This window comes from Trichosurus vulpecula, chromosome 3 (assembly GCF_011100635.1).
Source record: "Trichosurus vulpecula isolate mTriVul1 chromosome 3, mTriVul1.pri, whole genome shotgun sequence".
Classification (NCBI taxonomy): Eukaryota; Metazoa; Chordata; class Mammalia; order Diprotodontia; family Phalangeridae; genus Trichosurus; species Trichosurus vulpecula.
This window is the reverse complement of record NC_050575.1, coordinates 64,067,573-64,139,661: the sequence shown is the minus strand read 5'-3', so window position 1 is coordinate 64,139,661 and position 72,089 is coordinate 64,067,573. Positions and strand designations below refer to the sequence as shown.

Here is a 72,089-nt window from a genome sequence, read left to right as displayed (position 1 = left end):
CATCCTCTCATCCTTTATTCTCCCTCTAAGGATAAACTTACTGTTGTCCCTTCTCTTTCCCGTCCAGGCTGTCCTCCTGATCTAGGCAAATGATAGCCACTCCTTCCTTCTTTTAGCTGGACCCTTGCTTTCCCTGGTGCTAGTACTGGTTGGCACAATCATTCAACAAATATTTTAGTACTTATTGTGTATGTATATGAATTGGTATCTATCTACACATGTGTGTGCATATACAAACACACGTATATAAATACATATAAACATGTATACATGCATATACATATATATGCATATATACATCAAGAGATAGTTTATTGTAGTGGATAGAGAGCTAGCTTTGGAATCGGGAAGACCTGGGTTCAAGTTCCATCTCTGATACATAATGCCCATGTAGCCCTGGGCAAATCATTTCAGCATTCAGCTATTGTTGTTCAATCATTGAGTCATGAAATGACGGGACAACGAAAGGCTCAGGGAATGAAGTCATCGCCAATAATAATAATGATAAATAGTTCTCATTTATATAGTGCTTGAAAGTTTATAAAATGCTTTTACATCCATTATCTCATTTGAGCCTCAAACACTCCCATATATTTTGCTGTTGTTCAGTTGTTTCACACATGTCTGACTCTCTGTGATCCCATTTGAGGTTTTCCTGGCAAAAATACTAGAGAGATTTCGATTTCCTTCTCCAGTGGATTAAGGTAGACAGAAGTTAAGTGACTTGCCCAGGGTCATATAGCTAGTAAGTGTCTGAGGCTAGATTTGAACTCAGGTCTTCCTGACTCCAGGCCCAGCCACCTAGCTACCTCCAGAGGCCCCAAGCAATTAGAGTTGCAGAGAAGGTACCAGTCTGGTACCAGTTTGGTAGAAATGCCTACACTGATAAAATAAAGCTTAGGTCCAAATATAAATGTATCTGTATGTGTATATGTATATGTATGTATACATACATCCCCCTCACATAAACACACTTACATACATGGAATAGAGAATATGACCTATCATAATATGTTATTATCCTCCATACCTGGGTAACCAGACTCATTCCTACTGGTCCTTGACAGTGGCTACAAGAAGACAATGTGGTTCTGTGAAATGAGCCCAGGGTCTGAAGTCAGACATCTTGGGTTTGAAACCCGGCTTTACCCTCTTACTGACCACATGTTTTGGAGCCAGTCATGTGACCACTCTCGACCTCAGTTTCCTCTTCTGTAAAATGGTGTATGGGTATTGTAGGGGAGAGGTGGAGCAGTAAGAGGTTGGACTAGATGACCTCTGAGGTTGCCTTCGGCTCTATCCTTATGATCCCCTGTATATCAGTTTTCCTCCTGGCTTTGTCAGCCTCCTTCAGAGGGGAAAATGCAAGTTCTGGTACTTCACTCAAATCCCTAGGACCCCGATGTTCCTCTCCCTCACACCCTCTTATCAAATGCAGGGGGTTTGGGCCACTTTGCTGCCAGAGTCAACAGACCAAACGAAACAGAGGCGGCAGCAGATAACTGGGTCTCTTTCTTGCCACACATCTTCATGTTGTCTTGTCAGGCCTGGAAAAGAAAGCGGCCTGTTTCCCCAACACATTCCAGAGTCATGTCTGACAGGCAAGCCTTCCCTCCAGGCTGGGATTCAAACAGATGGAGGCACTGGCTACTCTGGCTTTCCCTACCCTCTGGTTTTTTGGATTTTTTTAAATGAGAGGATGAAGAGGGAATGGCATCATATCCCTCTGCTTATTTGGCAACCAGGGCACTACTTGCCTTTATCACATATCAAGCAGAAACAGATGTTGACTTTTCCATTCCTCACCTGGTTGGACTAGATGAGCTTTGAGATCCTTACAATTCTAAGAGTCCATGAACCTATAACTTCTAAACATAAGGCTCAGGTCTCTTTGAGCCTACTATTAGCTATTGGCTGGAAGAGATTTTGGAATCTCATTAAATGAGAAGTTATCTGATCCACCTCTCTGCATGTGGGGAGAACATCACCAACCAAGAGGGTTGAGAACCTATCCTGCTTTCAATATCCTCTGAGGGAGAAAGTAATTCTGCCACCATGCGCAGCAACTCAATCTAGAGTTTTACAACATACCCTGCATGGAAGTTATTCCTTACATCAGATTTATGTCCCTCCCAAATACTTTCTGCCTCTCTTTCTTAAACGAGGTACCCATGATGGAGACGACCCAGGACCCCGAACCCAAACCTTTGGAATAGCAGTGTCTCTCAGCCTTTGCTACCAACTATCTTCAAAGGGATCCATTGTTGTGTGTGGAGAAGGAGTCCACCTTCCTTGCCACCACCAATACCAAATGCTGGCTATCACCAACTGGGAGGCAAATCTAAGAACTCTGGGGCAGAAGCACTCCATAAACCACTGGTCATGCTCTCAGCCCATTACCCAAAGCCATCCTTCCAGGAAGCAAGCCCTGTGTAGATTCAGCTGAAGTCCTAGGCACTGAAAACCCAGAAGTGAAAGCTGGCACTACAAAGATCAAATGATTCAATATCATGAACTTATATGATTTTATCAGTGGAAACAACATGAAAGGAGATGCATTACTATCTGTGTTGGTACTGCACCCTAAGGACCAGGGGTCTTTCCCATCTGACTTGCCCCTGAAACTTTCTATATGTCTTGTCTCCTCCTGTTAGAATATGAGCTATTTGAAAGCTGGAATTGTCTTGCTTTTCTCTTTTTGTCTCCACTTCTTAACCCAGAGCTTTGTAAGAAGTAAATGGTTAATAACTGCTTTTTCATTCCTTCCTTCCTTCATTCTTTCATTCTTGCAATTGCCCTCACAGGGCTCCTTCAACTATGAATTCCACTTAAAAGCCAGCTCGAGAATAGATACAACACATAGCCTTTAGATAGAAGAATCCTAGGACAATTTTTTTCCAGTCTGCCTGGTGTCCTTGGAAGGATTTCTTCCTTAGACTCTATTTTGTTTGGCATTCACAAGTCCTGGTCACCTCACCCAAACCACTAAAATATTCAGACCCCAAGATGTATGTTCACAAAACTTAGGCTAGTTTCAGGCTTCAATGTAATGAAATTTAAGGAGCATAGAATTTAAAATTTTGATCTTAGAAGTGTGCAATTTTAAAACATTACATTTACAATTTGATATCCCTTTTATTCTTTTATCAGCACAGATGTGATTGATATTAGCTTTTAATTAGCAAAATTAGTTGTTTTAACTAATTAAAATTACTCAAATTTGTTAACATTACATTCATTAACTGATAATTATTATACGTAATAACACATGTTGTAATAGAATATGTTATATGTAATAAATAACAGATAATTAATAAGAGGGTTCTCTCTTCCTCCCTAAGAGCCATAACCCTATGAGGTGCCCCTATACCAATCCTCTACTGTTTTACATCCATATGCAAACTGGTGTTCAAGAATCTCTTCCCATGGGGGTCTGTTTCTCAGGGCTCCCCTTCTGCCTGAATCAATTGTTTTAATCCTTCAAATTATTTTCACATCATGAATGAAAGCAGTGATTGGAAGGCCAAATGCTCCAGATACCATTTCATGCTCCCTACCCCAACGGTTCCCCTAAGCACTGAGGATACTAGATCCCCAGAGACTCTCTGATCTTGGCCCTGAAACCAAAGACCTATGGGCCCCACATCCATACACATTCACTTTCTCTTCCCTTTCCACTGCCTTCTGCCACACATTCCTGAGTCTCTGGGGGGTGTTTCTAGAACTCACCTACGTGAAAAATAAATAACAGAAGAGGCAACAGTGGGAAGGAGCTGAATGTGTGGCTGGGCCACAGATCTGCTGTGTGATGTTGGACAAATAAATCATCTCTTCTCTGGCCCTTCATTTTCTGATCTGTAAAATGGAGACCAGCCAAATGATTTCAGAGATTTCTTTCAACTCTAATATTTTATGTTGTACTTCACCTTATTTAGCTTCAATTAAAGATGCTTCTGTCTAAGGTCCCATTCAGCACTGTCATTCTATTCATTGAATGTAGGAAAATTAGTGAAGGGCATCCATAGTAGTAGTAATAGTTGATACCTAGATCTTCCTTTATCTATATAGAGAGGCTGTGGAGATGTGGATTTGGAGTCAGGAAGTTCTGGGTTCAAATCTTGCCTTAGATGTTTACTGTGTGACCCTGGGCAAGGTGCTTTAACCCTCTATCCCTCAGTTTCTTCAATTGTAAATGAGGGGGTTGGACTCCATGGGTTGACAATCCCTTCTAGTTCTAAATCTATAGTCATACTGACTCTGTAACTCTGGGCAAGTCAATTAACCTCTCAGTGTTCTAGGCAACACTCTAATACTAGAAGTTGCAGATAAGGTGATGTCTTGCATTGGTAGAGACAGTTTCTTCATTTGGGGGTTCCCAATATTAGTAAAATCACAAGTCCAGGCACTATTCCTATCTCTGGAGTACAAAGGGATAAAACTGATTTATAAACACATCTTCTTTAGTTTCATTTTCACTGATTAAACCATATCTACTTCTAACATGGAACTATATGACAATGTCAAGCACTTTGAGGTTTAGAACTCTCTCTTCCAAGTTATTAGTGGGTGTGGCTGCAGCAAGAAGAGGTAGCAGCTGGTGCTTTGTTTGACTCCATTGGAATAGCTGCCCTGGATGACGACAGAAGTACCCAGTCGAGACGGGGTTGAGTAGCCAGGGGGCATTGTTCCTCACAGGGACAGTTGGTCCCTCAGGGATGGTAGTCATGGTAGAAGTCTATCCTACCCCACATGCTAACAAATATAAAAATCTGAGTCCCTGCCTTTAAAGAGCTTACATTCTACAGGATGAGAAATATGTGCACATATAAAAAGTTTACCATGGGAAACAGATACAAAATCAGCACAAAGTGATTTTGGAGGAATGACACTAGCAGTTGGGGAGGGAGAAGGCTAGTAAGAAACAGCTCATGTAGGAGATGGCATTTGTGCTGAGCTTTAAAGAAAACTAAGGATCCCAGAAACAGAGGGAGTGCATTCCAGGCATCAGGAACAGCTTGTGGAAAGGTATGGAAATGGGAGATGGAATGTTTCGTATGAAGAATCACAAGAATTCCAGTTTGGCAACTCAAAGAGTGTATTCCAGAGAGTAATGTATAAGGTTAGAAAGGCAGATAGGAGTCTGGTTGGGAAGGACTTTAAATGCTAAACAGAGGAACTGATATTTGCTACTGGAGGTCACAGGGAGCATAAAACCAGAATTTATTGACTAAGGTAGTTAACTATGTATTTATCATATTGTTCTATTAGAACTTGATCTCCATGAGGACAGGTACAGTTCATTTATTTCTGCATTTCTCTCCACCTGGAATACAATTCAGCATTCCTAATAAGCACTTTTTTGTGTAATTAATTGAAAAATCAAAGTTAGGAAAAAAGTTGAATGGGGGAGTGGGGTGGTAGAGGGAGAGTATCAGATTGCTTTCAAATTACCTTGGCAAATTCATAAAAAGAAATCATGGTGTGGTGGAAAAAGCAGTCAGGTAACCTGGGTTCAGAACGCCAACATTAGGCACTCTGGCTGTGTAAATTTGGTAGCTCACTAACTTCAATGAGCTTCTCAGGATCAGAGATTTAGAACTGGGAGGGACTCCAGAAGCCCCCTGGTACAAACCTTTAATTATATAGATTATGCAACTGAGGCCCAGGCAGGTTAACTAATATGCCCAACATCATAAGGTAATAGGTATGTGTATGCATGTGTGTTGGGGTGGGGGGTGGGGAGATCTGAACCTAGCTCCTACGATTTCAAAATCAAGGTTAGTTCCACAGTAGCATAGTTTTCTCATCTGTAAAATGAAGAAGCTGAACAGGATAACAACCCTAATGCTCCCTACCTCACTGAGCTTGCTTGAGGACCAAATAAGATTATACATCTAGTGTTAGCTATTACCGTTGATATTACTATCACGGTAGTAATGCTTCAGTTCTATAGCATTCCTTCTCAACTCTAACAGTCTACAATTCTAAATCATCAGAAAGGCAACAGATTCTTTGGGCTAGTGGCCAAGGGTTTTTGTCTGTTATATTTTCCCCTCATTCTTGTTAGTTTCCTCTCGTACCCTGTAATGGGTTAGTTACATAACCAAGAGCCTGTTTCAGGATCCTACAAATCACAACCCTGTCCTAATCCTCATTCAGCCCTCCTTTACACATCCCAGCCCCCAAGCCTCCAGAATTTGTAACCTCCATCTTTTTCAGGTTATCATCATCTGTCAGATATGAAGTTAAACAACAAAAAACATGTCAGGTGAGGGACTGAAAGAGACACTTGACTGTTTACGAGAAATATTCCATTACAATCTGACGCACAAGTTACCAATGAATCTGCCAGCAAGGAGCCTAGTGGATTTCTCCCTAGGGCTAAGAAAGGTTACCCAGTTTTCTGGGTTGATTAGCAGCTGAGTTCTAACTGATGTTTATCCTCTCTGGCTCTTTGGAAAACGCCCTAGGAAAATCCGAGTCCAAACGTTGCAGGGAAGTCTTGTACATTGAATGCATTGAATTAGGATAACCAGTTTGAAATAGAAAGGGCTTTGGCTGGCTATGCTACACTGGTTGACTAATACACATGCACAGAAAGATTGTATTTCCTTTCTGAAGTTTATGTCAGGCGCTGGGAGGTAATGAAATTAATTTTTGCTCTGCTGATTGGGATCATGGCGGGGGGGGGGGGGGGGTGTCTGTTTTCTCTTCTTTCCTCTCCTTTGTTTCTTTTATAGACTTCTGCAGTGCCCCATGAATAGAAATGAATTTAATAACGCCCAACAGTTGGTTTGAGTTTGGTTTCTGCTTTGCAATGTGTCTTCTTGTTCTCGCCTGTTTTGGCTTTTTAAGGTCTGGGAAAAAAATAAAGAAAATCTTTTCTTGTGTGATGGGACACAAGCAGGGACTTGATTCTAGTCTTTTCCAAAAGCTGTCTGGAGTATGGTTCTGCTTCTATGAGACCTTGGGTGATTCAATTTCTCTCTGGGTATCAGTTTCCTTAGCTATAAAAGCAGGGGGTTAGCCCAGACGACCAGTAAAATCCTTTCCAGTTCTAACTTTCTAGGTTTTAAAGGTCCCTTCGAATCTTGACATTTTAGGATCGAAGGACCTTCCAGCTCTAAAGTTTCTGTTCCAGGGTCCCTTCTTGCTCTGACATTCAAGGTTTTAAGGTCGTTTTTAGTTTTGACATTCTAGGACTTTAATCTGGTCACCTAGAGGGAAATCGTTAAAACAGAGCAAGATCATAAGTAAAGTCAAAAGTCTAACCCCTAAAACCTCCCTTTAGGAAACAAAATATTAATGGCTAAGTACTCTCCTCATACATTTCTTTTCCCTTTACTGTAGTCTTTCTTTTTTCTCTTCTTTCTTTTCCTTTCCCCTGATATCTACTTTTCTCCTCCCCTTTTTCTCTCCCCCCAGAAACGAATGCCACCCCTATGCAGATTTCTTTGGGGAACATTGGGAAGGTAATAAATACATATATTTCCAAGGGCCTCTTACTCGGTCTCTGGAACAAGGGGGCAGCGCCCTCTGATCCCCAACCTAAGTAAAGAAGGCCCAGGCAGATATTCATAGGCAACTCCACCACTTAGCTTCTCACTGTCCTTCTCTCAGAGGTTGGAGATCTTGCCAATTTCCCCAGTAAAGTGGAGGCTCGAGTCTTTTTCTAGCGTCAACATTAAATCTTAGTTTTGTTTTGTCTTTCTAAGTGTGTTTACTAAGCCCATTAGCCAGAATTGATGGCTATGGTCCGGCCCCGTTTAAATAATAATAATAATAATAATAATAACGATAATAACAGTAAGACAGTTTCTTCCCGAAAAATCTTTCTTTGAAATCTGGGGCAGAGAAGAAAGCCCAGGAAATTGGCTGCAGCTCACAAAGCATGGCTATCCAGCTGCTGTTCCAGTAGTGCTTTAAAGTTTTGAGACCCTGAATATTCTTCCTTAGCTCGTGGCACTGGGTTTCGTCTTCAGTGTGAGCGCCGTTTCTCTCTGGGCCAGGCCGGGGCCTTGTCTCCTGGACACAGCTGCTGGCGGTCAGAACCCCTCTCCCCGCTGAACAGTACTGGCTCCGCGCTGGGACTGATTGCTTGCTAGCCCGGCAGATAGGGATCGCGATGTGGATCAACTCCAGCCTCGCCGCCGCGCTGGGGAGACGCCGGTGCAAGCTCGGCGGGGTACGTGTGTGTCCTGGGGAGTCCCTCTCCCGACCTGCCCAAGGGCACGGGAGGGACCGTCTCAGCCTCTGCCTCCAGGCTCGGAGCCCCTGCGGAGACAATTGTTTTCCCCATCTCTTTTTTGATCTCCTTCAGTCGCTGGGATGCCTTGGATGGGCCAGGGTTGCTCAGTACTTTAATTTACTGTATTTCTTTGAACCCAGTGCTACCCTTTATATATCACCCCAAGTAGCGGCTCCAAGGACTTGGGAGCTCGCCTGCGGTTGTCCGAGCTTGGCTTTAGCTGGGGCGCAGGGCGAGGTAGGAACCTGGAGGCCTGGGTTCGAGTCCCAACCGGGCCTATGGCTCAATATCAACTTGAGCTAGGTACCCCGCCCCGAACCCCAGCTCTGGGTCTCAGTTTCCTCTTATGTAAAATGAAGGAGGTGGGAAATGGATGGAGGAAGTCGACATGGTTTCTAAGCACTCATATAGCTTTCTTGCCATTCTGTAACCCGGATCCCGCAAGTTTTCGAGACAGCCGGGGCTCCGATCTGCAAGCTTGGAGGAAAAATAATAAAAAAGTCATCCCTAAAAAAAAAAACCAAAAAACTATCAAATAAAAAAAAAATTGCTGAGTGAGCAGTTCAGCCCGGAGTCGAGCCATCTTTTACAGAGCTCCTGCTTACGGGACCGTTCTTCTCTCTGGCAGCTCCGCAGACACTGAACTCCCCCGAAAAGGGCCCGGGTGTGTGTGCAGATCTTGCGGAAGGACGAGTTCTGGTTGGGGGCCCAAGGTATCATTCTGGCCTCGCTAAGCCCCGCAATATTCCTACCGGGGTTGGAGGGAGAGGAGAGACAGAACTGCGTATATCAAAAGCACCGGAGATGGAGGCAGGGGATAGGGGGATGTGTTCTGGGAACTGGAGGAACTTGCCGTCGGAAGTGTACTTTTCACCGAAGGTGGTTTGGCTTCTAAGCCATCAAACTGGAGAACCCTGGGCTAGTCGCTTTCCTCTTTGTGTCTCAGTTTTCTACTCATGAAGCGAAGGATTTGGACCACACCTTCTCTAAAGTCCCTTCCAGCTCTTACATTCTCCGAGTCTATCTCTGGCTATTTTGTAAGCCCAATTAAGAGGCGGAGGCATCAACGCTTATAAGACTTTCGAAGGACATGGCTTCCTGTGTGTCTTCAGCATTAACTAGACTTTCTGCCCATGGCCTCCCGCAGTCCCTTCCCAGTCGACTGGGCTGGAACTCCTGGGAGTCATAGAAGCTGGGGAGAGACTGAGGAAGGGACCGGGAAGTGGAGGTGGCTCCCAGTGGGGGAAAAAAAAAGTTCTCTTCCGGGCACAGCACGCAAAGAAGAAGCTGAGTGGAATTGTCCGGCGCGCGAGGTCGACTACCTGTGCGCTGGAATCATGTTAGAAGAATGACCCAGGAGCTGACCCAGAGCCCCGACCCTGACTCCTGCAGAGGTCTTTCACTGAGTCCCAGCATCGGCTCTAGGGAACCCCTAGCCAAAAGGCTCTCTGGTGAATTAGATTCGAGACCCCCGTTTTCAGAGCGACTGATTTATAGTAGTAGCACCCTTATTCAGGGCCCATCTTCACTCAAACCGTGAGTTTCTATTTTCCCCAATAAATCCATTTCCCAATCTGGCTCCGTTTAGCCTGAGCAAGTCCCGGAGCAGACACCTCTCGGCGGAAAATAACGCCAAGAGGAAGCAGGGGCCAGGGCGGTGCTCAGACGGCATAGAACCTGCTGTAAACACCTTGTCATTTACAGGCTTGGGAAGAGAGGGGGAGAGCTAGAGAAAGGACACCTAGATATATTTAATTCCATCTCCTATCCGCAGGGCCTGGCCTCTCGGGGAGACACGGAAAATTTAATATTCTTTTTCCATGGGGTTGATTTATGAAATCCATTAGAGACCGGGCAGTCGCGAGTTTACCATAAATAGATTGTATGTCTTTAAGGCTGATGTTATAAGCAGAACAGGCTGTTTCTGTCTCTTTAGATTCTCTTCTCCTTCCCTTTTTAATTTCTCTTGGGGAAATGGGCTGCGGGAGAAAGGAATACCCTCCTTCTTGTGTCCAAAATCACCGCTTGTGTGGCTTTGGACAAGTTTAACCTCTCTGGCCTTTCTTTCCTTTTCTGTAAAATAAGGGGCTTGGAGGTATGTTCTAATGCTGTCTCGGGTCTATCATTGTATGTTGTATGTTCCAAGGCCCTCTTCCAGCGGTAACTTTCTATACTGTGGGTTTTAAGGCCCCTAGCAGCGTTAACGTTCTATAATTGTATGGACTAAAGCACGCTTTGCGCGTCCTATGTTCTAAAGTTCCTTTCAGCTCCATCCACTAGCCACATTCCCGCATAGAATTTCAAGGAGGACACTGTGGTTCTCTGGAGGTTCTTAGACTGAGAGAAGAAAAAATATATCGAGAGATCCAATCCCAGGAACCAAGGGTTATCATCTCCTCTATCCGCTAGGATATTTGACTCCCCACCAACCACTCCCCTCACCTCCACCAGAGTCCCCAGCACCTCCAAAGAGAGACGCCAGGGGCAAGTCGGGTCTGGCCCAGGGACTGGGATAGGAAAGAGGGCAACTACCATGCTGGAAAGTCCTGCAAAATCTTTAGCCCTGGTAGGGAGCTATTTCAGGGGAGCGCGCGCTCCTGCGGCGGGTTGATTTATGGAATGTTACACGGAGACGCGAATACAAAAGACAGGGGGAATATTTTACGCGAAGCTAAAGTAAACAGCCGGGGCCGGCGGGGGCCAGTAGTGTGGAGTTCCTGTAATTACCCGGGATGTGACAGGCCCCTGATTTACAGCCCTATTTAGATAAGGGGTCCGCGACTGGGACGCCGAACGGCGTCAAGGTCACTGGACTAGGCGGGATGAGGTTGGGCTTCGAGGCCGAGGAGGCGCCTCGCCGTGTCCAGCCTGTCCTGCAGCCTCCCCAGGAGCTCGCGGGAGGACAGGGGACCCCTGGAACCCACTGAGGGGCTGAATCGTAGCAGAAATGTTGGGGGGGGGAAGATAAAAGTCCTTGCTTGCCCTACTTCTCAGAGCTCAGTCCGAGTTTGTCCCAAAGGATATATTTCAACACAACCCTGGCATCCAGGCTGGGACGGGGGCAGCCTCGGACGCTGTTGTCCGGGGACTGGAAACAAGGACTTTACTGGGCAGAGGATATTTGAGTCCGAAGGAAGGTTAGTTGGTTAAAATCACTGAAAACTTGGGCAAAGCACTTCCTCTTTCGGAGTATGTTTCCTAATCTGTAAAGTCAAAATATTAGATTATAATAAATAACGTTTCTATATTGCTTTAAGGCTTATGAAGGACTTTACACACATTATCTCGTTTGACTAATGCTTCTGAATCTGTATTTTAATATATTGCAGGGCATGACTGCTCAAATATTCTATTCTCTCTTCTAGCTCTGACATTTTATGTTCTAAGATCTCTTCCAGTCCAAAACTTTTGTTCTAAAGTCACTTCCAACTCTGATATTCTGTGTTCTTTGATTATATATATGTGTCCATAGGAGATATTTAGTGTTTTTGTCCTTTTGTGTGGACTGTGAGCACACCTAGGTAACACAGTTTTGTCCATTCTGTAGATAAAGTGACTTGCCCAAAGTCACACAATCAATAGATAATAATCAGAGGGGCCAAGATTCTCCGTGAGGTCCTCTGACTTCAGATCCACCATTTTCCCCTTTACATCAAGTTAAGGGTAGAGGCAGAATGCAGTACTGGTTCTGGCATAGCTTTCAGAACACCCTTGAGTTCTGGCAGAGGCCAACCTGCCGCTGCTGGAGCTATTGTTGTATGTCCCAGTCAGGATGTGTGTGCAGCCTTCACCAGACAATGTGGCTTGGGAGTTGAGGAGGGCAGAAAAGATGAGAAGAGAATGATGTCTATGGGCCAAGTGAGAGTTTTCAATGGGTTCTAGCTAAGGAAGAGGTTCTTAAACTTTTTTCATATCTTAGCCCCCTTTGGCAGTCTGATGAAGCCTATGATCCCTTCTCAGAATAATGTTTTTAAATGCACAAAATAAACTACAAGGATTTTGAAGGGAAACAATCATATTTGAAATATGGTTATCAAAATATTTTGAGGAAAAAACTTTAAAGATCCCAGGTTAAAACTCTCGACTAAGGTAAAGTCTCATTCTGGAACCACCAGCCTGTCCATCTCAGGCCCACAAAGTACTTGCTCCAAAGGATACCTTCTTTGCTCTTCCTGCTTCTCTTCCACTCTTCACAAGGAACTAAGGTCGCAATCATCTGCTCACCTTGCAGCCCCCCTCCTTCAATGCCTTTGGGCAGTGCAGTACTGGGTATGGGCAACAGGCCTGTTGCTCTGTCTCTGGGCTCTGTTAGGGTAGACAGGAAGGGAGAGGGAGGGAGCTGGACCATTCCAGTATAGCCTTGGGCTCGAGGTAGAAGGAGGGCCTAGAAGACTGTTTAATTTAGAAACTAATAGAGGTGAGCAAAAAGGGCTGCTTAGAAGAAATTTGACTGTGGTGGTGTGGGTGGGGAGGGCAGGTGGAATACTGTGCCTTAAGGGGGCCTGCCAATTCTTCCCAAGATCTGGATAGAGAGTGAAGTTGGATTAGTCACCTGTCTTGTAGTTGGCCCAGGGAGGAACTCTTCCCATCTTCCCGCCAATACACCCGAAATGAAAGTGCTTTGAGATCACTTAATAAAGGAATTTGTTCAGTCTCCTAATGAATAAGACACCAGACCCCATTCCTTATTTTAGGTTGAAGGAACCTAAGAGTTACTCTCATGACAGAGGTGTCCCAGGTAGATACATGGAGAGACACCACACACACACACACACACACACACACACACACACACACACACACCAGTTTTCTCAAGCACCAAGACTTGTGCCATTAATTAGTTGGAAAGGATTCCAAAAGTCTGTGCATGTCTGAGGAAGGATGAGAATGTGTATAACCAAGGATTGGTATATGAAAATGTATGTGATGGAAAGTTGCATGAAAAATTCAGTCATGAGGATGCTACATGATAATATGTGTAAGAAAAAAACATCTATGCAAATCTGGTACCTAAGAACTGGTAAAACAATAGATGCCCATGGATTGGGGGAAAGAATTGTGTAACATGAATATAATGGAGTATTACTATGATAAAATTATTGATATAAATACAGAGACAGATGGAACACAAATATGAACTAATGTAGAATGAAGTAGTTGAACTGGGGAAACAGTATATACCACAACAATGTATAAATTAAAAGAACATCAACAGAAATAGAAACCGAATGCTGTGAAATTAAAAAGACCAAGCTTGGCCCCAAAGAAAAGACTAAGAAAGTTCTTTCCTTCCTTCCTTGCAGAGGTGGAAGGCTATGTAATGTAGGACTTGGTTGGTGTTGATTAATTTTGATGAACTGGTTTTTTTTTCTATTTTTTATTCTTTGTTATAAAGGCTGGCTCTTTGGGAGAGATAAAGGTGAGGGATATAGTAGAAAATGTAAGTGATATAAAGACAAAAGTTATCAAGAAAAATATTTTACAAGAAAATATGTGTAATTGAAATTATCGAGGATGTAAGCAACTTGTAACGCGTTTGAGAATGTGTGGAAATGAGAAGGTCGGGTGAGGAAGTAAGGATGACATTTTCAGTATATGTATCAATGAGGAATTTACGTGAGGATGTAACTGAAAATGTTGGGTGGAAATGTGTGGAAGCAAGGATGTTACAGATCAATGTAATAGGGTCCTGTGAGAAGATGTATTCTTGTGAATTATCTGAGGTTAAGAACTGGGTTGTGTGAGGATTGCTGTTTCTGACTGTTTAAAGTGAGGAGTTGGAGTGGAGCTGGCTTCGGTGGACAGTGGAAGGAGCTCGAGTCAGAGAAGTACTGGGAGTCCTTGGCCTCCCATTAACTAGCTTTGTGACCTATGGCAAGACATTTACATTTTCTGAGTCACGATTTCCTTGTCTTTAAAAATGGAGGTTTGTTCCTCCCTCTCCTCCCCCCCACCCCCAATGACTTACAGGGTTGTTTTGAGGAAAGCACTTGATAAACCTTAAAGTACAACAGAGCCAAGATTCCTACCAGCTCAAATATAATGATTCCTATATTTGCCTCTTATTTTTCTAAAGCATTTTCACTTCTATGGTCTCAAGTGATCCTCCAATACTCCACTGGAAGATTCACAACCAGTAAATTTCATGAGGGCAGAGATTGTGTCTCAGTTGAATTTTGTATCCCCCAAACTTATCGTAACAGGGCACTCACTCTAGCCTATGCCTGCCAATAGCCTGGTGTAGCAAAAAGGAAGGAAGGAAGAAATTAAGGGAAGAAAGAAAAAGAAAGAAGAAAGGAAGAAAGGGGAAGGAAGGAGGGAGAAAAGGAAAGGAGGAAAGAAAAAAGAAAGGAAGAAATTTTAAAAATAGAAAAAAGGAAAGGAAATTAGTGTATATATATATACACACACATACATATACATATACATATACATATAATGCCTATTATGTGTCAGGTGTTTTAAGGTAGGTGCTAAAATTTTTTCCATTTTGTGGTTGAGGAAACTGAGGCAAAGAGATTAAGAGACTTGCCCAGGGTTGCACTAGTAAGTGTCTAAGGCCAGATTGAGCTCAAGTTTTCATGACAATAGGCCCAGTCCTCTATCTGCTGTGAAACCTAGCAAAGTTGCCAGAAAGAAAAGAAGAGAAAAGAAAAGAAGAAAGCACTAGGTTTACCACTGTATTTATAGAGAGCTGACTGAAATCACAGGCTGGTGTGCTGGTCTATAAGCGATGACTAGGCTTTCCTAATAGGGATAGCCAGCGGATCTCTAATTTCTTTGGTATAGGGAATTCCCGGTGAAGAAACTTTCTCTATCATGGACATCAAGTGACTTTTTGGAACTTCATATATAGCTTTAGTTGTCTAAGGCACTGAAAGGCCAAGTAATTTGCCTAAGATCATACTGGTTCTGAGGCTCTCCCACACTCCCTCTCCCCTTGTGGCACACTCCTATATGAACATTCACAAATACTCTTCCATCGGTCCATGTCTATATACGAAGGTTTGAGGAGGACAATTTTGGAGCAGACAAAAATGGGAAAAATGACTATGGATATGAAGGCATCCAACAGGGATGAATATGAATGTGGCAAAGTGACAGTGTAAGACCCTCCCTTTTGGGGCCAGAATGGTTTTAATACAGCAAGGTTGAATAAGGCATTGCTGAGAGACCATAGAAACAGACGGATGAAAGCAATTGAAAAGAAATGAAGGTGGGAACAGGGTTACCTCTCCAGGATCAATCAAATCCAGATCTGGGTCTCCAAAGATCTTCTCAGCCTGTGAAGGCCTCTGTGGGTGTTCTTCTCCTGGTTCTAGTGTATTTGGAATGGGTCTGCGAGTATCTCTGAGGCCATATGTTCTTGCGTGTATCTCTGGGTCTGTGCATGTCATTGAGTGGGTGTATTTTAGGGTATGAATCCCATGTGTGTTGTACCTCAGGGAAGGGTGTGTTTTTCAGAGAGGGTAAGGGAGTGCGTTTGTGTGTCCCTTTGTCATCCGCGTATGGCCTGAAGTGTGCATAGAGCTCTGTTAGATAGGGGTGCCTAGGTCTGTGTTTGTCTCTTGTTGAGTTTGTTTGTGGCCCTGAATATGTGTGAGATGTCTTTGTGTGTCTCCTCTGAGTCTCAGAGCTATACTCTCCTATGTGAATCAGGCATTCTTAAGCTGTGACTGCAGCCCTATCGCAGCCCAGATGTGCAGAAGGATTGCATTCTCCTTCTACTGCCTCCCTAGGGCTGGGTCCTGGAGGAGTCAGGGGAAACCTAGTGCCTGCCCCGGCAGGGCCCCCAAACCAAAAGAGGTCAGCCGCTCTGGCAGATTCTCCTCTTTGCAGTTCTGAGGCTGCCTAAAGGAGGACTTCACCCGTGGGCTGGGCAAAGCCAGGCCACCTCTGGCAGGAACCAGCTTACTGGGCTCACTGTTCTAGACACTTGGGTACCGTGTATTCGGGCTGGGACCCCAGGGGCGGGAGAATGTTCAGATTTTCTCTGCAGGCTTCTTCCCTTCCTTTTCACGAGAAACTGATTTCTTCGTCCCTATCCCACAACTTAAAGAGGGCTGTGGGGTCTGATCCTATTGCATCCTAGAACGCAGATAGGTGAGTTGGTAAAAGACTTAGCTATAATACCAACAGTGATGCCCAAAAGAAGGCCTGGCAGTTGTTGGCACTCAGTAAAGTGGGAATGGGGGAAGGTGTCGCGAAAGAAGACCAAGAGTGCAGCCTTGACATAGATCTCTCTACCCTAACCCACCTCCTTCTCTGCTTGAGCCGAGGAGCACGGAAAGTCGTTGGGGGGTCCACGGAAATTGGGTGGGGTCAGCCGTCCCGAAGAGCGGACAGCTGTCCGGTGGGCGTTGGCTGCACAGATCTCCCTCTTTTTTGCTGGGGGAGGGGCAGCTGCGCTGCCTTCTCCCCTGCACTGTTGGATCCGCCCCCCTGCTATTGGCTCAGGGGAAGGGTTGACATCAAAGCCCCGGCCCTATATAAGCTGCGGCCAGGAAAAGAGGCCGGAGAAGGGTTAAAATCCGTCCCCTAGAGCGCCAGCGCCATAATCAGCTCTGCGGCTAAGGAGTGAAGGCAGGAGCAGTAGCCAGCCGCCCGGCCCCAGCCCTGTTCTGCTTCATCCCAACCACCAGCACCTTCCCCGACGGGACGGAGCAGTAGCGGATGGCGCGGCGTTAGATCCAACTGCAGAGGCAAGGCTCAACGCGGAGCCACTGGGTGGGGGGCAGGCAGCCGCGTCCGCTTCACCATGAACCTAGTGGGCGGCTACCCCCATCCACACCCTCACCATCACCCCCCTCACCCTCATCCCATGCTGCACGAACCCTTTCTCTTCGCTCCAGCCTCACGGTGTCATCAGGAGCGGCCTTATTTCCAGAGCTGGGTGCTGAGCCCCGGAGACGTGGCCCCAGATTTTCCTGGGAGGAGACCGCCGCCCGCTGCCTACAGCCCGGATGCGGCCGGAACCGCGGGGCCAGCGCAGAGCCCTGGCAGACTGGAGGCGCTGGGTGGCCGCTTGGGCAGGCGGAAAGGCGCGGGGCCCAAGAAGGAACGGCGGCGCACGGAGAGTATCAACAGCGCCTTCGCAGAACTGCGCGAGTGCATCCCCAACGTGCCCGCCGACACCAAGCTCTCCAAGATCAAGACCCTCCGTCTGGCCACCAGCTACATCGCTTACCTCATGGACGTGCTGGCCAAGGACGCTCAGGCCGGGGACCCGGAGGGCTTCAAGGCAGAGCTCAAGAAGGTGGACAGCGGCCGCGAGAGCAAGCGTAAGAGGGAGCCGGTGAGTCTCCGGGCCTCTGGGGCCCTCCCTTTCCCTTGGCCCTAGGGTCAGCAGGGCTTAGAGGTGCTGCCCCGTTAGGGGCCAGATGTATGGAGTGCCAAGGAGGGTGAAATACGCAAAAGTCGCAGGCCCGGGGTTAGGGAGGTGGTGTTTATGTGCTCTTGTATCTGCGTGGACGCGGATGACGTTTATGGCGGGTTTTCTATTGCGTGTGTAAAGGGGGAGAAATTGAATTCCTCCCAACGCTCGCCAGGGAACTCCCTGTGTGACCTTGAGCAAGTCTCTTCACCTCTTTGGGCCTCAGTTTCTTCCTCAGCAAAATTACTACAAAGACTTTCGGGATGGAAAGACTAAAGGTCCTTCCAGTTCGTGTTATTCCTAACAGTGACAGACATTCTATGTTCTAAGGGCCCTCCCAAATAGAGCTGACACTTTATGTTCAATGCAGTAAATTCCCTTTCATCACCGAGATTCTACGATCTCTGTTATAAGGGCACTTGCAATTTCAACGCATGGTATTTTGTGCTCCAAGAGCCCCTCCAGTCCTAACATTTTATTTCCTAAGATCCCCAGACAGCTGCTACATGCCAGAGCGGCAGGGCTTTGTCACAATCGCACTTTTAAAAGCTCAGCCCAAGTCTTTTTAAATCCCCGAGCAAAAAGGGGAACGGTAACTTGCCACCCGGGTTTCTATAACACTTCTCTCTTCCCGGCTGCAGGCCCGGAAAAGAGATAGATCTTTTTGCCCCAGGGGGCCTTTCGAAGCTAGATTTCCCGGAAAAGAGTCAATAGTTGGGGTGGCCTTTGTGGCGGGGACATCCAGACCTAGGGTTCGCGATGCTCGAGTACTAAGCTAGATTTCAAAGCCAGAAATGTTGATTTCTTTAAGGTGCACCATTTTTCAACTAACCCATTTTTGCCCGGGACTTCCTCCCCGGTTGTCAGAACTTCGTTGGTGTTGGCCTTGTTTGGGGCTGAGCTCTCCTCTAGGTGCCCAGACCGGCCCTGCTGTTCCCTGGGGGCTCCCTGGCCTTAATCAAAAGATCCACTTTGGGTTTAAAAACACTAGCTAGAAGGGGGTGGGGCCAGGCCGGGAAGCTGAGGCCCAGAAACCCAGACAGAGAGCCGAGGAGACAGGGTGAGATAGGAATCGGGCCTCTGGTGGCCCAAGGCTCCGTCCAGTCCAGTGCCCTGCGGGGGGTACTGTAAGGGCTTTCAGGATCTTAAGAGTTAGAGCCTGCAGGAACCTTAAGCAACATCTAGTCTAGTTCTTCCCACTGAACCAGGAAAGCGGATGGCTGGCTTCGGCTTTGCCTCTCGGGTTTGCTCTTCCCATCCATCCCTGGGCCCAGTATTTTCTTCAGTCACCAACTCAAAGCACCTCGAATTTGTCTTGGAAGAATAGGTGAAAGAGCGGGGGCGCGGGGAAGGTGAGTTAGAGGGATAGAGGGAGAACTAAGAATCGGGGTATTTCTCTAGTATCCGCTCAGGCCGCCCGCTCGGCAAACCTGGTACAACTTACTTAGCTGAGCGCCAGTTTCAACTTCCAAACCTCTTGAGAATCCTATTTCTCAGCTCCATCATGGTGCATAGAGGCAAGTTTATGTGAGCCCGTTTGCCAAACAGAAAGCTGGGTCCTTTATTTGAAAACTTTGCCCCGGCTCTCCAGAGGAGGGACTGCACAAGCGGGAAGAAAAGTCTAAACCTGAATGTCTTTCGCCCTCTCCCCCTTCTCTTTTCCGGTCGTTGCGGTCCTGATCGGTGCACAGCCCAGCGAAGGGTATCCTCACCCCCTGGGACCCGGAGAGAAAAAGATTAAAGGGCGGACAGGCTGGCCACAGCAAGTCTGGGCTTTGGAGCTCAACCAGTGAGAAGCAGCCTCGGGAAGGGTACTCAGCACTCAGAAAATCCGCCGGGCGCCATCGGAGTACGAGGCAAGACTACTATTTCTGGCTGTCCATTATTTTCTCATTCTGTTATGGATATCTTGAATACTCCTGAGAGTTGTCAGCAGCAAAACTGGTCAAGTGCAATGCCCTCTGAAATTGTTTTTTAATTCGTTAAGAGAAAGAAAAATATATTATATATAATATAAAATATATCCAAGCAAACGGAATGAGGAGCCGGTATTGACAGGCACACGGGAGGCAAATCGGACCAACCTTGCTGGCCCTCATTTCCAACCTTCGACTCACCTTTTCCGTCCTAGATTGGAAATCTGATTTTGCTCTCCTCTGTCTCCTTTTACGCCTTAATTTGCAATATCACGAAGTCATTCACAGTCAAGCACAGCTTCCTCCTTTCCCGGGACTCCGGTGACCATATATTACCACGAGAAAGGAGAGCTCAGTTGGTCTGGTCTGGGAATTATTCTTTTTAAACAAGTGTTGGTTTGGTAACCGCACTTTCTGCCTATTGCCTGATAATTCCTAATTCCAAGGAAAACCTCTTATTCTTTGTAAATAAAAACTTTGATCCCGTCACTGAAGTTTTTATGTATTTAAACTACCTAATTCTGCCTGCCAGGGCTCAGGTTTTTTGGGTAAATCTTGCTCATCCCTTACTGGTTGTGTTTTGTTTTTGTTTTATTTTTGCTACCTCAAAACTGTTCGACCATTTTCTTGGGGGCAGGTTCACCAAAGCTGACCTTTCATTCTCTTGACCTCAGAACATTTCCATGAAAGCCATTTATGCACAGGGTCCGGGAGGCCAACTTTCTTACTTTTCCATTTAGAGAGCTATGTGAATCTCCCTTTCCATCCCTCTTCTAAGGAAAAAAAAATCAAGAAATGGAAAGATTTGTTCAGAACTATCAAAAAAATGCCCCGAAAAGCCTTTTGAGTTGAATAGATGAAGACCAGTTCCCTGAAATAAAATCAGTCCAGTTAGACATTGTTTGGGGGAAAGGAGAGCTAGCCCTAGGACACCTTGGTTAAAGAAGCAGTGTTGAACGATTGGAAAGGAAAGCTGTGGTGAAAATGGCCTTCAAGACCACTAGGAATAAAAACTAGGCACCAGTGGGTCCTGAGAATTTCTTCGGCATACCAGCACTATAATATATGCACATGTGTATATGGTTAATGTATGTATGCTAGTATATATATGGTTTTACAATACTTATTTTGAGTTGGTGGGAGAACAAGTATATAATAAAAGAATCTCTAATTGGTGGGAGAATGGGAAGTTGAATAGATGTATATCATTTTGCTTCTGTATACATGTAAATGCATACGCACACCTGTGGGTAAACGTTTTGGCCCTGTTTGCTTGTGAACGTGTGCTTGAGTGGAGGGGGATGCACCTATGCAGACTGGGATGTAAACTCCTGCATAAACTGTTGGGGTAATGGTGCAGAAATGTAGATATGCTTGGTCTCTGTGTATTTGTGACCGAGAGAAGTGGAGGTGGGGGATTGCTCACACTTCTAGAGGCAGAAACCAACCTGGGCCTCACTACCAGCATCAAAGTTGGTTTCAGAAGCCAGTTTGTGTCTACGCCAGGGGCTCTGCAAGGGACGGGTAGGAAGGAGCACGGGCTACTTTGTGGAACTGAGACAAGAGGCAGACGTAATTGTTGAAGGCAGCAGGAGGGAATGCATGGAGACATGCAGTAATATAGCTCTCATATTGATATATCGACACCCTTCAAAACAACCCAAACAGCGAGCAGAAGCATCACCCCCACCTTTCAGAGGAAGAAACTGAGATCAAGAAAAGAATCAATGTCTCGCTTAGAGAATATATGACTAATTGGAGACTTGAAAAAAGGGCCCCTGATCCAGGACAAATTGTGTACCCTAAGACTTGCCTGTCAACTGTTGGGTCTTTTCTGACACTCTCCTACTTGGAAAGTACCTTTGTTTCTCGTCTTGGTGTTGCAGAGTAGGAGCAGGCTTCGAGAGATGGAGTGGCTTGCCCCGTGGTCACGGAGTTAGGAAGGGAAAGGACAGAAGACTGCATGTGGAGAGACTGTGACCGGGGTGCACGGACACGGCGGGTGTATATGGGTTTCCATTACTCGGGGTTGTAAACACCGAGGCGGGGAGGGCAAGGAGTGGCGACGAGGCTACAGGGCCTTTCCGGGCCCTAAAGAGTTAATAAAAGGTGTTTTATGGAGATGCTGAGGTGCGGGTCCGCCCCCGCGCCCCCAGTCTTTCCCTCAGTCCCCCTTTCTTCCCCCCCACCGGCTCCAAACATCAAACAGCTTGGCAGTAGAAGGAAGTTTTAACGAGGGCAACACCTTAGCTGCTGTAATGAGGCGGGCGCGGCCCCGGCCTCCACTCCCCCCCCCCCCATTCCTTCACCGCCCGCCCCCCCGCCCGCCTCCGCCAGCCTCCACTAGCCTCCACTCTCAGGGCCTCGGGGCGGCACTCACGGGGCCCGGCGGGAGCAACAGACCACGCAGGACTAGCGACCCGCTATTTTTAGAGCCCCGAAGTATCCATGGCACGGGAAGAATGCACCCCGCGGGTGCAGAGTCCCAGAGATGGGGTAGTTCCAATCGGGGTGAGGGAGATGGGAGCGGGAGACCGAAAAATCGGGACCCTCTGGAATACGTAGCTCCAGAATTGACTGGGTGGGGGAGGGGAGGTCATAAAAAGTGTCCTAAAGCTATCCCGGACCTCATTATAGAGACCTCAAGATACTTGGCCCCTAAATTCGAACACACTTTGTCCCTAGGGCAGTTACTCTACCCGAATCTCGCCTGGGGTTCCCGAGGCAAGCCTAGTACTGGCCTCAGGTTCTAAAGAGGTTCTTAAATATTTGTTCAGTTCCGTGAGTGCTTTCTTGTAATCAAACTACGGGGCGGGTGGTACCAGTACGATACCCAGTCTGTAAAATGGGGAAGAGAAGGTACAGACAGGGAAACATCTGGAAGAGGAAAGGTGACTGGAGAATATAGTTCCCTACGTGAGTGGAATAATGGAACCGCCCAACAAACAGCATTTATTAAATGCTTACCATGTTCATGCCACTGTGATGAACGCTGGGTTTACAAAGAAAGGGTAAAATAGTCCCTGTCCTGGGTTTGGAATTAGAAGGCCTGGGTTCCTATTCCTGGCTTTGCTACTTTTCAATAGGTTTGTCGTGAGGGTCAAATGAGATAAGTAAGGTATGTAAAGAGCCTTGCAAACATTAATGAACTATATAAATATTTGCTGACTATTAGTATTACTGTCTGTGCTAGGGCACAGGGCAAGTCACTTCACAGTTCTCGTCCCGTTCCCTCCTCTGGAAAAGGAGAGGATCTGAAAGAACCACCTCAACGTTACGGAGAGAGTTGTCCTCAGAATAAGGAAAATCAGGGTTCAAGTACTGACTGACTGAGTCTGAGCAAGTCCCTTAAGCCCTCAAGTCTCAGCGCCCCGGGCAACTCTTTAAGGTTATAGATCTTCATTGGTAAAGAAAGCTCCCTACACGAAATCACGGTGTCTGTTTGTCAGAGAAAAGGAAGGGATTGAAGCAACTGATCGCTAAGGTCCCTTGTAGGGCTAAAATCCCAGGATCTTCTCTCGGGAACCATCTTTTTCCTAATGTCGGGCCTGCCTTCTACTGAAGTTGGAACCTCTCCTTAAATTAAAGGTTGTGGAGGGAGGGAAGGTTGTCTTGCTTAAAGTGTGAATCCCTGCCCCCCACTTCTTTCCCCAAATCTCTTCAGCTCCAGCCCTCTACTACCTGGGCCCTAACAGGGAGGAGATAAAACCTTCGGCATGGAGCTGAAAGAGCCCAATTTTTCATGTAGCTCCCTCTGAGTTTTTATTCTTCTCTTTCCTTGCTTCTACCTTGTGGTTGCTAGCTGCTTCCAGGTTGCAGCTGAAGATAATTTGTAAGAAAAGATACAATACGTGAAGCACAGGTTTAAAAAGCAAAGTGCCCAAATAACATATTTAGGTGAAAATTTATGGGTTGCAAAGCACTTTCTTCAAAACAACTTATACAGTGAGTGTGAATATGCCCATTTTTAAAGATGAGTTAACTGAGGCATTTTGGGGTTTAAGTGATATGTACAAGCAAGGTCACATTAATGGTAGTAAGTCAGGCTTATTCTATGCCTTACCTAAAAGCCCAACGTACCTTCTCACTAAGAAAGCAGCCTGGTGAAGTGGAAAACATGCTGGTTTTGGCATTAGAAAACATGCTGGTTTTGGCGTTAGAAAACATGGGTTCAAATCCTGACTTTTCTATTTCTTACCCGTATCTTTGAGTAAAATTCCTCCTTGGTAAAATGAGAGGGTCAGAATCTGGTGGCCTTTAAGAGTCCTTCCAGCTCTAAGTTACAACCCTAAACCTACAATCTAGCTGAATTCCCATGAAGAAATAAGTGTAAGAGAGAGAATTTGAACCCAAATACTCAGTTCACTGTCCTTTTCACCTTTGCAGACCAAAAATTCTGCAGAAGAGGACACATCTACATTGTGCCCCCTCAAATATTCATAGCATCCACTGACCCTCCTTTCTCATAGTAGCATGAATCAATAACCACAGAATCCAGAAACAGTCATCATTCCTTACCTAAAATGTAGCAGGAACACTTTGTCTTGCACTTTGAAACTTGTTTGGTCTTTTGGATGGCAACACTGTTTGCTTGGGCAAAAAGGGAAGGAAAGCTTGGATCCTTGATGCTTGGGAGGGCATGCTGGGGGAGGTGGAAGAAGGGAAGGAGAGGTGGGCTACTGAAGTAGCTTGGGGGAATCTGCTTTAGGAGGAGTGAAGGCACAGCAAGGAACTCCAACTTCTTACCCTTTTCAGGAATCCTTTGAATTTGAAGAGGGTTTTTAAATTTTCAAAGCACTTTCACATAGAACCTAGAATGTTAGCTGGAAGGGACCTTGGAACATAGAAAGGTAGAAGGCAGAGATGGACAGAAGCTAAGATATCATTCAACAGTCATTTAAGCAACCTAGTGGGCTAGTAAGGGTGGGGCAAAAGGCCAGGGTGGTGGGGAATATCAAAATAAATATATGACAAAGACCCTCCCCTTGAGAAAGGATTTTATAAACTACCGGATTATCTAATCCAACTTCATATTTCAGAGGCCAGATATGATCTTTAAAACTAGGTAGGAGGGTAGAGCAACTATTATTTTCATTTCACAGACATCAAGTCATGACTTCAAAAGTTCTCCGTTCACACACAGCAAGTTAGTGCCAAAATTGGGAGTCAGGGCCCAGGCCTCCTGACTATCAGCTTTCTCTTACCTAAGAAACCCAACATACCTTCTCACAGTAATTGGCAATTAAGCTTACAATCTAGTTAAATCCCTATAAAAAATAGAAGCCCAAATAATCAAGCAGCTGGCTTTGTTTTTAGGTAGAAAGAAAAAATACATGCATTCCAGCATCTGAAGCCATGAAACTCTCACATCATCTCAAAGCAGCCTACTGATTTAAGCTTTTTTTTTTGGAGATACATATATACATACATACACACACACATATATCTAAAGAGAGAGTTTTTCAGCTGAGCTCTCTGCAACCCACAAAAAAACCCAAGGTTTATATGGAGAATGGTGAAAGACTCTTAACTATAATACAAAGCCAGTAATGTAAATAGATATATACACAATATAAGACTCCTACAAATATTATTTAAACAAATAGAAACTACACATTCATCCCCATAGAAGAGACTGCAAAAAGCATGAAGTGCTTCTCCTTGTTAATGATTTTGTTTGCCCCCTTACAGTTGTAGGAAGCTCTATCCTGTGCTGTTGGGTCACTCATTTGAGGAACATTTACTAAATGCAGACAACTATCTTATAAAGATTAAATAAGGCATGGTCCCTGCCCACAGTTACAGCAGCCATGTAACTCACCATTTTGGAAAGACATCAGGGATGGCGCAGTGAGTAGAGCACCGGCCCTGGAGTCAGGAGGACCTGAGTTCAAATCCGACCTCAGACACTTGACACATGTACTAACTGTGTGACCTTGGGCAAGTTACCAAACCCCGATCGCCCTTCCAAAAAGCAAAAGAAAAATGCCTTTGGAGGCATCGGAGGAAGACTTCAGTGAAGGAAGAGGCTTTGGTGATACTTACGATCACCGCATCTCTTCTTTTTGCCATAATATACAGTTTACAAAGTTCTTTCCTCTGAACTCTCAAAGAAAATATTAATTCATTTCTCAGATTCAGAAACCGAGGCTCAAAGAGATAAAAATGACTTTTTCCAAGTTCACAAAGAAATTAGAGGCATACTATATCAGATTGTATGCCATCTTGGGAAGTGGGGAGGGGGAAAATTTAGAACTCAAAATCTTATAAAAGTGAGTGTTGAAAATTAAAATCAATTTAATTAATTAAAAAATAAATTAGAGGCATGGTTGGAGTTAGGCCCAGGTGTGCTAGTAAAAAATGCACCAATCTTTACATTGTATCACACCACTTTGCTTGCCAATAAGCTATCAAAGAGACGAAACTGAGCAGCATTGTGTGGTGGCTAGAGAGACAACCTTAGGGTCAGGAAGAACTGGTTCCAGCCCCTAGCACATATTGGCTTCCAGACCCTGGGCAAGTACTTGACTTCTCAGTGCCCTGGGCAACTTGCTAAGGCTATGATTTTAACTGCATAGGTGTTGATCTGCATTGGTAGATGGAAGGAGGGAATCTCTTCCTCTAGGAGCTTCCCATATGAATAAAATTTCACTTATCATACATCCTATCTAAAATTAGCATGCTTGATTTGAAACAGAAATCTCTCAATTATATGTTTGTTATGCCAATTCTGTTGACTTGTATGCTTATACCATACTATATTTCCCGTGATAGCTGCTCTTGGAAGGTTTCTTAATATCAGAGTAAAATGGGACTCTTAAGTACCTGTCCAGTCCTAAGTATTTGCCTCTTACTTTAAAAGGGGGAGGCTAATAACCAGTGGCAGCTGGAATGATAAAACTCATAATGGTAGAACTGGAAGAAACCTCAGAACATAGAATTACAGAGCTGGAAGGGATCTTAGAACACAAGATCAGAGCTAGAAGAGATCTTTAGAAGAAGAATATCAGAGCTAGAAGGGGCCATAGGGCGATGAATACCAGAACAAGAAGAGTTCAGTACACTATCTCCAATGGCATACTGTCTCCACAAAAGAAATGGAAATATTACACACATATATGAAAATTGTTCCATGTACTATTCTTTCTAATTATATTATTCTATGCTCTATTACTCAATTCAATCTTACTATTTTTTTTGTTGCTTTTTGGAGGGGAGAAGGCAGGGCAATTGGGATTAAGTGACTTGTCCAAGGTCACACAGCTAGTAAGTGTGTCAAGTGTCTGAGGTCACATTTGAACTCAGGTCCTCCTGACTCCAGGGCCAGTGCTCTACTCACTGTGCCACGTAGTTGCCCCTAACCTTACTGTTTATTAAGTGACTCGTGTGTAGGGTGCTGTACTTGATGCTGAGACAAATATAAAGTTTCCTAGTCCCCAACCACAAAGAATTTACAAGCCATAAAGACAAATAATACCTACTCCTCCCCTAAATTTCCCTATCTTTGTGAAGGGACCAACAGCCTTCTATTCGCCCAGCTTTACAATCTTGAACTCTTCCCTTTTGTTCTTCCTCTCCTCCATCCGCTGACCAGTCTTGCTTATTCTAGCTCTCTTCTCTGTCCTCCCACAGCCACCTTCCTAGCAGAACTCCTCATCACCTTCGTTATTTTTTGTATCCTCCTAATTTCTGCATCCAATCTTACCCCTCACTAATTTCTCCTTCACACAGTTGCCAAGATAGTTTCCTAAAGTATAGATCTGACCATATCCTCCCCAGTCACAAATCATTAGTGGCTCCTTATTCCTTTAGGATAAAATACCACCTTCTCCATTTTTTTTCATTGAGAGCCCTTCACGACTGGGCTCTAGCCTGCTTGTCCAGACTTATTCACACCCCTTTCACATACTCTTATGCTCCAACTAAAATGGTCTGCTTGCTCTTTTCAGAACTTGACCATCTACCATTCTCTGGTAGATCCTGTATCTACCACCTCTTGTCTTTTGCACAGGCTGTCTCTCACACCAGGAGTGCATTCACTTTTCACCTTTGCCTCTTAGAATCCTTTGTTTCCCTTCAAAGCTTAGCCCAGGTGCCCTCTCTTACTTGAAACCTTTTCAGACATACTCAGTTCTCATTTTTACTGAATTTATCTTTTTTTTCTCCCTCTTTCTCCTAATCTCTTTACATGTATTCTCCTAATGGAATACAAACTCTTCAAGGGCAGAGACTGATTTCCATTTTCATTGTATCTACTGAGCCTGAGTCCTCGTGTGTAGTAGGTGCTAAATATATATTTGCTGAGTTGAATTGGACTGAATATGTATAATAATACACTATATTACAAAATACATTTGAGAGATGCAAAGGTCATTATTGATAGGTGTGTATATGTGTATAGATGGATATCAGGGAATGCTTCATGGAGGAAGCGGCTTTGAGTAAAGCTTTGAGGTCTAAGGCCCCTCTTAGCTCTAGTATTCGGAGTCTGACTTAAAGACCTGAAAAATACCATCGTCTCTATAATGGATACAAGATGCAGAAGGCGCACAGGGTCTGAGACTGATTGAGGAAATAGCACCATCTAGTGGCTATTCTGTTTCACCTTACAATTATCTTTTCTATTCATCAGAGGGGATTTAGAAATTTGAGCAGATCAATAGTCCATGTTCTCACCATTTCTGACCAGCTGGTGCAGGGACCCTGGACCACATGAGGGAAGCAATGTGGTGTAGTTGGAAGAGGGCTAGAAGTAAAGGGTCCAAATTCGGACCCCCCAGGACCCTTTCACACAAGATTTTGGAAGCCTTTCCAGCTTGGTGGTGCAGTAGATAGAGAACTGGGCTGGGAGTCAGGAAGATTCATCTTTGTGAGTTCAAATCTGGCCTCAGACACTTACTAGCTGTGTGACTCTGGGCAAGGCACTTAACCCTGTATGGCTCAGTTTCCTCACCTGTAAAATGAGATTGAGGTGGTGTTTTTAAATGTTGGTATGAGGGAGACAGGGAGTGGGAGATGATGGAGAGGATACTAGGGTATCCTGCAAAACAGGGGTTTTGAAAAGCACTGCAGTATATATTATACAAATGGTTAATAGACATTATTTTATTGTACATGGTTTTTCTAAAATTTCATTTATATTTTAAGATTGGAAGATAAAAATTCACTAGTAAGGCTATATGTTTATTCTGAACCATAAGAAAGTTTTCTACAATTATGGACAAAAAATTAAATGTGAACTATGCATATTGCATTTTTTCATATTGATGGTAGATTAAATAACACTATAGCAAATATGAGATTAAAGACAGTGATATTGAGGTTCAAAGATATGAAATGAGTTATACAAGGTCACACAGTTCATTAATGGCTCCAGGAACCCAGGTCTACTACTTACCAAACTAAGGTTCTTCCCTCTGTCCAATGATGTTTCTTGTAATCAGGCCATGATGAGCATTATGGGGTTTAGAATGAGATAAAAGGGCTATTAATTCACCATTAACTTATATAAAAAACAAGAATATAAATAGAAACTGAAGGCTGTCTAATTATATTGGTCAAGCTTGACCCTGGAGATGCATTTCAAAATACACTTCTTTTCTTTCACTGCAGAAGTGGAGGAGTATGGGTGTGGAACATTGTATATATTGTTGGACTTGGTCGATATGTTGGTTAGTTTACTCCTCGCCCACCTATTCTATCATTTTTATTTTTGGTTAGAAGGAATGGCTAAATATTCCAATCTTAAAATAAAATGAAATTTCAGAAAACCAGGTACAGTAGAACGATGTCTGTTATTCATTTGTATAATACATGTTGTAATGTTTTTTTAAACCCCTGTTTTGCATCATGATACCATAGTGGTCCTCTCCTTCATCTCCCACTCCTTGTGTTCCCCATTCCAACATTTAAAGGGAGGGAAGTAGGGACAGATATGTTAGGAAACAAAGATTCTATAAAAACAAAATCTTTTTATATGAACAACAACAACAAAAGAAAACAGAAAGTTACTGAGATACGATTGGAAAACAAATGAACCAACACTTAATTATCAGGGTCTTTTAATTCATTGAGGAAATTTGCTACTGTCTCTGACCTCCCTCTTTTTATCAGGCAGCTGGATCTCAAAAAATATGTCCAACTCATTGGGGAGTTTCTTTTGTTTGTATAGAATAGATATCTTAGGCCAGAAGAAAAAAAAATCTGATACTGCTGGTAATTCTAGGCTCACAACTGTGTGGAAAGCATAGCTTAAAACCCCGAACCTGTATTTTCATCTAATTGGACTAAATAAAGATTTTTAAAATTGCCACTGTTTCAAAATTTATTTTAAAATACTGCATTTTATTGAAACTTGAAAACATTATATGTCTATATGTTTATCTCTGTCTATCTATTTACCTACCTATATGTAGAGGATGAAACATGTAGTAATAGAAAAGGGAATAAGTATTAAACATCCCCTATGTGCCAAGAATTGTGCTAAGTACTTTACAAATATTATCTCATCTGAAAAGTCATTCTATTAGGAATCCAGAGGCCTGGGTTCTTTCTCCCCTCTACTACTAGCCATTTGACCATGGGCAAACAATCTTGCCTCTTTAAGCCTGGGTTTCTGTTAGTTGAGATAGCTAGAGCTGGAGATGGAAATGGTGTTTTTAAATGTTGGTATAAGGGAGACAGGGAATGGGAGATGATGGAGAGGATACTGTGGTAGCCTGCAAAACCCCTCCCTGTGTGACCTGGAGCAAGTCATTTCTCTTTGCGTCCTCTTTCCTCCCCTGTAAAATGAGAAAAGAGTTGAACTAGATGACCTTGTAAGTCTCTTATGCTAAATCTATCAGTGATTGGACCAGATAATCTCTGAGTCAGAACATTTTTCAAGTCTTAAAAGTCAATGAATCTGAGAAACCCTGCGAATTAGTAAACAAAATAAAAAATCTTGACAATATGTATTATTTCTATAGCAACACAAGAAATCAGAAAAGAAATGACTTTTAAAGGATGATATCATTAGGCTATAATAAATAGTATAGAAATTTGTAATAGATTTCACCCAATTTATTCACCATCAAAACAGTGTTAAATGTTCATATATGTAGCAGGTTTGTTCAGGTAGTGTTTTGGGTCTTCATCATCCCTTTCCAGCCCCAAGGATTTTGTTCTCCCATTGATGAAAGTTCTTTATCTAGGTGTGAAGTTCTTTGGACTGGGTTAACTATTTGACACGGAATGACTTTCTTGCCTTGAGGGGGGTGCTGCTCTATTGATACCATCTTGAGGCTAATTTATATACGTGGAATACACTCTTGGACTTGGTCTTTAAGAGAGAAAGCAGAGACACAGACATAGAGAACAAGAGCTGGGCCATCAGACAGAGAGAAATTGGTCATCCAAATCCTGAATCAGTTCTCCAAAAGGAAAGATTGCTCATCCACATGGACTCCAGGGAATCACCAGACTCCGAGATGAAAACAGAGACTCTGGCCAAGTGGTGAGAAATTCCTGGGTCAAGATGGGAGCTGCAGGAACACAAACCAACAGCAGTAGGGTGGCAATAATGGAATTAGTTTCTGCACCAAGTCTGTATAGACAACTTTAATGACTCAAAAACTGCAGTAAGACTTTTGGGACACTGTGTATATGCCCAGGAGGTGGGGCTAACTGTAAAGGTGAGTTGTTTGACTATCTAGCACCACTGAATACTTTCCCTGGGGTCCACCCAGTGAAAATAAATTTGGATTGCTGTATAGCTCTCTACAGAGGTGGTACTCACCAGAAATAGGAGAAATAACTTTCCTCTTTGAGATTTGGTGCAAATCTTTTGCCTTTTTTTTGCTGTTGTTATTATTGTTGGGTTAAATAAAACCTTCTCCGTATTCAATATTTTGCTTGTCTGGGTGTTTGCATGGGAACTGAAGGCCTTTATCTTTTTTTTTTAAAGGCTTAGACATGAGCCAAATTCAGATAGTTCCAGGGGAAACTCTAGATTGGGGTACAAGCCAGAGACAGATATCTTCTCAGAAATTTCCAATGTTGAATATCATTCTCATAAACACAGAACTTCAGTTCTGGGCTATGAGTTATATATAAAATTCTTTGATGTCATGATTTAAATACATAACAGGTGGAAAGCCAGGCTGGCCTCAGAGTCTTGAGACCTGGTTTGAGCACCAGCTCTCTGACACTTACTTGCTGAGTGATAATGGAAAACCAGTTTCTGTCTCTGATCCTTAATTTCCTCCCCTGCAAATTCAGGATAGTCACACTTGTATTACCTACCTCACAGAGCTTTTCTGAAGAAAGGGAGCTATTTATAGACTCATCAATCCTTATAGGTCAACTATTCCAAACCCCTGCCTAAAGCATAAATCCCTACCCATAATATTCTTGACTGTTACCCACCTTCTGCAGACATGATATATTTCCATTTTAGCATGTGTGAAGGTCATCATCTCTGATTTTATTATGAAATATTTCATTTGTTCTACATCAAAATTCTATCAGCAACTTCATGTTGCTATTTTAAAAGACATCTAAATGACTTTGAAAATTCATTAGATTTTTATTTCTCCCCTTTTACTTATACCCTGTGTTTCCAATATGGCCTTCTTAGGAAATATTTCTGCTAATTTGGGGACAATATCAATTATGTTTTTTTAGTGGCATTAGGAAGTGTGGAGTACTACAAAGAGCTTTGGATTTGTCTTCAAAGGACCTGAGTTCAAATCTCAACCCTAGCACTTATGGCCTTAGATAGGTCACCTGACTTTTTTTTTTTTTAGTTCAATGTTTCCTTCTTTGTAAAAAGAGGGAGATTGGGCTAGATGATCTTGCAGGTCCTTTCCAGCCAAGATCTGCATTGATGGGAAACTTATTACCTCCCTACACAGTTGTCTCTAATGATAAGGAAGTTTTTTTTTTCTTGCTTCTCCTCTTTACAGCCGTGTCCCAATTAGTGTGAATAACGAATCCCACATAGTGGTCACATTATTTGACTAAACTCTGCATATGTCCTTCAGGCTAGAACCAATTATCATATTTTACTTAATTACAACTTTGAATAGTGCAGATTTGAATGCATATGACCACTTCCTGGGATTCATCATTCACTTTAGTCAGGACGTAGCTATAATTTGGAAATGGCCAAATGCAAAGGGAATAAGTCACCACTGAGCTTGTATCGCCTGCTCATTCACAAAGAGATGCCAACGGTGAGAAGGGGAAGGATAAATAAGGGCAAGGTCAAAAATAAAGTTCGGGAAAGTTCTGTAGTCATTAAGGAAAGGCTTCAAGTGATTAGCAGGATTCTTTTCCTAGTCCTACAGTTTAGGGCAGGAATGAGGGCTTTGTACTGCTATAAAGAAAGAGGATTCAGGAGCAAGGGCCTGGATTTTGTGCTACAACAGAATGAGGAGGTTTGGGATTCTATCTAGCCTTGATCAAGATTAAGTTTCTTCCTCATTATCTGTGGGCCTGTACCCAGGGACCATCTCCTGCATGTTTCTTTGTCTCTGTTGGCAGGTCACCATCTTTGTTTCTGCAGCTACCAGCTCTACCAGATTGGAGTTTCTAGGTCTGCTTGTTACTGGGGACTATGCCAACATATGATGTACAGGGTGACTACATATGTAAACAAGGGGGCCTCCTATCAACATAGACCTACTTACATATACTCATAAGCACTTCCCAGTTGTCATGAATCATGTTCACATCCAGACTCTGGATCTGTTGGCTTTATCCCAAGCAATGTATTTTCTTCTGCTCAGACTACTAGGACTCAAGAAATGTGCCGACAGGATATGTATATCTGTCAAAGTTGGGCAGCAAAGCTTGTAAAATGTTGCTATGGCTCCATGGGGATTAGCTCTAGCACCCAAACCTCTCTCCAGCCCTGGAACCTACTCCCCATAGAATGGATTCATATTGTATACACCCTGCTGCTCTTCTTCTCTTATATTTATACCCAAATTTCCACTACCCCAGCCACAGGCAGAAACCTAGCTAGTCCCTATTCTCTCTCTCTCTCTCTCTCTCTCTCTCTCTCTCTCTCTTACTGTGACTTACATTAGTCACTCTGTAAGGACTCCACACTAACACCAACACAGCCAGATCTTGCACTACCATGCTAACAGCTCCCTCCATGATCCAGAACTTAGAAATTTTCCCTTCTGATCACAAGCTCTTATTCTTCTTTAGCACAGATTCTGGTGTTCTTCCCCCAGCTCCCACTCACAGGTCCCCAGAGAGAAGCTACTACCTCTCTCCTCTGGGTTCCATGGGACCATAAGGAGCTGAGAGGTGATTTTCTGGTATGAGCCCCCACTGGTATCCTTCTAGTTGATATCAATTAGTCATCCAGGTTTAAATAGCTTTTAGAAACTGGCATTTAGGAAGGTGCTATAGTAAGGACAGTTTGTGTAAAACATCCCTGAGAAAGTCTGTGACATACTCTCCTACAAGTACAGAGTCTAAGGGAAAGTGAGCTTATGCATAAAGCACATGTGGCAATAGGGGTAACTCAAAGCTCCTGGAAATCCTTTTGCTGTAGTGCTCAAGTTGTTCTCCTTAAGCATGATATAACTTCTTTTTGGAATCCTTGTAAAGTTTTGGAGCTGACTTTCTTTCTTGCATGCTTAGCTCTGCATGAAGGCATGTCACCTATCATTATTATTACCAGGATGCTGATGAGAAGTCCAAAACCTCAGACCCTCCAATGTTCACAAGGTTATCCTTTTGTCATTGGTGGGGAGGAGAAGACAGAAGCCGTACTCCTTCCAACTCCTCCCCTCTCCCCCCCTCCCCAGCCACAATTCCTTTTCAGGGCCTTGGATGGAATTGCTCTCTCCCATAAGGTCCAGAAACTGAAATATTGGATTCTGAATTGCTTTGCTGTTTCATAGAAGAATCAATAACAGAGACAGGGAAAATATTAGTTTAATGCTTTTGATTTATGTTCTTACCTGATAAAGGTATCAAAGCTAGAACATTTTGTTAGCTACTTTAAGTGGGGTGGGATGATTGGCTCAATCAATTCCCCTCCCCCCTTACATTTCCAATTCTTCTTCCTTTTCCTGACTTATCCTAAATGTATTTCTTGACCTCATCATGACTTCAGCCCCTCTATCCTTTCTCTTCTCCCAGTCCATCAACTTTGTTCCAGCCTAACTTTTCTCTTCAAATTCGTAACCCTGTGGTGCTCTTCTGACCTTTTGAAGCTCATGAGGTCACATCCTAGTCTGGTCCATCTTTACTGCTTCTTCACCAAAAGCAGAAATGAATAGGCACAACAGGGCCAGAAGGAATAGCATAGCCCTGAACTTGTGGCTTCATGTCAACCTGTGGGAGAATAAGCCACTGGTGCTCTTCCCACCAAGAAGCTCAGGGCAGTTACTGCCTCCCCACTTAAATAAAGCCAGATAGGAAAGGAAAGAAAAGAAAATTGAGTCATTGAGGCCTTTTGTATGCATGCTTAATTATAGCTCAGAAGCCAATTAAAAGTCCTTTCCTTATCAAGGGGTAAGTAGACCATAAACAGTCATGGAATACTTTCAAATGTTACAAAGTCCGCATGAGTCACTCCCATCAGTGTGTGAAGTATGCCCATTCTGTGCCTGCTTCTAAAGCTGAGCTCTTAATGGCCAGTTCTCCATTGCACATGAACAAAAACAAAGACAAAATGGGAAAAGAAAAGTAGATGGGAAAAATAATTGCATCAGATATCTTTAATAAAAGAATCTCACATCTTAAATGTACAGGGAATTGATGCAAATTTATAACATTGGGAACCATTCCCTGATAGACAAGTAATCAAAGGATAGGAACAGTTTAAAAAAAGATAATTTGCAAAGTACAAATGACCACATGAAAACATGTTCCAAATCACTAATAATAAGAAAAATGACAATTAAAATAACTCCGAGGTTTAACCTCACTCTAAGAAAATTGGAAATATTTAAAACCAATGAGATAGTCAATGTGGGAGGGGCTGTGGGAAGATAGGCACCCAGGTCACCAGGGTGTGGCTACTATGTCCTTTCAGAGTCTAGAACTAGTCCTGGGAGGCTGGGGTGGTGGAGGGGTGCCTTCCAATGCTAGAGCTCATGAGCCCCCACTGGTGTCCACTTTGCCTATATCTAGGTTATCAGAGAAAGTAAAGTGTTCCTTTTAAAAAAATTGAAGTAGGATTTCAATGTAAGAAAAAGAAAGGTGGACATAAAAAGGCAGAGGGGAAGCCTAATCTGTGCCATAGGATTAGAGGATAGAAGCATGTGATGTGGAGGAGAAAGGAAAGCACTGAACATTGGGAGCTAAGCTACAGATAAGACACTTCCTGAAGAGAGGGATTCGGACCCTATCAGAGGAAAGAACTGTTTGTTCTCCAAGGAATGATGATGTGGATGTGCAGCTGAATAATGGTAATTGGTGACTTCCTTCTAAGAGGTACTAAGGCAATTATATTTTGACCTGACCTTAACAACAAAAATATCATTTTCTCCCCGGAGTATATATCCTGGGGTGTAGTGGGGCAATGAAGATTGTTCTAAATGTAATCAAACTATGAATACTATCTGCTTATGGTGAATCACATGGGTGCAAGTGGTATTGCCAGAAGGAATCTAAAAAGCATTGCTAAGGATTATGAAGTCTTAGGCAAGAGACCAAAGACTTTAGGAGGAAAATGGTATTTTCAAGATCAGTTGAAGGCAAGGATTTCAGAAGAGAAAGACAGATTTAGGAAGTGGCATTTAATAGTGTAAGATCTGGCCCCCAACTGTGTTTGTGATGGAATGTAAAGTATCACTTAGTAGATGATATAGAACATGGTAGAAGAGTTTAAGATGTTCCCTGAGAACAGTTATTTATTTATTTCTGAGCCATGGCTCAAAATACAAGAATGATGGGCATTTGGCCAGAGATGTAGCGCACCTAATAGGGGATGGCAAAATTGTATTTGACTAAAATCTGGAAAATCTAATCAAAAGGGCCTTCCACTAAAAAGAAAGGAAGGAGAACACTGCCTACAAAAATCTACCGAGTTAGATATCTTAGAAATTAGTTACAATGTAAAAAGAAGAGAGGTGATCAAAATTTACAGGCGACCAAATCCAAAAATGGAGCTAATCAATCAATAATCAACAAACATTTATGAATTACCTACTATATGTGTATGTCTCTAAATACCTCCCTTCCTTCCTTTCTTCCTCCTCCTCCTCCTCCTCTTCTTCTTCTTCTTTTTCCTCCTCCTCTTCTTCTTTTCTTCTTCTTCTCTCTCTGTCTCTCTTTCTCTCTCCTCTGCTTTCCTCTCCTCTCCTCTCCTCTCCCCTCCTTTCCTTCCCTCCCTCCCTCCCTCTCCACGCCCCCTGTCTCCTGGGCTATCACTTCAACTGGATGATAAGCTGGGCTCACTTATAAATAGGGAGAGGAGATTGGACTTGATCACATTTAGAAAACTATTGTTTTTAGTGATTCTAAGTAGCTCTGTTGTCAAAGTATATTTGTAATAACATTATTCTGTCATTTATTCTATGTGGCTGTGAATTCTGAAACACCAAAATCTTAGAATCAAAATTACAGTTAACACAAAGGTTAAAGGAAAGACGTATGGAAGGTGTATATTGGCTGCAGCATACCAATAATGACTGGTGTGAGAAGTTTTACAAAAGATGTTACTGAGAACATATATGAATGACTTGAAAAGGAATTGTCCTAGAATCCTCAATTCTGGGATATACAACCATCAATGGATCATTCAATCAGCAGGAAATGCACATGCTCTGTTGGAAACTAATGCCTTGGCAGAGATGATGGAAGGGTGAATGTGGGTGTTAGCCTTTTATAATAAGTAGCATTACTCAGAACAAACATTCTGATCGGTTCATGTCAGCAGAAAATGACTCAATATTGAACAGGCATTGTAGCTAAATTATAGGGCTTGACCAATCATAGCAAGGGAGTCGAGTTCCACCTGTGCCAAGGTTGTGTAACCTTAAGACGTAAAAGGTAAGACAGGGTACTCTAAGTGTGAAGCTCAAAAAATAATGTCTGTTAAAATTAGTTCTTGAATATGTCAAGCAGATCAAAGACAAAGGAAAAGTTCTATATAAACCAAAACATTTATTTGTAGCAGTACTTTTTGTGGTAGCAAAGGAATTAGAAATAAAGACCATTAATTGAAGAATGGCTAAATAAATTGTTATACGTTAATGTGACATATTACTGTGCTGCAAGACACAATGAACTGAATTAAGAGAAGCATGGGAAAATTATATGAACTGACACAGAGGGAAGTAAGCAGAACCAGGAAAACAATACACAAATTGATTACAGCAATGTAAATGGAAAGAATAATAATCAAAATAATCAAAACTGAATACTTCAAAATTATAATGAATAAGTCTGACCCCTAAGAAGAGATATGAAAAGATACCCCCCAAAGCAGTCTGGCAGAAACTAGGCATTGATCAACATCTCACACTGTTTATAAAGATATGCTCAAATGGGCACATGATTTAGACATAAAAGGTGATGGCATAAGCAAATTAGGGAAGCATGGGAGAAATTACTTGTCAGATCCATGGATAGAGGAAGAGTTCACAAGGAACGTAAAAGGGATAATTTTAATTACATACAATTAAAAAGTTTTTGCAGAGACAAAACCAATGCAGCTAAAATTAGAAGAAAAGCAGGAAATGGGGAGAATCTTTGCAGCAAGTTTCTCTGCTAAAGGTCTCATTCCCAATCTGTAGGGAACCGAGCCAAATTTATAAGAACAAGAGTCATTCCCCAATTGATGAATGGCCAAGGGAAATAAGCAGGCAGTTTTCAAAGGAAGAAATCAAAGCTATCAACAGTCACGAAAATATGCTCTAAATCACTAACAATTAGACAAATGTGAATTAAAACAACTCTGAGGTACCCCTTAATATGCATCAGATTGGCTAAGATGACAGAAAAGGAAAATGATAAATGCTGGAGGAAATGTGGGAAAATAGGTACACTAATGTAATGTTGCTGAAGTTGTGAACTAGTTCAACCATTCTGGAAAACAATTTGGAACTATGCCCCAAAAGCTATTAAACTGTTCATACCCTTTGACCCAGTAATAGGTCTAATTCCCAAAGAGATCAAAGAAAAAGGAAAAGGACCCATACATACAAAAGTATTTAGAGCAGCTCTTTTTATGGTGGCAATGAATCAGTGCAGGGGATACCCATCAATTGAGTATGACTGAACAAGTTATGGTATATTAATATGATAGAATGTCCTGTAAGTGATGGTGAGGGGGATAATTTCAAAAAAAAACCTAGGAAGACTAATATGAACTGATGCAAAGTGAAGTGAACAGAACCAGGAGAACAATTTACACAGAAACAGAAATATTGTAAAGATAATCAACCATGAGTTAGTAACTCTGATCAACACAATGACCCACCATAATTCCAAAGGACTTATAATGAAAAATTTTTACCTCCAGATTGAGAACTGGTAGACTCAGAGTGTAGACTGAAGGGTGATCTCTCTCTCTCTCTCTCTCTCTCTCTCTCTCTCTCTCTTCCTTCCTTCCTTCCTTCCTTCCTTTCTTCCTCCCACCCTTCCTTCCTCCCTCCCACCCTTCCTTCCTTCCTTCCTCCCTTCCTTCTGTCCTTCCTCTTTCTTTCTTTTGTTCCTATCATCTATCTTCCTTTCTTTCTTTCTGTCTCTTTCTTTCTTTCATTCTTTCTTTTTCTTTCTCTCCCTCCCTCCCTCCCTTCCTCCCCTTCTTTTCTTTCTTTCTTTGGAATATGGCTAATGCAGAATTTTTTTCCATGACTTCATGTTTGTATGTCTCTTCTCAATGGGTGGGTGGGTAAAAATCTGGAAGTGAAAATAAAATAAAATTAAATTGGGAAAAAAAGATTCCACCCACCCACACTTTCCTCACCCTGACTCCTTTGCAGAGGTAAAGGGCATTATGGAATTGTTTTTTCTCTTAATTTTTTTTTATCATAAGAGAATTTTATGAGGGAAAGAGGCAGGGATATAGTGGGAAATGTAGCTGATATAAAAACAAAAATCAATAAAAATTTAATTTTTAAAACAGAAATTAGGTCTCAGACCACCATGCTCTATACTGACTGGATCTTTTGGACCAGTTTAGAGCATTAAAAATTTTCTTGGTGAAGTGGGGAAAGAGATAGTATGGGAATCGGTGGTCAGGGAAACTCAATTTCATTATGTTTTTAAGGAAATATTAGAGGTAAAAATTCTCTGCTGTTCTAAACCATACATGTTTCCCTAGGCTACTGATCCTTCAATAACCCTACCATCGAAAGTCTTGCCCATTAAGGTGCCTAGGATTATATGAGGGAGATAGCGTGGTGTCCTATATAAGCCTGTATCTTATATACTTTCATGTTGCTGCCCCAACCTAGGGGCACGCACACAGCAGATGATTAATAAACAGTCATTGAATTGAATTAAATTTTTGTTGATAGCACTATGCATCCTTACAGCAGTCCCTCTGCACCTTACTGGAGATTTGAATATTAGATAAATAAACCAGTAAGAAGTATGTGTACACAATGGAAGCAAACATAGTTTAGACTAGAGGACTCATGATGAAACATGCTGTCCACCTCCAGATAGACAGGTAATGGACTCAAGAGTGCAAACTGAAGTTCTTTCTCTTTCTTCTCTTTCTCTCTCTCTCTCTCTCTCTCTCTCTCTCCCTCTCTCTCTCTCTCTCTATCTATCTATCTCATATATGTGTGTGTGTGTATCCACCCCATCTTCATCCCGCCCCCACCATCAAGTACTCTCTTTTTCTTATTTAATTCCTTTGGATGTAGTAAACTTATGAAAGAACACTTGTTTCTTTTCCCTCTATTAAAATGTTGCCATGACATTATCATTTATCACTTGACTATACAAATATGTATAGTCAAGCGAAACAAATTCCCACATTAGCCATGTTAGATACGTGTTTATGTGACAAATATCCACATTTACTATGTCATGCATACATGTATATAAACATACATGTACACACATGTAAGACAAATTCTCACATTAGCCACTTCACATATACATTTATATACATATATGTGCACACATACTCTTGCAGCATTATGCTCTCCTTTTGCCTGACTCTAGTTCCTTGGTTGTTGTTGTTGAGTCATTTCAGCTGTGTCTGACTCTTGGTGACCCCATTTGGGGTTTTCCTGGCAAAGATACTGGAGTGGTTTGCCATTTCCTTCTCCAGCTCATTTTACAGATAAGAAACTGAGGCAAACAAGGTTAAGTGACTTGCCCAGGGTCACACAGCAAGTAAGTGTCTGAGGCTAGATTTGAACTCAGGTCTTCCAGACACCAGGCTCAGTACTGTATCCACTGAGCCATCTAGTTCCTTGGTACTTGAACTCTTTTCTTTCTGGATGTTTGCATTATTTTTTTCTTTGATGTAGGACCTCTGAATTTTGCTTGTGACATTCCTAGGACTTTTCCTGTTGAAATTTCTTTCAGGAGGTGGAATCTTTCTATCTTCATGTTCTGTTTCTAATAGCTCTGGGAAGTTTTTGTTTATGATTTTTTGAAATATAGAGTCTAGGCTTTTTTTTTTCAATTGTGGCCTTCAGAGAGACTAATGATTTTTTTCTCTTTTAATTTAGTATTTTATTTCCCCCACCCCAGTTACATGGAAAAACAATTTTTAACATTCATTTTTAAAACTTTGAGTTCTAAATCATCTTCCTTCCTCCTTCCCCTCCCACCCCCCACCACTGATAAGGCAAGCAATTGGATATAGGTTATATATGTGTAGTCATGCAAAACATTTCCATAATAGTCATGTTGTGAAAGAAAACATAGACCAAAAAAACCCTGAAGAAAAATTAAGAAAGTTAAAAAAAGTATGCTTCGGTCTGTATTCAGACACCGTCAGTTCTTTCTCTGGGGATGGATAGCATTTTTCATCATAAGTCCTTCTGAGTTGTCTTGGATCATTGTACTGCTGAGAACAGCTAACTCATTCACAGCTGATCATCTTACAATATTGCTGTTACTTTGTACAGAGTACATTTCACTTTGCATCAGCCCATGCGAGTCTTTCCAGGTTTTTCTGAGAGTGTCCCACTCATCATATCTTCATAGCACAGTAGCATTCCATCATAATCACATACCATAATTTGTTCAGCCATTCCCCAATTGATGGATGTCCCCTCAATTTCCAATTCTTTGCAACCAGAAAGGAGCTTCTATGATACCAATGATTTTAAAATGATTTCTCCTTCACCTGTTTTCCATGACAGTTGTTTTATGCATCAGCTATCTTACACTTTTCTTCTCTTATTTTCGATCTTGATTTTATGCTAATATTTCTTGCTGTCTCGTGGAGTCACTGAGTTCTGTTTGGTTTATTCTAGTTCTCAAAGAGTATGTTACTTTGATAAAAATTCTTACTTTAATTTACTTATTCTTCTAATACTTTTCTCAAGAACTTTATTTCATTTTTAAAAATTCTCTTGCTTCATTTCTTCTAGATATTCATATAGTCCTTGTGGAAAATATTTTTTCTCTTTGAGTCTCTACTTGCAGTTATTATAGAATTACCTTCTGCTTCTAGGCTGGATTTTGAAGTTTCTCTAGATCTAGAATATTTTAAAAAATACTGCTCAATATTTTCTTTGGTTTATTTATCTCTTCAGCTCTGATTAATGAATTGTGCTAGGACCATGCTCTGTCTTCCGCTGGGCTTTTGGGTGAAATGGTCATCCCTGCTTGGTCTTCCCTTGGGCCACCTGGGTTCTCGTAGTGACTTCCTCCTCTAGATTTTTGTGCTGGATCTTCAGAACCCCCCCATGGCATCTCAGAACTGAGTGCTAAGGACCTCAGACTCCCTGGATGCCCAAGTAATCCCAATACGAGCACTTCTGCTCCCTGAGGTTTCCAAGGTCCTCCCCACTCCTGCTGACTTCTGACCATCTGGGGGCTTTTTAGGAGGAGTTTCCACTTTTGCTGCCTCTGGACATAGAGCCTTGCAGGTTGCATAGGTCTCTAGCCAATCTCTGGTTGATCTAGGAGGTTTAGGCTTATTTAACTACCCTGGTTCTGACTCTGATGTCAACCCCTTTCTTTTTGCCTGTGGACTTCTGGCTAACTTTCTGTGTATTTCTGGAATGGATGTAGTCCCTTATTACAGTTTCTCCTTGGATTTTTTTTTATCATTATTCAGCCTAGTGCAAATGTCAGATTTCGGCTGAAGCAAGTATGTGGGAGTTGAGTAGTCCACCTCCATTCAATCTTGGGTGGAAGCCAATTAACTTTTGCATAGGCATGGTTATTGAGAAGATATAGCAAGAACCGAATTATAAACACATTTTTTTTCTGGACCATGGCATACTCTCCCCTCTACCACCCTGGTCCATGAGGAGAATGGACTCATATTCAAAGTGGTTGCTAAAACAATTCCTTTGCCAAGTTCACTTCCAAATGTGACAAAGTTGAACGGATGAGTTGCTCAATTGCCTGTAAGATATGGTGTCTTGGCTTCTGGGTTGATGCCCTTCTGGACTGGGTCACAAAGGTTAATCCCCATTGCTTCAGCGGCTCAAATGCTGTTGCAGCTGACTCAGGCTCTGCTGCAGACTCTAGGTGCTGGAGCTATGGTGGTTACCTCAACATTTTGAAGATCAGGTCCTCTCCATATCCTACATCCATTCATCTAAGATCAGGAAAGCATGTACACAAACAGACAAAAAACAGAAGTAGCATGTGTTCATGGCCGTGGAGTAGTCTGGTTGGGAAGAGTAGGCAGCTGGCACTACCTCTGTCCCCAGCCAGAGAGGGTTAGGTACTCTATGTTAGCACAGTAGTTTTTGCCTTGCTCATCACCAGGGAAGAGAGAAGCCCAATTCCTTCATTGGAGCCTTGTGGATGCATACTCAATTTCAGCCCAGCAGTCAATTAAAAGGCTTATATTCACCATTCTATATCACAGCTACCTAGAAACTGGTTCACCTGCCCCATATGGATTGGCAGCAGGCAGAGTGCACATTCATGGATGACTGGGGCCCTCTTGGACTATCCCTCTTTACTTACAGACTTGGCATCTTCTCTAACTACACAGAATCCTTTTCAAAAAAACAAAGCAAAACACCCACCACCAATAATATCTCCTAGTTCTTGACTAAGTCCTGCATAGGGAAAGTTGCCAGATGGTGGTGTCTTGATTAGAAGATCATTCAGTTTCCTCAACTATAAAATGAAAAGGTTGGACTATATAACTCTCCTGATAAGAATGGAACATTGTAAAGCTTAGGGGGCTTCTCTTTTCTCTGACGTGTCCCCACCTAGATGACCTACGAACTTCAGTAACTGACACAATTTTTCCTTTCTGAGAGACAATCACCACTTTCCCCATAAGCACATAGTGCCAGAAGGCTCAAACATAGATATCTTTATTTAGGAGTAGGTGTAATCCAATAGCACTATTTCCAGAATGTAGAGAAAATAGCAGTACCCGACAGTAAGTAATCCTCCCATCAGACATGCTTCCAGTACTGAGAACCTGGTAGGTTACTTCCTCCACATCCATGGTCCTCCTGAGGCATCTGATTGTTCTTGCAGAGGATACTATTTCTATCCTGCATTGTGATCCCTTTCTCTATCTTGTAATGCTTACAACTCTCTTTCCTGTAACTCTCCTCAGCTCCCCGCAGCTGCTGTTCATTCCCTTTTCCTAGGAACCAGCTTTCTAACACGGCCAGTTAGGGGTATAGGACCCCAGGCTCTTGGTGTGTGCTGAGTATATTTTTTTTTCTTCCAAAGAGAGTGCTTCTGGTTTTCTGAAATTCATTTTTGTTTGTTGATTCCCACAGTCCTAGGACTCATAGCAGCTCTCCCAATCTTTTCTTTCACCTTATAATCAGATCTCTCTTTTCACTTCCATGATGACTCACCACTGTTTGCACCTTGCCAGTCCTTAGGCAATACTATTTCCACCACTGAAGGTCCAGTGGCTCAGGGCAACACCTCATCTCCCTTTATTTTCCAGCCTAATGCAATTTCCCATAAGCAGCTAGACAGGGCTATTTAAATGACTTGGTACTGTTGACTTATACATCTAGAAGAGTGTGTGACTTTGGGCAAGTCATTTAACATCCAAGGGCCTCATTTTCCTCATTTTCAAGAAGGAAGGGTTGGACTACAAGGTTCCTTTTAATCCTAGATCTTTGATTCTGTTATCCTAAAGGAATAGGCACCCTAACTAGCTAATTCTGTACCCAAGTGGGCAAGAATATAAAATTACTTCCCTCTAACCATGGCTCAGGCAGCTAGATGGCAAAGTAGGAAGAACATCAAGGCTCAAGCCAGGAAGACTCATCCTCCTGACTTTAAATTTGGCTTCAGACACTTACTAGCTGTGTGACCCTGGGCAAGTCACTTCACCCTGTTTGCCTCATTGTAAAATGAACTGGAGAAGGAAATGGCAAACCACTCCAGAATCTCTTTCAAGAAAACCCCAAACAGGATCACCAAAAGTCAGATACAACTGAAACTACACAACCACAACAACAATAATCCACGGCTCAGACATACGGTCCTGTTTTTTCCTGACTAGCTGCTATTAAGGTGAGAGAGACAACATTGTGAGGGGAGCAGCTGTAATAGTAATTAAGGTGGGACTTTTTGCTGTTGACCTTTAATGATTCTGGCCTGTTTGAATGGGACGGATAAACTGGGATGTTTTTGTATTTCTCAGCACTGAGAAAATTGGGAGCCATTGATTTGTATATGATGTGATATTGGGGGTGGGGAACTTCTCCACGCCCAGCCTGGGTGAGGTCGAGGTCCTGAACAGGAAACATAAGCACAGAGGTTAGCGGTCTCTCTCAGAGCTCTGAGCCACAGCAGGAGTGGCGAGTGACTCTGGGCCAGCCATTATAATGAGCTCCCCGGCTGAACACCCAGATGTTGATAACTATGAATTGTATTTGCAAATGAAAAGGACCTGGGCTCGCAGCATTCTGTGAGCTGGTTGTTGTTGGCTTTATGCCCTCACAGCGGCTGCTAGCCGGATTGTTGATACAGCAACCTCTGGTCCACCCTATCCAAGGTCAGTATTCTGCTGTGAATTCAGGCTTCTGTTCTTTGCTTCTTTTGTATTTGCTCTTTTCTGTGTTAAGTGAAAAAGATTTGAGACAGCTATTACCTTGTGATTTTCAAAAGATCAGGAGAGCAAGCCACCAGAATTCAAGAACTGGAGTCTATACCAACATTTGCGGGAATCCAGATGATGGAGAGAGAGGTCCCTGAGTGACTTGATTGACCTAGCCTAGCAGTAGCAGGGATCCACCCATCCATCCATTGCCCATAGTGCCCTTGGAAGTGAAGTGGTTGGGCAAATGTTATGTAGAAACCCAGTTAAGTCTGAGTCTGCCCTCCTTATAGACTAAGTTGGTATAGGGGAAAGTATGCCTCCAGGGGTTGGGGGGAAATGTTTTTACCTTCTATTATTGCCGTATTTTTGCAGTAAAGATCACTTTGTAAAAGAGAAAGAAAGCTGTGTACTTTTAAAATATTTTTCTGTACCCCTCATTTTTGTACAACACCCTCACTATTAAATTCCCCTCCACCTCTAACATTTTTGTGTTTTAAGCTTCCTTCTTTTTCTAATGACCAATGACTCTTATAAATGTGACTCTTTTCTCTTGGCTGTGATGAGGTATTATAGATCTTCTTACCTCTCCTCAGGAGGGTGGTCTAGTCTGCACACTGACCCAAGCTCATTCTGGCATCATGGCCAAAAGAACATGGAGAGTGTGTGTGTGTGTGTGTGTGTGTGTGTGTGTGTGTGTGTGTGTGTGTGTGTGTGTGCGCGCGTGCACGCGCGCACATGCATTATGTGTGTGTGTATTATGAGTGCATATGTGTCTATGTGTGTGTATATATTATGTGTGAGTGTGTATGTGTGCATGTGGGTGTGTGTGTTGGCAGTGGGGGAGGTAGAGTTCTTCCACCTCGGAAGTGTCACACCTTTCTTTGACCTCTGCCCATAGTCCCCTTTTGCATAATATCTCTCAGTTGACCTGATTCTATAGGTTCTCATTTGAGCTCCAGGTTCTTCTCTTGGAGGTAGGATTTAAACTGGATATGCTTAAGAAAGCACGGAAGAACAGAGGATGGGTATGAAGGATTACAGTGAGAATGGTGCCCAGCCAAAGGACCATCAAGAACTTTCTCCTGTGTAGCTCACCAAGAGAGCAGCAATACTGCCCCAAAGGGAAGCTACGTGAGGACTCCACAAAGAGAAAAAGCACTTCCAGGCCCTGAAGGAGCAGGAACTGGGAATTATGTCACACCACACGTGTCTTCATTGTGGCTCACTGCTGTTGTATTCTGTTTTCGAATGCCCTTTTCCTATGGATGTCAGATATATTTGAGGGAGAAGGTGACCTGGGTCATGGGGGGAAAGGAGAGGATGTTTTTGTAACCATTGTTATTGCAAAGCCATTTGAATAAAGTTTTTTTCTAAGACCTAATGAATGCACTGCTCTTGTTTAGTCATGTCCACCTCTTTGTGATCCCATTTGGGGTTTTCTTGGCAAAGACACTGTAGTGGTTTGCCATTTCCTTCTCCAGCTCATTTTACAGATGAGGATACTGAGGCAAACAGGGTTAAGTGACTCACCTAGGGTCACACAGCTACTAAGTATCAGACCTGTTTTGAACTTAGGAAGAGTCTTCCTGACTCCAGGCCCAGCACTATGTGCCCTATGGCACCAATGAATCCACTGTCCAATGAATCCACTATGATTGTTCATGGAAAACACACTGGTGGAAGCTCCTGGGTTGGCCCTAGAGCCCGAGGTAGCAGCTACACTCTGGGAACCCAAGAAGGATCTGCAAGTGCAAGCTGGGGGAGCAGCCCAGAGGAAATGCTACAAATCAATACCTATTGATCTATGAGCAATGGAAGGAGTAGTAATAGTTTACATTTTCATATTTCCATGAGGAATAAGGTCCTCATCTGATTTCTCATTGTGACAGGGAGATAAACTTGGGGAAGGGTATACCAGCAGAGTACAATCTTTGTCAGGTCCTACCAGGCTGGAAAGGCTTTGAATTAGCGATAGTCTGGATATATCTCTTGTGAGGATGAATAGGTAAGGGCTGGGAGGCTCATTACCAGAAGGTTAACAACCGGGAGATAAAGTTTTTAGTTGTGGTAACTCCTCAAGATAGTCTAGTAAGGCATGGAGGAAGGGTTGTGCTGGATGGAAGTAACCACCCCAATGTAATTTAGAATCCTTAGAGTATTGAAGGACGTTTCTAAAATGCTTTATGGTTATAAAGGACTTTCTTATCCATTGTACCATTTGCTACTCAATATCGCTCCTACCTTGTAGGGCAAGGAGTGCATTATTATTATTCCTATTACACATATGGTGAAACTGAGAGGTATAGTTGCTTACTAAAGGTCACAGATCTAGAACTACAAGGGAGCACAGAGGTCATCTAGCCCAGTGGTATCAAAATCAAATAGAAACAATCCCTGGGGGCCATATGTTGATTTAGAAAACCAACAGGAACATTATGTAGGTTGTACTGTATTTTAATTTATTTTGTTAAACATTCCCAATTACATTTTAATCTGGTTCCTACAGCAGTCAGTGGAGTTTGACACTTTGATTTGACCCGGCCCCACCATTTTACAGATGAAGAAATTGAGGCCCAGAGGGATTAAGTAATTTGTCCAACGATCACACAGGTAATGACAGAGGCAGGATCTCATAAAGAATTATAGACTTTCAGAGTAGTCACAGTTGATACTGAGGAAACAGTCTATTCCACTTTGGGATAGCCCTTTCTGAACTCTCTGATTGTGACACTGATGGAAAACAATCAGAAAAACAGAGCAAAAAGACCACTCCACTTTTATGATTCCCAAGGTGTAAGGTTGGTTCACTTGGTTGGACAACACCTCGGCCCAAAACACAGTACTAGTTACTATGTAGAAGTAACCTGAGCTTGCAATCTATAGTGGGAGATAAATATTTGTTTAATACTATTTAGGGAGCACTAGATATGTGTATAAGGCTATACGAGACCCTATGGGGAAGACATTAGCATAGGAAATAGTTCTCTGCCCTCCAGAGGCTAATGGTCTTGGTGGGGGTCATGATAACATGAAAAAATTATTTACTACTTATGTTGGAGGTCAAAGATACATGTAGTTAAATAATGATACAAGAAAGTATATGCACCAAATGAAGTTTGCTGCTAAGACGGACCTTGCCTTTTTGTTATCCTTTTTTAAAAAATCCTCGAAGAACAGGGATGGCTTGTTAAAAAAAAAAAGAATCAATAAATATGGAGGGAACCTGAAGGAAAGAAAGGCAAGGAGAAAGGGGAAGGAAGGCAGGCAGGAAGAAGAAAGTGAAGAAAAGAACAAAGGAAAGTGTGAAAAGTATAAAAAGCCCTTTAGGACTTCATCATCAAACATTTATTGAGCACATATTCTATCTAAGAAAGGCATTAAGTTGGGAGCTAAGAGAGAGACACAGATCATGGATGGCTTCCTGAAGGAGGTGTCATGTGAATCAATCCTCAAAGAATGGGTGGGAATTGGAGAGGTAGAGTAGGACTGGAGAATGAATAGATGGAACAGAACATTTCATGTTGGATAGAATCAGCCTATGGAACCAAGATAGAAAGCTTGTTGACCCCACCAGAGTACAGTAGCTGCCTAATAACAGCATTTGTATAAAGCTTTAAGGTTTGTAAAGTGCTTTACAAACATCTCATTTGATCCTTATAACCTGCTTCCTGACTTGGGAGGTAGGTGCTATTATAATCTCCACTTTTTGGATGAAGAAATTGAAGCATACAGAGGTTTAGTGACTTGTCCAGGGTCACGTAGCTAGTAAATGTCTGAGGCAGGATTTCAACTTGGTTCAATTCTAGATTTCAAATCCTGCATTCTATCCACCGTGCCACCTAGTTGCCTGTAACCAAGGATCTTACCTATTTTTCCAGCATAAAGAGAGTTAAAAATTCCCAGGGTGGTGGGTTGTTTATTGAGAATAGATAGATGGCAAGTTTAGGAATTCAAATCATTAAGAAGAGACCATGGCATCTATACAAGAGATGAACACCAGGCCTGCTCAATTTTCCCCTGTGTCTTCTTATGCTTAAAGTCCGTATATTGGTGGGCTAGGAAAAGGGGCATCTTCCTTTCCTTTGGAGGATGATGGGAAGCTCTAAATTGCTTTTCCCTGGGATGAGAGTATTTGATAGAATCCTGTGAACATGAATACCCTCAACCTGGTCCTACAGCTGTTTCCAATCAACTCCTCCCTGCTTTGCCTGCCTTGGGGGTAAGGGAGGGTAAATGGGAGGGCAGGGAAGCCACAGTGAGGATAGGAAAGCGATCTGAGAAGGGAAATGGGGGATGTTGCAGAACACTTTCAAAGGCTGCTTCTGGCTGGCCCCAATTCTAGGGGCATGCCACCCTTTTGAAAAGTGCTTTCGGGTGAAGCTGTGGAGCAATTTAGCAGTGTTTTACATCTTGACCAAATTAAATTAGTTTGGGGGCCCTGGTTTGATTTTCATTCTCATTTGGTTAACTACAACCTTAACACTAATTTAGTAGACATCATGCTCTCAAAATACCTGGGGTCTAGCCCTGGCTCTGTTCTTGGGTAGCCTTGGGCATGCTCCTCTCTGGGCTTCAGGTTCCTCATCTGTAAAACGAAGGAATTGAGCTAGATGGTCTCTAAGGTCTCCCCTCTGTGGTCTAAGACCCCCTTCCAGTTCCAACATTTTCGATTCCAAGGTCTCTTTCACCTTTAACAGTCTAGGAGTCTAAAGTCATTAAACATCTTTATTCATTCATCCCTTTTATGGGTCTCTCTTGGTTTCATTAGCCTTCATTAAGGTTGACTTCCATCCACAGAAACAGCCATCATTAAGTCTTGTTGGACTTCTGTAAATCTAGTTAGGCATGGTTAAGTCTTCCCAGCACTCATTTGTGCCAAAGCTTTGCTGATCCCCACCAAACCCTTCTGAAGTCTGATTAGACATCATAAGCTTAATTGAGCTCATTACACTTGTTAAGCCTCATCGGGCCTCTCAAGACCTAAAAAAGCTTCATTAAGCTTTAGTAAGTTTGATCAGATGGAGTGTTGGTGCTGTTTAGTGATCTGTCTCAGCCTTGTTGGGTTCACATTAATATCATTTATGTAGGCACATAAGCTTTTAAGACTGGGGTGGGTGTGGGTGGGGATGTTAGAAGTCATTTATTTAAGCCTCATTTAACATTAGGACTACTTTTCAACTCCTTAGCTGTTCAGCAGGGTCAGATTAGTGTAAAAGTAAGATAACTGGGCCTCAGAGATAGGAGACCAGGTCCACCTTTCACTCACTTGATTACTGGGGACAAGTCATTTCTTATGTTTGGACTTGTTTCCTCATCTGTAAAATGTGGACAAGGTAAGTTCTAAGCAGGGGCATACAGTAGCCTGCTTGAACCCACAAAAAGATTGCAAAATTTTCACCATGAGCATTTACATCTTGTTGTTGGCGTTCAGAATTTTTTCAGTCAGGTCCCACTCTTTGTGACACCATTTGGAGTTTTCTCAGCAAAAGATGCTGGAGTGATTTGCCATTTCCTTCTCTAGTTCATTTGACAGATGAGGAAAATGAGCCAAACCAGGTTAAGTGACTTGCCCGGGATCACACAGCTAGTATGTGTCCGAAGTCAGATTTGAACTCAGGAAGATGAGTCTTCCTGACTCCAGACCCAGCACTCTATCCACTGTACCTCCTAGTTGCCTTTGGGAAATTGGCAAATGCTATAAAACCAGGACTTGATTTGTTGCTTTGCTGATTGTTTACTCCGCAAACAAGAAGGTGATGGAGAAAATGTTAATGATACAACTTAAACTGGAAAATGTGCTGTGTGTACATTTTCCTCCCTGAGAGAGCTGGTTGTTAAATATGTACCAGCACACTACTGGCTCTAAGTCTATAAATTTATTGAACTCTGTACTTGTTCAACTTTGTCTCTCACTCAGGTCTCAGTGGCATATGCCATTGGAGCATTTAGTCATGGTCATATGCTCTCTGATCTGCTATCTACATAAAATCATGGAATACTGAGCTGGAAGGGAACTTGGAACAGAGTATTAGATCTTAGACATCATCTTTTTGTTGTTCAGTCATTTCACTTGTGTCTGACTCTTTGTGACCCTATTTGGGGCTTTCTTGGCAGAGATATTGGAGTGGTTGGCCATCTTCTTCTCAAGTTCATTTTACACTGAGGCAAATAGTTAAATGATTTGCCCAGGGTCACACACAGCCAATGAGGCTGGATTTGAAGTCAGGAAGAGGAGTCTTCCTGACTCCAGGCCTGGTATTCTATCCACTGCACCACTTAGATGCTCCTTAAATTTCATCCATCATAACCCTTCTCTGTCCTATTTGACATGTCCATCTGTTGCCATACAAATATTCTGGTTTGTTTTCACTCATGTCATCCTCCTAATCAGCTCATAAAGTCTTTGAGGACCTTTATTTTGATTGTGTCTCCAAGATGCCTTACTTAGTCTGTGCTATGTATACATTAGTCATTTAATAAAGGCTTGCTGAACTCATTTGAATCAGCTTACTCAGAAGAGGAACTGATTTGAACTGAGTCCCTCTTGGTTAACCTTTGACAGATTTCATTAACCCCCATTAAATCATGGGAGGTGTTATTACACCTCTAAGGCTTGTAAATCTCAGCTCAGCCCAGTTAAGTTAAAACTCGGTTATAAGGCTGGCTATGCCTTGTTAACCCCATTAAACCCTATTAAGCTTTCCAACTAGAGCCTTAATGACTCTTAGGAATCTTGACTGTTTACTAAGCCCTGTTAAGCCTCATTAAACTTCAGTAAATCTAGTTGAATGGGACAAGGGCAAGTGTCTTGGCTAGTGCCTATTTTAAGTTCCAAAAAACATCAAGGCATGAAAATGTCTGAGTTCTTTGGTTTCTGGTTCCATTTCTAGTTATGGGACCCTCACATACTCAGAGATTCACTCACTTGAAAGGTGGTGGGTGGCTTTCTGAATTCTTTCCATTTCTAAAGCTATGATTCTATAATTACTTCCACCAAAAACTGAGTCTGAGCACTCACCCTTCATGCACAATTGGCCAAGTCTTGGCCACTATCTTTCGTGAATCACTTTATCTATTCTGGGTTTCTTCTCCAGTAAAACTAGTGCCTGGATTTCTAAGCTCCCTTCCAACTCTAAACATTTCGATCACAAATAAGGATCACCTGTTTCCTTAGGTTATGTTATATACATGGCTCCCTGAGAAATACTGGCTAAAGCCATCCTCGTGGAGATCTAATATGATGGAGTGATCTCCAGACTTAGTATCAGGAGCTCCCCATTCAAGATATGGCTATACCTCTTTAGGAAGAGCTAGATGACAAATTATGTAACTTCTCTGGGCTTCACTGTCCTTAAAGCCATATCCCCAAGTCCACAATGTCACGTGCGATTTTCCTAGTTGCACTGGGCATGACAAGTGTCATGGAATTATTTTTAATAATAAAATATTTTTAATCCTAGGATACAACTCCTTTCCCAGGCTACCACCACTTCTTCCTATGGGTAGTCTCACACTTTACTCGAATATAAGCCCCTTGAAGGCAGGGACTACTTCACTTTGATATTTGTATTCTCAGCCACTAGTACACTGCCTGACCATAATCAATGCCCTTTAATTCATTTAGTTGAAAAACTGGAACTAAGTTTACAAACTAATTTACCCTGTTTATGCTCAAACTGGGAAGCTACAGGTACTGGCTGCATGGGAACAAGACCATGGAAGGTCTTAGCTTCACCTGTGCCACAACAGCTCAGTAGGGTCCAATGGCTGAGTTCAGCATTTATGAAGCCCTGTTTGAATCTAAAGAATGCGGCTGAAATTAGTCTTGTAAGAAACCCTGAAGATCAGGTGCTATAAAGCCCCGTCCCACCCCCTCAATCACTGGATAAACCTGAACATCAACAAGAGAGTTTAGACTCATTTTAAGCTAAAGTCTCCCTCCAGATCAGAGGTCCTAGCTTTGAAACCAGGAAGATTTGTGTTGATGTTCTGCCCCTGACACATGCTATGGGTAAGTCACCTAACTTCTAAGTGTCCCCAGACAACTCTCAAACTATAATTTGCACAGCAGTTGCTGATCTGAATTAGTGGAGGGGGTTTGTTCCTTATGGGGAGTGACTTCCTTATATTGATGAAATCAGTGATATGGTAGGGAAAGAGGGAGTACTACACAATGAAAAATTATACCAATTATAAGCCTTAGGTTATAGCTAGATTAGAGAAAAAAGAAGGGTGTGTTTGGATGAATATTGGCATATATGACATTCTCCATTCCTCCCGCCAAAACTGAACTAGGTTCTACTGATAATTATATCCTTTGCTTATGGCTGTGCAAAGCAATTAGCATTACATTAGAACTGCCTTTGGAGGACTTTTGGACAATCCACTTAGACCAGATATTATGCCAGGCCTTGGCTACACAAAGAACTTGGATACAAAGCTATTAGCTTTAAAAGCTGTTTCTGAATATTCTGCTGAACTTAAAAAAAAAGAAATCTAGTCTTCCTGAGCATGGGGACACATACAAAAGGATTGGCTTGAAGAGTTCATTGAATATTTGCCTCATTTCATTACTGAAGATAGACATGCTATAGCAGAGGTTCCCAAACTTATTTGGTCTACCGACCCCTTTAAAAAATATTACTGAGCCCCTCCCTCCCCCCAAAATCTACTTTCCTTAACCCTTTAGTTTTTTTTTGAAATTTGAGTCATTTCAAAAAAATACAAGATATATTTTTTTAAAATGACACATCTTAAATTTAATAATTTATTGTAAATTTGTTTTTTCCTGCATTGAAATTCTGATGATGCAATATTACGGTCATGTAACTATATAGAATCATATTGTAAACAAGTCATTACATGAACATATTCCTGATGATGCATGCTAGGCTTTCCAACAATGCATGACACACTCACCTGCCAACACTTGCTTGTTAAGACCTGTAGGCTGACTTGACCACTGATCAGTTATAACTTGCATTTCTTATGTTTATTTGGAAAATAATGTAATCACTACAACTTTTTTAACTGTTACACAATAGATGAAACATGTACGAACAGTTTTTCAAAATTTTCTTATTTTCTCTTTTTTCCTTATGCTTCCACCGCCCCCTTATTTTTATTCAACGCCCCCCAATTGTGAGTCATCTTGACAGGCAAGTGGTCTAAGAGCAGGGAATGACAAAAGGAGAGGCCTCATTCTAAAAAAAAAAACAAACAAAACCAAACAAACCCCCAAAACCAAAACCAAAGCCATTTATAGAGAAGATACAACTGTTTAGAATATCCCAACTAATTCTCCCAGGGTAGGAAGTTGTCAAGGGGCTCGGGGCTGGCCATTCAATATCCACTAGAAATGGAAAGGAAGACTGAGGCACACAAGGTCTTCAGGTAGAGTCTGGATAGCACTTCTTAGGTATGTTACACTAAGGATTGCTTTTGGGTACTGGCTGGACTAGATGATTTACTAATGTTCTTTCCAAATCTCAGTTTTTGCAATTCTGAGTAGACAGAACAGCTCAACGAGGGGAAAGGTAGCTGGTTATCAGAAAATTCTAAATCCTGAAAATTTCATCTTTCCTCTTTCGGTGGAAGAAGAAACATTCTGAGCCTCCATTACCCTCAAAGTACCTTTTCTTTTTGAGGGAAAACAGCACTGTTCTTGATGCACAATGGACTCAAATGATTGTGACGAAAATTTCCCTTAGGTTTCGGCTGAAAACAAAAGCATTCTTACAAACACACTTGAACAGGTGGATCCTGACACCATCTTTCCTTGGAAAGAATCATACTGCTATTGAAATGGAGAAAACAGATTATCTGTTTATAAAAAAAAACAACACAAAAAACCCCCCAAAACCAGTGGCATGTTTCACCATTTTAGTCTGAGAGTTAGAGAGATATTTTATTCTTTGAAATACCAACATTTTCACAGAGGGCATTCAAATACTGCTTTAATCCATAGGCCCCCCAAATGCCTCATCAACTACATCCTAGAGGGAACATCATCCCCTTTAAGTAATGAGAGAGGAATAGTACTGCGTTCTGGTGGGGTCTACCAGGGTTTGACATGGTCTCTTGGAAAAGGATCAACCTCATTAAGATCAGGTGTACACATTATCCAGTGGTGTAGGTTCTTTTGATCTTTCACAATGCCCACCCCAAAATCCTTTAGCTAAAAACAGCAAGACAGGCTAGAAGCAGCACAGTGCAGTAGAAAGAGCACTACACTTGCAGCCTGAAGACCCTGGTTTGAGTCCTCACTTTACCACTGATGGACTAGTCACCCATGTGACTTGGACAAGTCACTCACCTCCAGTTTTCTCCTCTGTAAAATATGGATAATTCTTCCTCTAGTTACTTCCTAGTTTTGCTGTGAGGAAGGTGCTTTGTAAATGGCAAAACACTATAAGAACTGTGACTCATTCTTATGAATAAATATATATAGAATTGAAATGAATGCAAGCCCTCAGGGAGCAAACTTCACCCTCTTGTTTTGGGCAGGAAGCACATTAAAATAAGATCCCCAAGATCCAAAGTATAGTCTATATACATTCATTTACAAATATTTAAAAATGCTTGGATCTCCGGAACATGCATTTAGGATGTGGGTAAAAAGCTTTCCAGCAATGGGAGCATGTGGCAATTGAGTTACAGAAGTGCTCCTGGTAGTGAGTGACCGGTAGGTGGTATTTGTGTGGATCTGCTCCACCGAATCATCTAAAACTTTGTAAAACTGCCCAGCAACAATTCTCTCACTTTCACAGTCCTGGTGTCTCCACTGTATAAATATTAACATTCTCTTTTGGGGGCAAAACTACTTCCATTGCTTAAGGTTAAGATCTCAGTGTCAAAACCATGTAAGGATATGGCAGCTGACCATAAAATACAAAAATCAAGAAGATCAGAAAGTTAAAATCTAAGCTTTTCTTCTCTCCCTGCCCCCCGCCTCCAAACACCCTGATTATAGCCTTCTGCAAAAAGCATACTTTCAAACATAAAACTTTAGGAAAAAGATCCTTGATTTTGACATACAATTATATGGGAAGAATCTGACCTTTAGAACATCGAATATTGGGTAAATTACGAAGCTTAACTATCATATAGCCCTCATTCTTAGCTTATCAATCAAGGAGAAGCAAACTGTACATAAATGGGTCACTGGTATAGAAAAGCTCTATTTGACACCTTTGGAGGCCTGACAATGCTGCGTGATCACTGAAGCCCAAACATTTTCTGTTCCTTAACTGGTTTTGAATGGAAACTATCCAGTAGTGGGATTCAGCAGGTTCGCACCTTTCGGTAGAACTGGTACCTAATTTTAGGTTGAGTTCGAAAACGGGTTGTTAGCGGGCTGGGGCCTGCCGGACATGGCGTGGGCGGCCCTTCGGCTGGGTTCTGTGGAGAACCAGTTGTTAATTCATTTGAATCCCACCACTGAGACTATCACATGACTATTCTTGGTGATTTTGAAGGAATCTTCTGTTTGGGCAAGGAATCTGCTCATGAAGGAAGGAAGGTGGTTAGGGTCCTAGCTTATAGCCTCAACAAAAATAGCTGTGTGTGTATCAAGAATAGCAACACCAGATGTAAGGATTTTCATGTCGATATTTCTAGAAATGCAACACTGCTCAACAAATACAACTGCCCTGAAATCCTAATTTGGCTTGAATCATCCCAACACCCTCCCTCCCCCTTACCACACACACACATACACACCAAATACTTGTATTTCTTTCACTCTCTCCAAAATAAGGTCACAGAATCTTAGAGTTGGGAAGTCCAACTCCTACCTGAAGCATGACACTAATCTTTCCCACCAATCCAACAGAAGAGATCTGTGGCAGTTGTTCACATTTGGTATTTTTGGTGCTCAATGAACCAACAGATCTTTATCTGAGTGCCTACTCCAGGCAAGGCACTGTGTTGGTGGTGTGGAAACAGATTTCCAATGGGTTCAGAAGGATGTGTTGGCTGACTCCAGTGAACTGCAAAGCTGGTGAGAAATGAGGGACTTCTGGGCCCCGGGCAGGTTACATGAAGGTACAGACATACTTCTGCCCATGCACCTTAATCCTCAACTGCTGCTTCCCTGGCATGTATGGCTGGGTCCCAACACGATGGCCATCTGGCTCTAGGGTAGTTATTGAATTGTTTGATTTATAACCTATTAGATCCCACATTTCCAGAAGAAATGATTTAATGCTGTAATCTGCTGCATCATAGCCTGCCACAGTCATGTAAGAGTGCTTGACTCTATTTCTCAATCCAGTCTTAAAGGAAAGTCTTTCTATACACATATTGAAGCAATAGAATACACTACTCCTGGCCACAAAGGGCCTTACATACATAGTAGGCGCTTAATGAATCTTCGTTGAACTGAACAGAAAATTGAATTCTTCCATCATTCACACTTTTTTTTTCTTAAATTTACAGTAGAATTTAACAGTCTTCATAGGTACAAATGTACCAGGTATCACCAGTCCATTAAGTATTGTACTTAATTTCTTTACAGTCGGACTCTTCATCATTCCAGCTGCTTGTTACTCTCTGCTTTCTGGTCCAGCCTACTCTTGTTACTCTTCACCATATAGATGAAATAAGCAAGGGTCTCCTTCTCGTTCACTGGGATATTCCGGAAGTGACGGCTGACTGTCTATGTGGAGAAAAACAAAGGTTCACTTAATTCACAAAATGCAGCAACAAATCCTCTCTAGGGACAACTCACAATAGGGAATTTCCCACTAACAACCAGGTTATGTTCCAAAAGTTTCTTCTGTGTTGGAATTATTGTTCTACAGAACAAGGGCTAGCTGACGTAGATCTAGCTGATGTTTTAAGTGAGCTACAGTGTAGCGAGTCTGGAGCCAGAAGCCTAACTTGGCCTGAGTCTTGGCTCTGCCCTTTATTGGCTAACACTGGGCAAGCACCTCCCCTCTTTGAGAGTGTTTCCTCTTTTCCTTACACTACCCACCTTACTAGGCTATTGTGAGGATCCAGTGAGGCCACACATGCAAAGCTCTTTGTAACTTTTAAGTGCTATATGAATGGGAGCTATAATTTTTAGATGGCTGTGAAGGATACTAACAGAACTATTTCAATGACACTCGATTACCATTAACAAGTATTTTTGCAGGAAAATACATTTCTAGCTTTAATGCTGGGAATACATTTCCCCTTTCTATTAGCTCAGTGAATCACAGGGCAGTGAAAGCCTCACTGCAGATGGCTTCCCTAGGGATATATACTCCTGAGAATCATTAACTTGTTAATTTTCCATATTCAACTGAGTTTAATACAACAAATATATATTGAGAGCCTACCATATATGCAAAGTACTATAAAGGATGGATACCTAAATAGACAGCTCTCCATAATGAATAGGTAACTTTCAAGGTCAATTTACTCAGGGTTCTGAATTAGCAAACAAAGGGAAAATGCCTTCTGGAAGACTATGGCTTTGGGGGTAAGAGCAGACCCAAAAGACCTGGTCTGCATGTCAGCTTTGCCACTTAATGATGTGGCCTTAGGGAGTTATTCTGCCACCTCTGAAATGGTTTCTTCACCTTTTAAAATGAGGATAAAACTACTCCCTTAAAGGTGAGGTGTGAAGAAAATGCTTTGTGAATCAAGAAGTACCAGAGAAAGGAGCTATTGAAATCATTATAGAGTTCAAATCAAATGTAATGAAACTTTTGTCAGTCTACTCAAGAACATTCCCCCCTCCTTACAGATCTTTGTGAACAAGTGATTTTTTAAGATGTGCTGAAATAAATATCCAATTGAATAAATGCAGCTTCCAGATCCATAAATTTATCTAACAAGAAGGTGAACACCTCTTTGTGAAATGTGAAAAACAAGGAAAGAAAAAAAAACCACACCTTTTCAATGGCTTACTTCTTCAAGTTCAAACTCACTAGTCTGGCATTCAAGGCCCTTTACAATCATATGACATACTCTTCTTTCGGTCTTATCTCACGTCCCTCTGATTTTTCCTAGTTAACAATGATATGTACCATCGCTTTCTAATAGCACTTTGGCTGCATATCTCTGATACACTTATTGTGTATTATTTGGTATTATAGTTATTTATGTAACAATCATAGACTACAAAGGCCATGGGGGGAGAGAGTGCCCTACATAAACTTTGTATCTTCCCTAGTGCCTACCAGGCTCCTAAGTCATTTGCAACTTTTCAGTGGATTCTTGATCACTCTTTATTTTAAAGTTCAATGAATACAGGTTTCTTCTTTATCCCACACCCCTTCCACCAAATACCTAAACTGTTTCAATACATGGAACACAATGTATTAGAATTCTCCTGGGTTTTACTTGGATATCTGGTTTAGGACAAGTCAAGGGAAAATTGGATAAGGCAATGAAGAAGCTTCCATAGAAAGGATAAAAGGGAAGTGAGGCTGCTGGCCTTTATGTGACAATAGAAAACCTAGAATTGGCTGCTGGGCCCAGGATACAAAGCAGTGTCTTTTAGGAAAAAAAAAGGGGGGAGGTGGGGGAACAGATAGGAGGGAGTCCACAAAAGTACCTACAGAGTGAGGAGATGATTTAAAAACAATGTCAGGTTACTGGCATATTTATAACTACACAGTGGGGTGTAAAGACAGAATATACAAATATGCAAATACCCAACCATCACCACATTACAATAAGAAATCAGGAGACTTGGGTTCTAGTTCTGACACTGCCACTTGCATGGTCTTAGAAAAGTCATGTAATTTTTTCTTGGCTTCAGCTTCTTCAAAAATGATTTTTTTTTTTAAAGAAAGAAGCAAAGAGCCACAGTCCTGAAAAGGTGTTTGGGATTCCTTAAGATGAGGGTGGGGTGGGGGTGTTTGGGAAGGGGAGCCTAATTCGGCACACCTGACTCAGAAGAACATAGAGGCTGACAAAAGATGACTATATGGAGGACAAGTTAAAAAAAAGCATCAGAGAATGCAGCAGGGGCTAGTGAAAGAAGTCAGAAGGGAGAATGGGAAGATCATTATTTGCAAAAGCCAATGCCCTACATACCTCTGCTAGCTGTGCCTTGTTGAATCCTGGTCTCGTCTGCAACTTGTAATGCCTTTTGTAGCGCCTCAACGTATTCACCTGCAACTGGTACAAATCAACCTGGAGAGAACAATAAAGAACCCATTATCAGCAAGTATTTCACAACCTGCTGAGCACTGTGCCAGTTATAAATGAAGCATTTATTAAACTCTTACTATGTGCAAAACACCGTGCTAAGTGTTAGGGATACAAATAGAAAAGACTCTACTATGGGAGTGCTACAAAGGAAGCATAAGGAACTCAATGGAAGCTCAGTGGATTTATAAGTTAATTGGGAGGTAAAAATAAGAGAGAGAAGATTAGCAAGCAACTTAGCACTAACCTGTGTGGCACTGATTGTGTCGGAGAAAGAGAGTGAACAATTAGGCTAGAATGGTCAAATAGGCTTCATGGAATTATGATGGGAGGGGGGCCTTTGGGAGACAAGGGGCATGAAGAACTGGAGGGGGATGAAGACACAGCATATGTTTAAGAGAGCAGAGGGAAAGCCTGCCTTATTGCAGCCTGCCTTATATGCTGCCTTTTTCACAGGAATCGAAGATAAGGTTGGGTGTGTGGGGTGGAGTTTGATTAGACAGGGTCTTGATTAAATGCCTACTATGTGCAAGGCATCAATAAGCCAGGCACTGTTCTATGAGATACAAACAGAAAAGGGAGAAATAACTCCTGTTTTCCAGGTGCTAACTTACATTCTACTAGGTACCAGGGATAAAAAGATAAATGATGACTCTTCCTAGTCTATGAGGAAAGATCTGATACTACATATGTGTACAAGCTGTCTCTCCCTATAGAAGAAAACTACCTGAAGGCAGGGATTGTTTCACTTTTGTCTTTCCAAGCCCAGGGCCTAGCATGATACCTGACACTTAGTGGGTACTGAATAAATGCTTGCTGATTGATCAACAGTAATAGCAATGTAAATTATGTGGCAATTTAAGGTTTGTCATTTTATTTGATTCTCACAAAACGTAGGTACTATTTTTTATCACCATTTTAAAGACGAGAAAGCTGAGGCTGAGAGAGATTTGAGTGACTTGCTTAGTTATATAACTATAAAGTATATGAAGCAGGATTTGAATTCAGACCTTCCAGACTCCAAGTCAAATGCTCTATTCACCGTGCCATTTAGCTATCTTCTACTGATATTAAAAGGTAGAGTATTAAGGGCAAAGAACAGATCCAAACAAAGTGCCCTAGGAACGTCCAGAGTTGGGAAAAGAATGCTTTCAGAGGGAAAATTAATGAAGAGTCAGGAAAGGCTACAAAGAAGAGATAGCATCTGTGCTGAACTCTGAAGGAAGATAAGGAGTCTGAAAGCTGGAGAAGAGGAAGCTGTGCATGCAAGGTCTGGGCAACAGCCTATGCAAATGCATATAGGCAGCGGATGGCACGTTGCATGGGGCTGGATTAAATAAGGAGACTTTCAGACAGGGGAGATGCAGAAAGAAGCAGGTGTTTTAGGAAGATCAGTATGGTGGCACATGCCGGTTGGACTGGAAGGGGAAAGAGTAGAGTTGGAACAGTTAAGAGTATGTTGCAGTAACCCAAGTGTGAGGTGATGAGGATAATACACCTTAGGGTGGTGACCTCAGGAATGGAGAAACTATGATGAAACAAAGAGACAATCTGAAAGCAAGAAATGGTAGAACTTGGTGAGAGATTAAAGACAGTGAGAATGAAGAAGAAATAAGTGTGAAAGTTGTGATCCTCAAATACTGTTTTAGGCCCACCTACATCCTGGGGCCGAGTTGCTCTAATTTCGGAATGAAGGCAGTCACCTAACACATTATATCTGGTGGGTCCTATTTGCTTCACATCCCATTCAATAGCAACTGACCAAAAAACCCTGCCAACTGCCCTGCATCTGTATCCCTCCCTGGTTTACTACCCCTCACTCAGGGAGTAACAATAGAATCAACAGTGCCACCACTGCTGAAAAGGGGATGACAATCAAATGCCCTATGGCTCCGCTCACTTTTCTGGCCACTATACACGTGTTGCCTCTCCCATTAGAACGTAAGCTCCTTGAAGGCAGGGCTTGTCTCATTTCTGCACCCCCAAAACTTTGGAAGATCTTCAAAAGCTTAAGGCAAAGGTCACTATATTGATGATTGAATGGTGATGATAAGGGTGGACTTGGTACACTCCCTTCAAATGAAGAATATAAGAAACACTGATGGCTCAGAAAAATTGGGTTGATTTATCTACTCCGAGATAGGTGGAGGGGGCAAGGAGGCAGTGGATGGATGGAGTGTTGGGTATGCAGTCAGGAAGACTCCTCTTCCTGAGGTCAAATCTGGCTTCAGACACTTATTAGCTGAGCAAGTCACTTAACTTCATTTGCCTCTGTTTCCTCATCTATAAAATGAGCTGGAGAAGGAAATGGCAAACCATTACATATCTCTGCAAAGACAACCCCAAATGGGGTCACAAAGAGTCAGACACTACTGAACAACAACAAAGACAGGTGAAGAACACTTAAAAATACAAAATGAGTCATCAGTTTGAGGGACTCAAACCCTTTCTTTCTTTTCAGAGCATTTCATCAAAACTTTTCACGTGAAGGGAATTTTGAAAATGGACACATCGGTTCTTGAAGAAAAAAGACGAAGGACAAAAGAAACACTATGAACTGCGTCTGGAAAGAGGGTACAAGAAGGGGAACATAAAGGCCATAGATCTGAAGATTTGCTCAGCTTGATTACTACCTTGATGTATGACCTTGCCCAAGTCATTGCCTCTTTGTATGCCTCATTTCCACATCTGTGAAATAAAGTCGGACCAGGTGACCTCCAAGGTCCCTTCCAGTGCTGACATTCTGTGAAATCTGCAGACAAAAGACTGTCTCCTTTTTCCATTCCTGCAGAGTCATTTCCACTGACATGGCCTTATGAAATATTCATGTGCCAGATATATAATGTGCACTAAACGCTTCTACTTCTGTTGAGTCTTAAGTGAAAACAATTTAGAAAGAAAGAAAATCCAATATTCCTTCCTGAGCACTTGTTTAGAGCCCTCTTCTTGATAGAGACAGGCATCTCTGAGGCAAGGCTGTCTCTTAGCTGGAGAAGTTCTTGTGAGTTCAGAGCTATCGGTAATGAGATAGCCCCTTTAGGTCAGGGCTGTATCTGGGGACATTTTCAGGGCCCAAAATCCTAGAGGCAAAAATTAACAGCTTTATGAAATTCTATGCAGCAATCTAGTTTATGCATTTTCCTAAAGTCTTTATAGGACAGCCTAGTGGCACCCAGAAAAGAGTTCAGAAAATTCACCTCCCTTCGTTCTTTGAAGAGGCAAGGAACTATAGCTGTGGAATATTGCATATATTGTCAGATGTGGCTGAAGTGTTAGTTGATTTTACTGAACTGCTTTTTTTTTCTTTCTCTTAAAGTCTAAAGGCTAAATGAGTAGGGGAGGGAAAAAAGGTGATATAAAAAAATAAAGGGTATTAATAAAAATAAGATTTAAAAAATAGCCAAGTATAGTTAAAAAGGGTCAGGAGACTGGGATTCTAGACAAAGCTCTGCCAATACCTTATGCCATATAATCCAGAGTAGAGGTCACTTCTCTCTGGGTCTCAATTTCTTAATCTATAAAATGAGGGGATTGGACTAGATGATCACAAAGGTCTTTCCTTTCTCATTCTGTGCTTTAAGGGTCCCTTCCAGGTCAGATGTCTCATATATTTCTGATCAGACCTAAAATATATACTGAACACAATTCATCCTTTACTTCTCTGATCTCTACCTCAGGGATGTCTGTTTCATGCTCGGGAGAATCTCCGCCATCATCACTGGTCTTTCTCTTCCTTTTGTTTCGTACACTCTGGATGAAATTTTTGTGAAAATCACAGATATACAGATGTCTTACCTAGAGGGAAACAAACACAGGTAAAGTGAGTTACCAGTTAACACTGCAACACAAACAGGCTCAGTACCCAGAATATTAACCGATGGTATACCCACTGCCTATTATAGGAAAGGCACCAGGGGAGCTACAAAGAAGTATGATACATATAGCCCCTACCCTAAGGAGTTTAAGATCTGGTTGGAGAGCTAAGCCACATAAACATAAAGAGACTGTTAATGTTACAGAGTAGTAATAATAACTCACATTTATATAGTGCTTTAACATTTTCACAAAGCACTTTCAAAACGTTTACAAAGACAGTGGGTGATAAATGCCAAATAATGAGTGCTCTGAGTTGGGAGAAGGGAGAGATGTGGATTGGTGTAGCCAAGGGAGGCTTTGTAAGAAAGCTATTATCATTATTAATATTGTTATTAAGGTTTCCTGCAGGAGGTGGGACTTGAATGGAGATATAAGGGATGAGCAGGATTGGATTAGTCAGGGGAAAGGGAAGACATCATTCCAGATGTGGTGAACAGCAAGGGAGGGGATAGAACAGCATATGTTCAAAGAACAATGAAGAGCCTGATCTAGTGGGAAAAGAGGGTCAAACAAGGGAGCAGTAGGAAATAAATCTGGAAATGAGATTTAAGCCAAACTATGAAAAGGCCTTGACTGCCAGGCGGAGGAGTTTGGCCTTTACTCTATAGGCAATGGCAAGCCAATAAAGGTTTGGTGTTTAAATTAAGTTTTATTGACAGTTTTTGTTTTTCTAGTGCACTCATTTCTGGATATGCTCTGCCCTTGCCCCCAAAATGAACCCTTTCTCGTACCAAACAAGAACGATTCAGCAGAAAATAACTGATGCAGCGACTGAGTCTGCAGCATCCCCTGCCTTTCTGTCTCCGGGGTCATTATTGGACTTCCAATTACTCACAGTTGCCCCTGAATGTTTTTTGGGTAGGAGAAGAATGTGACAAAATCTTGCTAAACCAGCAAGATTAAGCAGTATTCCGAGTTTGGGAGCCGGGAGATCACAAAGTAGGCGGGACTTCAGGTGGGCCTTGAAGGATGAACAAGACACTAGAGGAGTGAGAAAGAGCATCCTAGGAGGCAGGGAGGATTGTGGTATTTTATATTAGTAATACCCACTAAGAGAGAATTGCCAAATTTTCTTAAAATTTCATTCTATGTATGAACTTGAAACCTGTAACACCAGGGAAATCTTTGTCAAATTACTTACCCACGCTGGGCCTCAGCTGTTCCATGCATAAAGCAAGGGAATTTAGGCTAATCTCTAAGGTTTCTGATTCTCGATAACTCTCAGACTATGTTTTTGACTTCATGTACAGATCAAATTGGAAAGAAAGACCAAAAAACCTCATAATATTGAGCCAAAACTGAGTGGCTGATCCAAATACTGATTCTGTGATATTTCTTTTTATGGATATAGGCTGATGTTTAAAAAAAAAATTGCAGCTTATATTTAAATAGCCTTACAGAGTCTTTATGCAAATATTTCATTTAATTCACACACTCACCCTGAGAAGTAGGTGGAACAAGGATTATTAAATCCATTCTTAAGAGAAGGCGACAGTTCATTGAGGCAAAATGATTCCAACAATGTCACAAAGATAATGAGTGCTAGAGCGGAGACTCTAAATGTTCTAGATCTGAGACACAAGATGTTCTAAGTCTAGGTCACTCCCCTCAGACACCCAGAGCCATGACTACACAGAAGGATAGATGAAGGTAGCCATGGTGAGAAGGATCTGCTTTTGCTAAAGAACAAACCCCAGGGTTAGCCGAGGGGGATTGCAGCGGAATGAGCGGCTCTCTAAATTACTTAGAATTATTGACACTGAAGCAGATGGTGCACAAATGTTCTCTTCGTCTTTTCATTGGACACTTCTGAATTGGAGGTTATTTTCTGGATTGCTAGTTAAAGATGAAAGTAAACGGATATGAAATCAATCCACAATAAATTTGGCACTTTTCAACGAGAAAACAATAAACACTGGAAATTTATTCCAATGAACCAGAATTTTTTTTAAAAGAGTTGGATCCTTTGGTCATAAATAGTTTTAAGTTTAAGCATGGGTGGATCGAATTATTCTGGCCCCTAAAACACTTCCTCTCTATTAAAAGTTACTGGACAGGACTGCACTTGGCTAGTGCTATTAAAAATGGGGCCTATTAATTCAGAAAAGCGTAGGAAGACTTCTATGAACTGATTCAGCAGGAAGTAAGCAGAAAAAGAAATGTTAATTAAAAGAACAACAACAAAAGAGACCCGAATGCCGTTTAATTATAATGATCAAATTTGGCCATCAGGAAAAGATGAGAAAATGCATCTCTCTTCCTTTTTTGCAGAAGAAGAGGGATATGGGCATAGAATATTGCATATTTTGTCAGACAAAGCTAAAGAAGCTTTACTAGATATTTAGTTGATTTCATTATTTCTTAAAGTACCTAAATGGGTAGAGGAAAGAAGGGATTTATGTGTGTTTGTGTGTATACATATACATACACACACACACATACACACACACACATAAAACTGATATAAGAATAAATAAAAACCCTTCCAAAAATAACAGTAAAATTTTAAAATAAAAACTAAACAAAATAAGCCATATTCCAGGTCTGTTCCTTGCTAAATGTATGGGCCTTGGCAAATCACTTAACCTTTGTGAACCTCAGTTTATTTCTCTGTAAAATGAGGTGAATTACATGACCTCTAAGATTCAGCTCTAAAACATATAATCCTAAGGCCTCAGTCAAAAAGAGTCAATGAAGAAGCATTTATTATGCACTTACTTTGTGCTAGATACTGTGCTAAGTACCTTGAGGATACCAGAAGTGAACAGTCCCTGATCTCACGGACCTTACAATCTAATGGGATAGGCAACAATCACCTAGTCCCTTTCAACTGTCTTAAAATATTTTAAGGCATAGGAAGCCACACTAGTAACTTCTTTACAGTCAAGGACTATTGTTACAAATGAATGGCATCCTGTATTTTAAAATGCAGTACCTAGTTCCTTTCTTCAGAGATACACACGGTTCTGCTTCCTCAACAGCCTATGAAAGGGAAGGTTATTCCTCTAGTTGACAGACACCAAAAACGAAAGCAGAAAGATATGCAGGCAACTCACATTTCTACTGCAATGGGTTTCTACGAAGTACTAACTTCAAAACACATCTGGGAGGGAAGTGGCACCAGTGTTATTATTCCCATTTTCTCAGGTGGGAAAAGGACATAAGGACTGAGAGGTGAACCGACTTGCCTATGACCATACCGCTGACTAGTGACAAAGCTGGGATCTGAAACCACAGGTGTTTCTACCATCCCATGTGGCAGCCATGGGGTGTACACGGGTATAAAAATCAGAGCTGAGTCACAGATCATAGAACTTGACCACAGAATGTTGAAAACCCTTAGAGATTATTTAGTCCAACTGTTATCTAAGAGGACAGAGGAGGCAGCTGAGGTCCAGAAAGAAGGAGCTTGCCAGAGTTTGGAGTAAAACTGTCTCCTTCCACAGCCCCAGGACGCTACTTCTACTGTGCTACCTAGTCCAAACGGCCTCAACTCTAGAATGAGTCCTTTTCATTCAACAATATTTCTTTTCACTGCATTGTTCTAGTCTAGCCTTTGTAAAATATCACCGCCTGCTTCTCTTCATTCAAAAGTGCAGAGATATGCCAAAAGGAGGTAATTTTTGAAATGTGTTTTGCCTTTAAATAAATCAAAGAATATTGCCAACACATCTACAATAAATAATGTAAAACTACCTAAAGTTTGCCTCCATCAGCTGCTTTCTGAGGCTATTAAAAAGCAGTTTCTGCTTTTTTAAATCAACATGACCTTGGGCAAGTCACTTACCATCTATAGGCCTCAGTTTCATTATCTGTGAAAAATAAAGGTGCTGAGCTAGATGGTTTCTAAGCTCTCTTCCAGCCCTAACAATGCATTCTATCTTCTAAGGTTCTTGCTCTGACATTCTATGGTTCTATAAATACTGAGTCAGCATATGCTTTTAACCATTAACAAGAACAAACAGATTTTCTGTAATTCAGTTGATTGGGATTTGGAAAGAGTATCCCCTTCCTCCATTCCCCACCCCCCCTTTGCAAATCTGATTTTTAGCAAGACAGCTGTTACTTTTAACTGAAGTCCTGCTCATTCTTGAGAAGAAAATGGAATCTCTTTCTGAAATGACACCACCTTGAAAAGAAAATTGCTAGTGAATCTGTTCCTAAAAAGTACCATTTGAGAAGTGAGGAGGTATTACTTTTAGCAATGCTATTGCAATTCATTACTCTCTTCCTCTTATCCCCAAAATATACAGAAAATCACCAAAAACATAGTCTAAATTAATGAGGAGAGTCATAGTCTCAATCCAGCTGTAAAAGCATCCAGATGTCAACGAACATATAAGCTATGGTAAATATAAGTTGTGATTTCAAAAGGGCACTCTTACTGCAATTGCAAAACAGCTTTATAAAGGATTTATAAAAGCTCAAACCTACCCGATAATGTATAATTTTTTCATTTTTTTGGCTTATCCTTTAGTTCTAAATAAGAAGCAGTCTGATATAGTGCAGATATGGGGAACCTGCGGCCTTGAGTCTACATGTGACCCCTTAGGTCCTCAAGTGTAGCCCTTTGACCAAATCCAAACTTCACAGACCAAATGGTCTGTGATTCAGGATGCAGGGTCCCTACCCCTAAATAGTGGAATGAGGATTGAACTTGGAGTGAGAGGGCTTGGGTTCGATTCTTGGCTCTGCACTTACCAGTGGTGGGAAGAACTCATTCATCTCACTTAGACTTCCTGAATTTTAAATAGACCCTGTCTAGTCTCTGTAACAAATCTGACTCCTTAATAGTGAAACTGCCACTAAACTTGACAACAGATGACACTCTAAAAAGCACTCATTATCAACCAATTAAGAACATCTCTAGAATTGTAAACTAGAACCTCCTGCAGACAAGTTTCCTACAATCAGGTAGGAAGCCCTAAGCGTGTCGTAATCAAATTTAAATTCCCATTCATTCAATTAACAAATATTTATAACGCTGCAAGATGTAGCACAGCGATGCAAAGAGCACTTGAAGGAGGAAATCAAGAGCCCCAGGTTTCTGTGCTGGTTCTCCGTCTTCTGAGACATGTGGCCTCAGGCTCAGCACTCCTGCTCACAGGGCTTCAATTTTCTTATGTATAAAATGGGGTTAAAAATCAGCACACTCATTATCTACCTCATACCTCTGTGGAGAGAAAGGTGCTTTGTAAACTAGAAAATGCTACAGATGTGTGAGCTGCTTTTTCGAAGCTAGCCAGTATGTTCTGGGGGAAAAGATTGGGTGTAGGGGAAGATATTTTTGTTGTGGTTCAGATTTGCATGGGTACTTTCGGTGAGAAAACTCCCTCAACTCTCCCAAAGCAGAATGGCAACTGTTCTGCAAATTCCAATTTTTGGATTTTAGGACTTGTCCCAGGTCAAAGGTGACACCTTGAACCCAGGTCTTCCAGATGACTGCAAGACAGTCCCTATCCTCAAGGAACATAAAGAATCAAGATAAAGGTTCTCAAAATGGGGTTGGTTTGTGAAGCTGGATGGAAAAATAATTAAATCTTTATTTTCACTACCCTCTAAGTGCAATTTAGCATTTCCTTAAAAACATTATTCTGGGAAGAGGTCCATAAGACCGTCCAAGGGGGCCGAGGCACAAGAAAGGTTAAGGAAAGACTCAATCTACAGCATAAAATATGTGAGAGGTGCAAGCGAGGAACAACATTAAGGCCTGAAAGTGGAAAAACATTTGTCCAGGAAGGCTCTCTCTCTCTGTCTCCTCTCCTAATCAACGTAAAAACCACTCTTCCTCAGAAACACAAACAAAAAGCAAACCGACCTCTGCCTTATTTCTAGCCTCATCTTTGTAAGCCCATGTCGATAAACAGCAGAAAGCACCCTTCCTCTGTAAGCAGCCTTACCATCTGGGGGTTGAACCATGAGCAACTTGACTATTCTTCAAGAAAAATTCGGGGTGTGTGTGTACGTTCCCCATGGGGGAAAAGTTAGAAGCTGAAGAAAAGGGACCCCACCACCTTCCTCTTAATATGCTGCCGCTGGAGGGGGCTTGGAAATAATCGGGTCCCAACCTCCCCCAGTTTACTGAAGAGTTAAAACACGGGAAGCCGGAGAGGAGGGATGACTTGCCCAAGGTCATCCCCTCAAATGAGCTTCACGAGGGCTTGCTGACCTGAGCAAGCTGTCCATAAGGGCAGGGTGGGAATGGGAATCCCTCGGTGGTCGGTCCGGTGCCCCTTCCCAAATGCTGGTGCTCACCACGCACAAAACAAAAGAAACCAACCAACTGCTCTGCTGATCTAAGTGTCGCCCAAGTCCGGGCTCGAGGCTACATCTGTCCTCCAGCTCGGGGTCCCCGCTGGACGCCCTCCCTCCCCCATCTCACCTGGAGAGCGGGGACCGCGCGGGGGTGGTGCGGGAGGTGGGGGTGGGGGAGGCAGAGCTCAGAGGGAGCTCCAGGCTCTAGCCCGGGCTCCGCCGCGCAAGCACGGGGCGCGCGCGGGCTGTGTGACCTTGGGCCAGTCGCTTGCCCTCTCTGGGCCTCCGTTTCCTCCCCCGGCGGGGGCGGGGGGACTCACGCTCTTGTCGATGTCCAGCCGGAGTTTCTTCTGCGAGATGCTCTTCTGGATCCTCTTGCTGAAGGAGGCGTTGCCGGCAGGCCGGACGCAGCGCTCCCCGTCCTCGATCAGGCAGCAGCTCTGGCCGTAGCCGGGGGCGGGCGCGGGAGCGGCGGTGGGCGCGGGGGCCGGGGCCGGGGCTGGGGGCCCTTCCCGGCTGTCCTCCTCCGTGCTGAAGCCGTTCATGGCCCCGGCCCCGGCCCCGGGGACGCTCACGGGGAACCCGAGCCCCTGCCCCCGGGACCCCGGCCCGGTCGCGGCCCCCCTGCCGAGGCGGTCCCCCCGGCCCCGCCCGCGGGCCCGGCCTCCCGCTGCCTGAGCGCGCCGGGGCCCGACGCGGCCTCGAACCCGCGGCCCCCGGAGCCCCGCGAGCCCCGCGGCGCCCACTGGGCTGCCCCGCTCTCCCCGAGGCGGCGGCCGCGGCGGCGGCGGAAGTCCCGCCCGCGAGTCACCATTGGCCGCTAGAAGACACGGGGCGTGGCCGGATCCCTCGGCGGCCGTGGTCATTGGGCGAGGCGCCCGCCTGTCACGAGAGGCCGGCTCCTTCCTGGACTCTGCGGGGACGGGTCCGAAGTAGAGAAAGTGCAAAGCCAGAGAGTTGGTGGCCGGGCTAGGACACCCGGCCCGGGCCCAGCGGCTGCCGCTAACCGGGCGGGGGAGGACGGGGCCACCGAGGGGCAGGCGGGGCAGCGGGGACGGACAGACCCAGAGGAGGTGGGTGGTCACTGGGACAGGCGGGATAGACAGAGGCACAGATGGAGTGGACAGACAGAAG

The 72,089-nt window shown here is 42.7% G+C and overlaps 2 protein-coding genes across 2 annotated transcripts; one reads left to right on the top strand and one right to left on the bottom strand.

The window, feature by feature from the left end:
• Positions 1-16,781: 16,781 nt before the first annotated feature.
• HAND1 (heart and neural crest derivatives expressed 1) lies at positions 16,782-20,026 on the top strand. Its single transcript, XM_036749110.1, has 2 exons — positions 16,782-17,543; positions 19,313-20,026. The coding sequence occupies exons 1-2, from the start codon at positions 17,007-17,009 to the stop codon at positions 19,412-19,414; spliced, it is 639 nt and encodes a 212-aa protein (XP_036605005.1). The 5' UTR covers positions 16,782-17,006; the 3' UTR covers positions 19,415-20,026.
• A 35,531-nt stretch (positions 20,027-55,557) lies between these two features.
• SAP30L (SAP30 like) lies at positions 55,558-71,503 on the bottom strand. Its single transcript, XM_036749111.1, has 4 exons — positions 71,276-71,503; positions 64,497-64,619; positions 60,711-60,809; positions 55,558-58,335 (listed from the first exon to the last, which is right to left on the bottom strand). Exons 1-4 carry the CDS (start codon positions 71,498-71,500, stop codon positions 58,207-58,209), a joined length of 576 nt encoding a protein of 191 aa, XP_036605006.1. The 5' UTR covers positions 71,501-71,503; the 3' UTR covers positions 55,558-58,206.
• Positions 71,504-72,089: the final 586 nt, after the last annotated feature.

Excerpts from the sequence above, each read along its gene's own strand:
- SAP30L (XM_036749111.1), bottom strand. The coding sequence starts at position 71,500 with ATGAACGGCTTCAGCACGGAGGAGGACAGCCGGGAAGGGCCCCCAGCC. Across the intron at positions 64,620-71,275 it reads GGCTGGACATCGACAAGAGC|GTAAGACATCTGTATATCTG; the intron begins GTGAGTCCCCCC and ends GTTTCCCTCTAG. Across the intron at positions 58,336-60,710 it reads ACAAGGCACAGCTAGCAGAG|ACAGTCAGCCGTCACTTCCG; the intron begins GTATGTAGGGCA and ends TTCTCCACATAG.
- HAND1 (XM_036749110.1), top strand. The coding sequence starts at position 17,007 with ATGAACCTAGTGGGCGGCTACCCCCATCCACACCCTCACCATCACCCC. Across the intron at positions 17,544-19,312 it reads GCAAGCGTAAGAGGGAGCCG|CCCAGCGAAGGGTATCCTCA; the intron begins GTGAGTCTCCGG and ends ATCGGTGCACAG.